The 60948-nt window shown below is 37.8% G+C and overlaps 2 long non-coding RNA genes across 3 annotated transcripts; both read right to left on the reverse strand.

Moving 5' to 3' along the window:
• Nucleotides 1-19816: 19816 nt before the first annotated feature.
• Nucleotides 19817-30810, reverse strand: LOC146437728 (uncharacterized). 2 transcript variants are annotated; one of them, XR_014851509.1, is made up of 4 exons: nt 30496-30810; nt 30222-30395; nt 28396-28523; nt 19817-23734 (listed from the first exon to the last, which is right to left on the reverse strand). It is a non-coding gene; the product is annotated as an uncharacterized LOC146437728 (long non-coding RNA). The 2 variants fall into 2 exon arrangements; XR_014851508.1 differs by having other exon boundaries at nt 30222-30810.
• A 140-nt stretch (nt 30811-30950) lies between these two features.
• Nucleotides 30951-37018, reverse strand: LOC146437729 (uncharacterized). Its single transcript, XR_014851510.1, has 3 exons — nt 35960-37018; nt 34651-34830; nt 30951-31345 (listed from the first exon to the last, which is right to left on the reverse strand). It is a non-coding gene; the product is annotated as an uncharacterized LOC146437729 (long non-coding RNA).
• Nucleotides 37019-60948: the final 23930 nt, after the last annotated feature.

Consider the following 60948-nt stretch of genomic DNA (forward strand, 5'->3'; position numbering starts at 1 on the left):
CATGATGTTGGAAACTCCAAGGATCGACTCTATTGAATCCAAAACTCTGCTGTGTCTCTCTAGTAGGATCTAGGCATGAACAATGAAAATAAACACCCCTAGACTGTTGTACACCTCTGAAATCTCTAAGTAAGTCTTTTAGTTATTGCTATGATCTGCACCAGCCATGCACCTACATGCACAGCACAGAAAATCACAAGATTTTACAGAATCCTGGCAAAATCTTCAAATCTCTTTCTCTTTCACTACTACTACAGGAGTTTAACCAGTTTGGAGTCTCAGTGATTGTGCAGGTAGTTCACAGGGTGAAAACTCCCTTTTTCCACATGGCCTAAATGACGGAATATATTCATTGTATAACAGAACATTTTTCTGCTCTACATATAGATCATCTCATTAATAAAAATGTATGATTACACTAGAAGACATCATTAGAATGTCAAATTATTTTGCCAATGGCCTGATGATGCCTTTAGAGATTTACTGAAGTTGTTATTTTTTCCCTCAGTGGTGGTGGGTTGGCTGTTTCCTATCCTTGCAACAAAGTGGAAAACCTGGTGATAGTGTGTATAGTATCTGCTGCAGACAATAATTAATATTTTTGTTAGAGTATTTCAGCACTCGACCAGAAGTTTCCAAAACAAACATATGCATGTTGATACTTTTATTCAAATTTCACCCCTTTTGTGTTTAAATATACCACATCCCCCAGTGTTTCCTATTCATAGAGGCCACATTTGCTTTTAAAGATTCATCGAGACCCTGAGCCCATAAATCCTGTAGCAGAGAAGCACAAATATGACTCAGTAATCCACTTTACAGTTGCCATAAGGAAAGAGATGTCCCAACTATAAACTCTGATCACCAGTTGCAAAACACATTTAAATCCCCTAGCATTGCCAATCTTTTAGTATTTTCATTACTAGGCTACATTAGAAGACTGATGAAAGGCATTAAAATTTACTTTATACTCCTTTGTGAGCAGGTGTTTTCCTTTCTTTAGAATGTAAAGAGATCAGGAGGGGAGGGAGATGCTTTAAGGACCACATTTTCAACCAACCCTAACCACAGCAATCACATTCCTTGGATTTATATCATGATATTATTTATATCATTTATAGCTGGCAGTGCACGGCTACCTGTTGATGGCAGCTTGAGATGCCAGAGGTGAAGTTAATTAGTCAGATGAGAATGAAGTCAGCTATAAAGGATGATCAACCAAACAGCAAGTTTCCTGAAGACACAGCCAGTCAAAGAATTGAAAGAAATAAGCTGAGCTTTGTAAAGAAATCTTAAAGTGCAATTTTTTCATCATTGCAGGCTCTATTGATTAATCTGCAGCTGATTGGTTTTCTTGCTTTCTGTAATTCTTCTTTTTCCTCCTTTTCTCTTTTCTTCCTTGCTCTCTTTTTAATAGTGAATAAAAGTGAATTTTAATTTTGATTACCAACATTTGACCTCATTCTTGTCTCCATCTCACTCTGAGTATTTTCAAATCCTCCCCCTGTGTTCATGGCTTAGGATGCATTCCTGGGTTGAAGCAACCTTAAGATTATTTTTGTTCAATTTTAAGCAGTTTCTCTAGTAAGACATAGGGTTTCAGGAGAATATTGGCTTGGATCTCCTTGGGGATTTGTACATATTTTTTTGCAAAAGGTTGAAAGAAAAAGTCAATGTTTCAAAGCAGATTTGGGACCATTTTTTCCAGGTCCTTTTCAGCTCATAGGGACCTTTCCCATCACTTTTTCTGGGTGCTAGGCTGAGGTGCAAAAGGAGTTTGGAGAGAATACCACAGCATTCAATTTAAAAATAAAAATAAAAGGCCCACACACCTTAAACCTGGGTTCAGGTTGGCTGGATGCCCTCCAACTCTGCTGGATGGCATAATTCTTGGCAGTTTTACCTGCCTCTGGATGAAGCCTTTCCCTTAGGAAGCAACTCAAAAGAGCTGGTGGTGGAGCAGCCCTGTGAGGGAAGGTGTGCTGTGGTGGCTCTGACAGAAAAATGAGACATTCCAGCTGTGTCCAGCCAGGGGTATTAACACTCCAGGCCCTGGCACCAGCAGGGGCTTTGATGCCCCCAAATTGACCACTTGAAAATCCCAGTGAAAACAGTCAGACAAAGCGCACAGGGAGGTGCCTTGCAGCTCCATCCACTCGGGAGTGTCTGAGAGGTTTGGGGGATCAGTGCCTGTGGGATATGTACTTTATTCCTGCCAGGGAATGAGGTGTCAGGATCTGTCATTGAATCATGGAATGGTCTGGGCTGGAAAGAACCTTCAAGGTTATCTAGTCCAACCCCCTGAAATGAGCAAAGACTCTTTCCACTGGACAAGTGGCTCAGATCCTGTTGGCAAAAGCTGTTTGGGGAAAAAATCCAACTCCTTTTTTGTCCATAACTGAGTCATCCCCCTGATCAGTAGCAGTGCAACAGGTCATGCTGCAGATGGAGGAATCACCTGGTTCTGGGTGATGATAATCTGGCTCAAAAAATTCAGAAAGAAAAGTAAAAGTGTGTGTGACCAACCCAGCTGCAAAGGAAATGGCTGAGTATTCCTGCAGCACAACTTAAACTCATATTTTTTGGGGAGGAGGGGAAAGATTTAGGAGGAAAAAGAAGAAAAAAACCCTTCTTTTTGCAAAGTGGGTAGTCTTTGTTTTAATGTGATTTCCAGCCACCAATGAATTTTTCTTATCTTAATTCCTTAAAAAATGAAAAGGAAGAGAGTCAGACGACTAAAATTTATAGACTGTACTAATCCTTAGAGTACAGATGCACTCTTTTGAAAGCCATAAATACAGAGTTAAAGAACCACAGGAAATTAGTTCTCTGAGTTATGTTAATTGCTTCCAACACTCCAGTATCTATCTACACAAGGAAGGAATACAATTTGAAGAAGACATCATAACATATCATGGTTAAAAAAAAATTATGCGGAATGTTTTTTTTCTTATGAATTAAAAGGGTTTTGAACCACTTAAGAGGAAAAAAAAAAAGCAAGAACATGTCTGAAACACAACACAAAGTATGCACACAGTAGAAACAATTGATTGGAATGCTGTGTTATCTGTCACTTTAAATCCCCCTTTCCAGCAGCAGCAGCAGCAAGGGAGCAAAACCCAAATAAAGCAGCTACAAAAAAAGGAAGAAAGAAAACAGCACACTGTGATTACAGTTCTGAATTCATGGGTTAGAAAAGAAACATTCCAGTATTAATAGGGTGTCCTCAAACAACATGAAGATAGGTTAGTAAATGGCAGTAGGAGAAAAATGTTTTGATAACCATATTTCAAAAGCATAAGTCTCACAGTGTAACCAAAAATGTAAGCAAGAACACTGTCAAAATGTAAAACATAATAGTCTCTTATGTTAAAGGCTTGAGCATTTAAATTAACTGTTTATCTGATGCAAGAGAGAAAAATGTTCATTAATGCACCGTTCAACTCAGAATGCTGAAGTTTGAATACCAGTCTTTTGCCAGCTTTATCTCAAATACTTTCTGATTTATGATGAATAGTTTGTTGTATAGGTAGTTGATCCAAAGTTTTCACTTGCTTAAAACAGGATAAGCATCAGTTAGCTCAATCAATGTGAACTCTGACCTTTCTTGGCTCCAACTCAAATTTCCCATGGCTGCAATGCACCTGCATTCAGCTCAGTTCTGGGGGCTGAATTAGGGCAATGGCTGAATCACAGAATTGTTGAGGTTGTGTGTGGAGATCACCACAATGGGACACTGAGTAACATGATAGATATGCATATTGATTTACAAATAACTCTTTGTAAGAGGTCATCAAAGTGCAGATTTTTTAAAGCAAGAAGGTGATGAATTTCCTAAACTTCCTATTAAAAAGAAATGTAAAGGGCTATGCAAATCACCTTGTATCTGAAAATGCATGAAGTTGATTTATATCACTGAAATACTAATTAATTATTAATTTCATCTACCCCAAAATGCAAAGCTATCTTTCTTCTTTTCCATATCAAAAAGACAAATAGCTTGGAGATTTGGATCATACACAGATTCTGCCTTGCAATACATCCAAGGTTAATTTGAAAGCTAGCTACTAAGGATTTTCTCAGACAAATCTATACAGAAAGCTTTCAAAACATGTTGTTTTTAAGGCTCCCTTAACTTGTCATAACTACAGGGCCTGCACAGGTCAGCCAAGGGAAATATAGCCAGGTGGCTGTGGCAGTGTCAGAAATTTATCTCAATTATATTGCATAAAATAAATGATAGCTAGGAATGGAAAAATGTGCAATCCTGCAGAGAGTAGAGCTAAAACCGAAATCTCTGTGCTAGTTTCAAGTTTGTATAGCTGTGATGAATAGAGGACAGTCTGGCATGTCAGGGTTTTCTCTATGACTGATAATGTTAAGAGATACTTCCTCATGGCTCCTATGCAGGATCATTCAACTTTAAAAGAAAAATAATGCCTTTCATTTGCATATTCCTTTAATCCTAAAGCTGAAATAACTTAAATGGAATTTTGATGGTACTTCGCATTTATTATTTGCCATGCAAAAAATATTTATGAAGTAAGAAATGACGCAAAGGCCTAGAAATTAGGCTTTTTCATCCCTAGCAGAAGACTAAAAATTTAATATTTCTATTTTTTTTGTACTCTCTCCTTTCCTGTCCTGATTTGCATTGTAGCCAGAATGACATGCCACCATGCTCCCGATCAATGGCAGCTCTCATTCCTGATACTGGCCTAATTTTTGGTTGTCCTTATCTGACAGAATAATCACTGTTGTCACAGCTGAGCTTCAGGGCTGCTGCAACATAGACATGACTTACTTGAATAATACTTAAAAGAAAAAGGTCCTAAATCAAAACAAGTGTCTGTAGACACTGTAGGCTGAAATACATTCAATCTGGTGCACAACATTTTTGCTTTGCTGTCTGCATTCTCAGTGAGGTGTTCTTAATTGTTCTTGGATTTGGTTTTTTTCTTTGTTTGGTTGTTGTTTATTTTCTCTGATGGTTTTCTTTTCAACGGCTTTGTGAAATCAGCCTTTCATTGCTAACACCTTTTTGTTTAACTTTGGTTAAATATTTCATATTTTAAATATAGCATGTTAATAATTATTTTTCAGTTCTGAATTGGAACAAGTGTAGCTGAATGCATTATTCAAGAACAACATCTGATCTTATTTAATATCATGTAACGCTTTGCTTGTTCTTGCTCTTTTTTTCATGTAGATGCAATATAGTATGCTTGCCAAATGTGTACAAGTACATTTCTCCCAAACAAGCTGTTCAGAAATGTTATTAGCCTAAATATCTTGTCCTGAATTTTTTAGAGCATGTTTCTTCTAAGTCAATCTTTTTTTTTTCTTCTGTGTGTCAGTTATAGTAAGCTATTTCAGAAACAGCTCTGCAATAGAATGTACCAAAATATGATCAGGGAAAAGTTAACCTGCTAAGAAAGTTAGTGACCTTTTCATCCCCCTGATTTCTAAGCTGCTCACTGAGCTTGCTTGAATCTCCTTCTTAAATATCTCTAGGGTCTGAGAACCAAATGTTTTCGGGTAGTTGGATGCCTAGGGATTTATGGTTGTGTGGCTTTCCAAGAGTATTTAGGTGTATGCAGCAACCCCAATGACAATCACCAAGAATCACACAATTATGTCCTCCTGAAAATTCCACAAGGTGCCTTTTTACTTCCTTGAAAACTAGATTTCTTTGTCTCGCACAAGTTGTGATCCTGGTAGTAAAATCATACTAGACTCTGACCAGCACAGATCTGAGCAGCCCCAAAAGGGGTTATGACAGGTGGGTTTGCTTCAAAATAAGCTGTCCTCCCTTCTGGGAATAGCTGACATTTCTGCAACTGAAAAAGTAAGCTTTTTGTATACAGAAAACACAAAACTGACTGCTTCTTCCTCTCCATGGCCAGCTTCTTACTGCTGACTCAACCCCTTTCTCTCTCCTTCTGGTTCACCCAGAGTCTTTTTCTCATTCAGTACACAGTTACTGCTTCACCCTTGAGTCACTGTTGGAGCTGTTCATTCTCACCAGAAATAATTTTTGATGCTCTCCTTGCCCTAGGAAGCATATGCATAATTTCATGTTAGATGCCAAGCTCCTTAGAGTACACAGACTCTTATACTTTCTCCATAAAAGCGCCTTTTGTTTTTCCTCCAAACACCTTATGGCCCTGTGTTACAGGTTGCTGAGGATGCCCACACACAAAAGACTCACCACACACACAGAATTAATTGCAAAGCAAGTTAATTTATTAATTGCATTGGCCATGAATACCCCTGGATTCTGAAGAAGCCACCGAGGAAGAGGAGGAGATGGAGCATGAATCCCACCAGGTGACTAATCCATAGACTAATCCATTCCTGAAGGTTAAAATCGTACCAACTAATGATAAGGGCTTCTTCTACAATATCTTGTCAACGTGCAAAACAGTGAAACAAATACAGAAGAGCCTCAGACACGTCTTGGGTCCCTGGCACACCCTGTAAATATGGCTGGCAACACAATGCACAGATTCAATTTCAAGAATGGTGATAGCATGTTAATAGAATTTTTCGTTTCTCGCTGTGATCAAAGGATCACTTTTTTGTGAAGAGAAACTACCATGTCAAAAGCTCCTGTAAATACAAAGAGTGTCATTTCTTTCCTGGCCCTTTGTATCAGGCTGAGTCTCCCTGGAAAATTTAAAGTCTGTTTGTAAATGAAGATCATTTGTTTTCTCTTTGTGAGGATGGGAGCTCTATGTTTGTCTGTGAGGCTAAATGGTGGCCTGTACAAATCATTCAGGCAAAAAAAGATGGGTCTGAATATCATGAGCCTGGAACATCTGTGGCCATATCTGAAGCTAATTTTTTTAATTAGGCAAAATAGCAAGTGGGATGTGCAGCCAGTAACCTTCCTTACCATATCATAATGCTTTATAGGCAATTTTATTCTTCTTTCCTCTCCATTGATAGTAATTTGGATTGGCTGTGGGATGAGATGTACAAATAAACATGCTATCAGAGTACACAGTGTGTAAATCTGCTTATAAAACCCTTTTTGTCCAGCTTGAGTGAATAACCTGTTGGTGGGAAGTGCAACTCACAACACCCATGGCGCTTAAATAATGCAGTCACAACTACATTTCTGTTGGAATGTTGTCCCAGATAAATGATCAGGTGAGTAATACAGGGAGGGAGGTATTCTGGCAAAACAGATTATGTTTTTAAATAATTCTGAAGTTGTTACTTGCTTCACTTAACAAGCAATCTCCTGTGAAATGTTAAGATCTTAAAGTTGGGTTAATTAGGTGTGTAGATCACACGACATACAAAAAACAGCTCGGTGTATTTACTTCTGAGTCTCAGATTTATGCTGTGTGTAATAGTCACTGGTTTCTGAAATGTTGACTTGATGATTATTTCCCACCATTATCCCACTATTTGTTTTTTCCAGCATTTCTTTCTGTAAACTAATTTGGTACAGTGTTTGGAGGAGAGAGACAAAAAAGAAGTGCAAGCACAGTAAAGCTAAGTTGTTTAAATTTAGAACTGGCTGGGAAATTTTCAATTTTCTTTCATTAGAAAAATGGTGGTTTGTAGAAAACAAATATTAATCATTCAATTCAAGCAATCACCTACAAAGGAAAGAATTGGAAAGGGTTTATAAGCTAATAAAATACCAAGCACTTTAAAGTGAAAGGTTTATGTATAGGTGAAGCCAACCTATAATTTAGAAAAAATGTCAAGAATTTAAAAAAGTATTTCTAAAATCACACAAACGTAAATTGATCTGATTAACACCATGAAATTTAAATTAAACAAAAAGAAACAAACAGGTATCAAATTCTTTTACCAGTACTAGGTATGAAGAAATACAAATATCAGGAAAAGCATCATATGATAGAAAAATGTGTGTCTTACATAGATCACGTCCAAAAGATTTTAATGGTGATTACAAATTGGACCAAATAGGAAGTGGTTCAAGGTCTGACTCAAGCTCTTCATCAACCTTTGTATTAGACAGTCTTCCCATTTTCTGCAGGGGAAGATTTTTACTCAGATGTCTGCAGTTCTGTATTCCAAACACCCAGTTCCGTCTAATTTTACTTCTCCTTTTCCGTTAATAAAAACTTCCCTGGTTTGGAATAACAGCTTCAGAAGCTGGCTTTTCAGTCCCTTTGTGCTGTAACCCAGAAACAAGTATCCCAGCAAGTGTGTATCTGAGCTGGTGCATCTGCACTACAGCTGGGCTCTACATTTCCCTGCCTCCTTCCAACACGTGGGGTGAGCTGGGACTGCAGAGCAGAAATCCAGCATGGCTATTTTCCAGTGGCTCAATGCCCAGGACCTGACAACACTAAGCTGCTTGGCAGAGGCTTCCAATTTCATTGGAGTCAGGCCTGGCCTTGAAATCAGGGAGCTGATCACATATCTCTAGCATCTCACCGGCTCCAAGACTCACTCATGGCAAAAGAGAATGTGACATCCCCCTTTTCCATGAGTCTGATCAATCCTGATTAGCTCTGCTAATTAGACTTGGGCTGCAGAGCTGGAGCAGTGGTGCAAATGATCAGAACCAGACTCATCAGCCATTTTGGTCCTAATTTTCTTTTGAGCAAATGTAATTTCACATTTCTTATTTAACATGCTGCTCTCTGTGCTGTCAAAACACGCAAAGTGTCCTAGCACATGAGAGATGTAAAGCTGACTTGAATTAAAAAGTAAACAAATTCAAAACCAAAAAACCCACAACCTCCCAAGTCTAAGAAATAAATCTTGTAAATCTTTACTCTTTGGGACTTCTTGCTTGCACACTGTTTAGAGTAATTCACGTAGACAATAATTTACAGGCTCAAACCTTACTGCTTCAGCCTCTCATTCTGATCGGGGAGGGAGCAAAGCACTTCTGTGATGAATGTGCTAATATTTTGCACAAAATATGCAACAAACACGTGTGAAAAATTCCTTGATGCCTTCCATTTCATTTAATTATATTGTACTCTCGCTGTAAATACACATGTATATCCTAATTTACTTAGGATATGGTATTCAAAGAAATACCCACGTGATGAATTCCCCAAACACATTATGCAAAGAGCATTCCTCAGAGTTAAACAGGAAGAGTCACTGATTTTGTTTGCTAAGATTACAAATAAAGAACCATAAGGCAAAATTAGCAGTCAGCAGATGCTATTAAGGGCATCCGTTGACTACAATTAGACTACAGAAGGCAATCAGATGGTTGCTATTCTAAGAACCTGAAACATGTGCATGATGGAGGATCTCCTGTTCAGGAGCTCACCTTATGTACCTCTGCACAGGAAACAAACACTATGAATTAGAGATATTTTGAAAATCATTAATAAATTGGGCAATAGTACATACTAATAATCTGCATTCTGTTTTATTAGCTGCTGACTTATTTTTTCTACACAACAAGAAATGCTGGGAATTTTCTTACCACTTTTTCAATATGAAATTTTTCTACTGAATTGCCTGAATTTTCTTTGGGAAGTCATGGTTCCTGTTTTGGTAAGAGGATGGTCTGGTAAAAATGAAGCTTGGTACTAATGAATTCATATGAACTAAAAAGTAAAAGAAGGAAGAGAGCATTGATGTATAATATGACAACATGGTCACAAAGGGCAAAATTAAATTATAGCCAATCTACATGATAGTGGTTTGATTTCTGGGTTTTATGTACAAACATAGCGATAGGAAAGTCTCTATTCCTTAGAAGCAACTGCATTCTTTGAGAAATCATAATTGTGGAAATATCCAAAGACATTAGGACTGTTCAGAATAACTGAAGGACACCACGAGACACCACCTGCTTTTCCTTCACAACAATTTTTGCAAATGGATTAGCTAACTGCATCAGTCCCATGGTTTCAGACTTTTGTTTGCTTGGTTTATCCTCTATGCCAAGGTAATATTTGTAGAAATCCTGTAAATTTTAAAATGGAAAATTTACTTTATCACTTCTGTTCTACCTTTGATGTATGTTGGTGGTATTGCAATTTTTATAAGTCACATTTTTATGGATTATGATGCACAAAGAACTTCCAAGCATAGTGGATATAAACAATATAAAAATAAAGATAAAAGATTGAGTATACATGCTCAGAATTGTTGGGGACAGGGCAGAATAACATTAAAAAGGAAAGGAGGAAAGGAGAGAATAAAAATTTCAGTTCTTTTGGTCATTTTGCTCACTCTAAAATGTGTTTTCTTGTGAATTTCACAAAGCTGTTTTTTTATTGATGTAGATTACTTTTTTCATGAATCATTCAAAACCTGCTTTTTGAAGAAGAGGATATGCATATTTTAATGCATACAATGAATTGTATATTATATTAGAATAGCAATTTTTTTCAGTTTTTCTCTCAATGTTAAAAAGGGGAAATCCATACGACTAATTTTATTAACAGGAAAATGAGAAACAAGCAAAACAGTGACAAAATAAAATGCAGTCAAGAATTTGTTTCGTTAAGATCTCAGTAACTTCTGCAGATTTCAATGTTATTCTCTATTAATAAAAATGTTTCAATGAGAGAAAATGGGACTAATCCTGCAAATAAGAACTCAAGTCCTGAGTTTGCATGATTCCTTACATTCTTTCTTTTTTTTCCTTTTCCTGCTTCTGCATTTTATCACCATGGCAAGAATTTTAATCCTGGAAGCAAAACACGAGAATAAGCAGTAAATTTGTTGTTATTTTTGATTTTATAATAGATTCCCTATGTGGACACATCATGTATGATCTGATTCAGCAACCCTGACTTACACAGTGTTCACATCATTAATTCCATCAATATTAACAGAGCTGCTCGTGCACATTACAATTACTTACATAAAGGATACAAAACCATGCTTTAATTCTTCTGTATCCCTGTTTCCTGGCTTCTTCTTGTGGTAGGAGTATGGCTACATCAGATGTATCCAATTTTTAATAGACTGGGTGTTTGATAGAAGGGCATTTTTTATCAGTATTCTGTTGCATAAAATGGAACAATTGGCTGTGACATTCATGGGTTTAGAATTTTTGTATAAGAACAGTGTAGATAATAACACAAAAAAATGATAGTGCTGATTTCCAACTTTCTGGAATTAAATAGCTTTGATTGCCTCAATCCCTTAGTTCTTGTTCAAATTCCCTCAGAAATACTATCTTATTTTGCTGCAGGAAACAAAATTGTACTCTATTAAGAAGGCAAATTCTTCTCTCTTCCTTTTGAAACAACACTTCCCTAAACTCTTGTTTGTGAATGTAAAATGCAGCTTTCAAAAATTAAAAAAAAAAAAATCATTATGGTTCATTTTTTAATTGCATGGCTTTTCTAACATGAAAAATAAACCTGCCTGCAAATATATTCAGAAATAAAAACCCTGCATGTGCAGTATGAAAAAAAAAAGATAAAAGATATCTCAAGAGTAAAGTAGCTGAAAGCCATCATGGGATCACTTCGGGTTTTTTGTTTTCTTATATTTTGAAAGTGTGACATTTTGAAAGGAATGGCAGTGAATGAACTATCAGATAAAGGGATGACTTCACCGTGAAATAAGTGTAGTCATTGTACTCAGAAAAAGAAAGTATTTCTTCTTTTTCTTTAAATGTGGCTGATCTTTGTTATTTAAAGAACCCTGTTAAATTTTTGGAAGTGCAGCACTTACCCATTTTTCTACCTGTGATTGGGAACTGGCCATCCACATTTTAAAGCCTTGTTTTAAAGAGTTAGGAAAGATTTTAAATACAGTAAAATGGAAAAGTGCCTATTTCTTTTAAAATGCTTCTATTCTTTTTTGTTATACATTATACATCAGAGTGATATTTGAAGGCAGATTTATTACACACCCTGGCAGAATGCTTTGTACATTTATAATGCAAGGCTTTTATCTAAAGTTCAGAGCATTATTTTAGAAGGAAGGTGTATCGTTTCCGTGAGACAAGTTCTATTCCTATTGAAAGGTGTCCATAGGAATTGGAAATGTGTGGTAAAACTGACAGCCAAGGAAGAGCTGAAATCTATATCCCTTGCCTAATGTAGTGCTGCTTTCTGAGCCTTACTCTCCTGATCTAATTGAAGATGTTCCTGCTCATTGCAGGGGGGTTGGACTAGATGACCTTTAAAGGTCCCTTCCAACCCAAACTGTTCTATTGTAATCAAGTCTAACTGCTTGGTCTGAGAGTTATACATAATTTAATAGAGTAAAACTAATTTAAATTGCGGGTAAATATTGAATCTGTTAGAATTTGGAAATGATAGAATATCTTGACTTGGAAGGAACCCACAAGGATCATTGAAGTCCAGCTCCTGGCCCTGCACAGGACAGCTTCAAGAATCACAGTAAAATGGTCTTAAAAATATTTGAGTTCATTCGGCTTGAAATGATTTCCCAACAATGCCCTTAGCACATGAAAAGCTGCTGTTGTAAGGAAATAGGTTACTCATGAGAGGACACTGAGTTGTGTTTTAATCCTATATTGACAACTAATAACTGGAATTTCCAGGAATAAAAGCATTTGTATGATCAATCTCCATCGTGTAAAATAGCCAGAAGTTTGACACCCTGTGTCTTTGAAAATGGATCTAATCTGCCTACCCTCATACCTCTACTTTCAAATATCACCTGTCACTCTGTGTTTTTATTTTCTGATGTTCCCTGAACAATTTTGAAGCAGCTTGAAACAAGTTTTGCATCTGAGCCTTTCTCTTTGTGCTCACAATCATAGCTAAAAACAGCAGTCAGGCCACTCTCTTAGGGCTTGGAGTGCAGGATTCTTTTAGGGCATTTATTTTCTAGTACTTCTTCAGTGTTGGGAATTCAGCACTGAACTGAGCAGCCTGAACTGAGTTCTCAGAGCTCACCAGCAGTTCCAGTCTGCAAAGGAATAAACACGATGCTGATGGAGTCATACCCTGCTAAGTAAAAAGCGTTAAAAAAGGGTTAAAAAAGTTTTGAATAAACTTAGTCATCTTTAACAAGTTAACTTGTTACATTAAAAAAATATTCCTGAGTGTTATTAAGCCTAAAATTTGATACCAGTAATATTTCTTGAGGCAAAATAAAAATTATAGTCAAAAGGTATTTTCTCCTTTAAATACATTTAAATAGAAGTCACATTTTATTTTGTGTACTTCATGACCACTTGACACTTCTTTAGAAAGTCACCCCGTCCACAAAGAGAGCTAACATGTTGGTGTTAAAGCCAAATACAGTGATCCTAATCTGTGTTAAGGCTTTTATCACTGGACCCAAGAAATTATCAATATTTCATGCAGTGATTATTTCAGTGGGACTATTTGTGAAGTCACACACTGCTTGGTATGCAAGTACCCTAATTTGGATTCCCTGTCTGACCATCTTCTATGCCACAAACTGTGATAAGACTCCATGAATCTGAAATCGTGTAGGACACAAATATGTTGTCTTTTTTCCTGCCTCTCTCAGGCCAGCTGCCTTCTGTCAGGCCATGCTGATGAGACAGGCAGGGGAATGCCCACCTTGGAAATACTTCTAAGAGACCCTCACAGCTTCTGTTTCAGATTAGGTTTTGAATTTCATATTGGCTGTGGAATGGTATCCGCATTTGGAGAGTTTATCATCCATGCCATATGGCATGGAAACTTACTAACATCTGAGAAGCTGAGGAGTGTTGTCTGAAATATTATGAATCCACAATGTGCACTTTAGCATTAAAAGGGCTGGTAATGAACCTGAGCACTGACATGTTTGTGAGAAAAGCAAGTATGTGAGATCACCTGTTTGCTCTGCAGGCACAGACATAGCGAGCTTAAACACTTGAACTCCAAGCCAGACAACTTCATACCAGGAATACTGTCTAGTGCTTTAAGAGAGAGTGTAGTTAACTAGAAGGAATAAAAACCCTAGAGCTGTGATAATTCATCAACATAAGATTTTAGTACAAGAATCAGTGTCTTCCTGAAGGAAATGTAACCCAAACATCACTTACCTTGATTGCTCTGTAATGTCAAAGGGATGGCTGGGATGGCCATGGCTGGTTCAGAGAAAAGGGCAGAGCTAATCTTCCTGCTACTTGTACTTGGGACATAAACTAGTGTCCATGTTGTAGGGAAATACTGGGTTTGTTCTCCATTGCTTATTTGGAAAATAAAAATACAGTGGAAGGGCATAACACATGCAGTGATGTCACAGCCATTACTCCTCCACAGAGTGCTCTTGAAGAGACTGAAAAGTATTTCTGTTTTTTGTCACACCCACCCAGGTAATACATTTCACATCAGGCAAACAAATGTTCATCCTTCAGCAGTGCATTTGTGTCCTTCATAAAGTTCCATACTTGATTTGAAAGTTTCAAAACTCTGTGTGATACAGATGGTTCAAACCCCATTGATAATTCAGTGTCTGGTTAGCTCTAAAGCAGACCAAAGACCTGGTAATTAATGTCCTGAGAGATCTGAAAAAGCTTATGCACACATTTCTAGACACACTCGTATTTGCTGTCAGTGTTCAAACACTTTCAGGAAACTGGACTGTGATTTGGAGCATATGTTTCTTGCTCCCTAGTCAGTAATCAGGCCCACCAAGGGCCACACACTGGCATGGAGTGAGAGCTAGAATGTAAAGCAGAGATTAAGGATTACAGCTGAAACGTAGTTTGACCCTTCAATGGGTCTTCATATCTGTTGCTTGGACAGATTTAGAAATAGAGGTGGATTTATACAGCAAAATAATAAAATCCTTCATAAATGGAATGCAAATCTCCATCTAATGGGCTGGTTTTGCAGTATTTATGGAGACAGTGCAACTGCTTACATTTTAAATATAAAACAGGTCAAACCAGCACAGAACTAGTCATCGAAGCCACGCAGATTGATTTCAGTAGTTACAGATATATGTGTTGTGTGTATGGATCTGTAGAGGAGGTCATCACTGTCAGCAAAGAAAAACATTCCTATCTTTTAGCCCCTTCCCTTCATCCCCCACACCAGACACTGCCTTTAGTCCCACAGCTCTTTGCAATATAAACCACAGAAACTCAGAACAAGTATTTCCATAACTTGCAATTTGCAGCAAAAGTAATGGCAGAGATACCACAAAGCATGGCAAGGATCAAAGAGCATCTGTTATGAACAGGATCACAAATAATGGCAGCAAGAGAGAAAGGGAGGAATAAAGAACAGCTCCGTTTACACCCACAGTCTGAACCTTCCAGCCCAACAGAAGGCATGTTTTGCAGACAAACACAGAATGCCTTCCAGGATGCTCTGCAGAATCCAGTCATACTGACAAAAATGTTTATAGCGCAGTGATCTGGAAGAGAAATGTTTACAGTACTTTGCTGAACAGAAAAAAGAAAGTCTTTCCACAAAGACTGCAGACTTTCACACCTTGACATACACACACAAATCAGTAAGATTTGTAATAGGCAAATTCTATAATGGCAAAATTTCAAAGTCCCTGTGCTGTGCAGCTTGCTCACTAGGAGAGTTGTAGGGCCCAGGATCAGATTCACAGGGAGCAGTTTAGGTCCACATTCCCTGGACTTCCCATTCAGGTCCATCTATCTTTAATGAAAGTTAATAATTTAATCTCCATGTTACTTACACATTACCTCCTTCAAAAGGCACCAGTCACTAGCCCATGGGTCAGATCACAGTCTTTCATTTCATAATATATTAAGGCAGTAACAATAGTTCAGCATTCAATATGACACAATATGACACAATTTATAATTATAAATTATATCTTTGTCTACGGCTTTTCCTGTCATAATATGTGAAAGTGGCAAATACAACCTGTAAGTAGTAAGTACGGTATGAAATTTCACAAGGTTCTTATCATTTTGTGTCATTATTCCTGTCATTGTTTATTTCTCTCTTTTTATTGTAGGAATATTTTTTATTTAGTGTGGGGATTTTTTCTTCACCTTTTCTTATTCTCTTTGATGACTGAAAGTATTCTGCTGCCTAAAATACAAAAATACTTTGTGGTCTTTTCAAAATGTTGATTTCTATTCAGACTTACTATATTTTTTTTCCTGTTTATCTCCCTCTTTGTTTTTCACTCATTGAAAAGCTTGAGATTTAAGGTGCATGTATGTACTTGTGAAATTAATATAACTGAGCAGCATGTACCCTGATCTTTTCTCTGAAATGTGGTAAAGTTGGTGCTATTGACATTTCAGATCATGTCTCTGTTCTTGTCCTCAGAGGATAACACTCCCCTTATCTGCCCAAAATACAAAGTTACTTCTGTACTTCCAGGTATATTTGTTTCATTTTGCTTTTCTCTTGCCTGAAAATAAATCCCCTTAAAATTCTTTGTGAGATAAAACTCTGAGGAAGCCCAGCTGGTTGGCAGCTGTGAGCCAGGGAAGCCTTTGATTCTCAGAATTAAGGACAATCTGATTTCCTTTGCTACACACACAAGAAGCTTGCAGTTCACAAAGAAAATCTAGAAAGAGAGAAATGAAGGGAGCAAATAAGCAAGCTTTCAAGGGTAGGAAGTTCCTGGTGAAGCAAACATTCGGCTATTTCTTGGCTCACTAGGCTAAAGGAGGTAAATAAAGTTAGGAAGAAACTTGTAAATCAGTCCTCTAAGTAGGCAGCCACAGCTCTGGACTGGAATGGAAAAGAAATGAGTCTCAGATAGAAGCCTGTTTAACATAATTCCACACCAGTTCATATCTATTAGGTTTGACTTGATATTCCTTGAGATGTTTTATTTTTAGATATTTCATTGATAGCCACAATTTTCTGATAATAACTTGCAAATAAAAAAGAAATCTTAAGATATGTCAGCAAAAGGGTTACATTATTAAAATATTAGAACAATCTAGAACCTGGATATCTCAACTAAAGTTTGCTTTCAACAAACAAAGCATTTCTAAAACATAGTGAATTTTTGTGGAGTCTGAGATCCTACATGGATTCAGGTGGAGGAATACAGGAGTAAATGATCTGCAGATGGCAACAGGGAGTGGACTTGAGTACACATGAAAATTAGCCAAATTTCCAGCATCCCTGGAATACTCATCTTTGTAATAATGAATGCAAAAATGTGTCAAATATGCAAAATGGGTAAACACGTAATTATACTAAAAGCTCTGGCAAACACAGTTGTGGAGATTTTAAAGATTCACTTGCTAGAAACAGGACCACATGAAGCCTTGATATTTCACTTTAGAGTACTCTTTCAAGCATCTCTTCAAACCACTAAGAAATACATGAAGAAATGCAAGAACAGCTCCACCAAATCAAAGTAATGATAGCCACTGATTCACTTGAAACCAGGCACCAGGACCAAAAAATACTCAGCATCACTGCTCAGTGCTCATGCAGTAGAAAGTAACACGAAAATATGGAGAAAAATTCCTGGATACCGAAGGGTGGACAGGATCCTGAAGGCAGAGAGAAAAAAAATCTCCTATGATCTCAAATTAACATTTTAATAGATTAAAAAGCATGTTTCAAAGACAGATTGCATAGATGACACACTACAGTTTGAAAAATGCTTTGCAATTACAGAACACAGAATTTTATTATCAGCCATCAAAGAAGCAGCAAAGTCTGCACAGAGTATTCATCAGCACACCTGTTGCATCCATCACAACATGGTTTAGCTCTGTAAGAATGGTTGCCACTAAGAAAAAAAAAAAGCTTGATACAGATCCAAGCCCACTTGATTACTTGAGAACTGCAGTGCATGTGACAGGAGATATCCTGTGTTTCTCACCCAGCACAAAAGAACTCACTCTTGGTGTGGTTTGGACATGCAAAGCTAGAGAAACCACGCAATGATTCACAAACTGTCTTGTGTTTGAGACTTTGTGGGTACCAGTCCAGCTCCATCATGCACCTAGCGAATACTGAGCCAGAAAATGGAACAAATCCGTCATGAAGAGGTATGTGTTTGCATAATTCCACACAGAGTGATATTTACATTTTCCTATGAGTGATGCTTACCCTGTTGGACAAAGTGGTTTTCGCAGGAAACACATCCAAGATCATATAATCAGGGTGAAAATTCTGTGACAGATGTCAGGGAAAAGAATCTGTGTGGGAATACAATAGATGGAGTTGATGGAATCTTAAGCATTTTTGCTAACATGAAGACATTTTTGAGCTTCAAAAGATTTTGGCTTAACATTCAAAGTACATGAGGGACCTGTGAACACATATGTAAGTCAATGTAAATCAAGAAACAACACAGATTTTATGTTTAGAAATAAGAAGAAACACAGAACCTCGACTTGGAAAACTTGGAATACTTTATTTTCCCTCACCTCTAATCACTGCAGTGAATAATTACCTAAATCTGTGAAGAATTACACAGAGAACAATAATTGGAGAACTGACATCTAGGAACTAAAGACACAGGCTTCCAGTTTACAGTGCAGACACACAGGCCACAACACACTTTATATGCACACTCAAATTTCAAGTAGTATATGCTAATTTAAGGCACTAACTCCTGCCTGCCCTAAAACAAAAGGGATAACATAGATTTAAGGATAAAAGTGTAGCAGAATTAACAAATAATTCTCAGGTATGAAGACTTACAAAGAAATTCAGAGCTGATATATTGCTGTTTTCTTCTATTTGACCTATTCATTTAAAGTGGCAACAGAGGGCTCCCTAAGACATAAACCCCTTCTTTTCCTGTTTTTTACTCCCTTTGTTTGATCCTTACCTTTTTCTGAGCATCAACACATTTCTCCATTCCTTCCATAGCTTACAGTGTATGCATCCCCATGCTTCCCTGCAGGAAATACTTTAAAGCCATTAACAATCATACTGTTGTCAATATGCAAAAATACAATGATCATGGACCTTGATCACATGAGTAATAACAATGACTAGTAAATCAAACTGCATAAACAAAGCTTGGCTCAAGCTTTCATTGCTGATGGCTTTGTTAGTATTGTAAGCAGATCTTTATCATATCAGACAAAACCTGAATATCTCTAAGATGGGAGAGCTACTAAAATTGTATAAACTGTGTAAGAGTAAGAATGGAGAGAGTATAAATAACCATCTTTTCTGTATTGGATGAGTGGGATCTTGAAAACACTTAAGGGAGTTTGCAGTTTTTCATTAAGGCAGAATTGGACTGTTCACAAGGTTTAACTATAGACCTTAAAAGAAAACTGTTTTCCATTTGTCTGAAAAACAGAGATGTTGGTGTTTTAATCAAGTATTTTTAATGTCAGTGGTCCTAATATGAATTATGCTTTATCCTCAGCTACCTTCCTGGTTTAGAGCCCATCATTCCTCGTTGTACTTACCAGGAGTGCTCCAGTTTCACATCCAACTCTGCCTGATGTTCAAAGAGTCCTTGTGCTATCTTCCCAAAGTCCCTGCCTGTGATCATCACTATTTTTTACAGGTTATAGCAGTATTATAAAGGTTTGTGAGTCTCAAATCACAAATGTATTTGAAAAAAAACACATTTTTGTACCTTCCCCTGTAAGATTCACCCTTTGCCTCTCTAGCTCTGGGACTACTTGGGGACCAGCAGGTTCCCCAGGAATGTGACTGCAATGAAGGGAAGATCTTCAGCAAAAACATCCTTCTTCCATTTTTGGTGTATTATTAAATAAAACCAGAAATGGCTCATAACCTATGTTTCTGAATTCAGCACAGTATCAGCAGAGGTTAAAGAATAACCAAACTGAGGGACTGACCATCTAGTAAATCACAACAATCAAGTTATTACAGTGTTTTCACCATCATTGTTGGGTTTTCTTCTTTTAAGTTTATTTAAGCAAAAATGGCACACAAGAGACACTTCAGAAATATTAATTTTATTGAGATTTATTTCATAGAAAATTTAAACACAAGAGATTAAATAGAAAGTCTTGTCAAGTGAGAGCCTGTGAAACTGAGTTCCAATCACTGAGCAATGTCTGATGGAATTGCTAATTAGATCACATATTTTTCCTTAGCTGTAGAACAAGGAATCACACCAGTGATCCCACTTTTCATCTGCAGAATAAGTTTCCAATCCCTTTTGTAACTGGTTAGTACAGCACAAGGTACAAATTCCTACTGATGCTGAACAGAAACATTTATGTATTTACAAACTAATACATGCCTAGGGAATAACAAACCTCCAACTTTTATTTTTCCAATATTTAACCTCCACTGAAAAACAGATGGTAGGAGGTAAGCCAGGTTATCTCAGACTTCTTGTGATGGGTTCAGTGGCAGAGACCCAAACAGCCTCGCCTGCAGCAGAATACCTATCCCACTGGCAGCCAGGTTTTTCCACTTAACTCCCTTTTTCTGCTTGGAGCCAGTCCAGCCCAGTTCAGCTCTTTTGTAGGAGCTGAGGAACCAGTATTGATTTCCCATTTAAGCCAATCTTGCGTGAGCCCAGCGCTGCCTCCCTCGCTGTGAATGCAGGGAGCTCTGGAGGAAACCAGCTGCAGCGTTTTCAGCACGCAAAATTGCTTCTCCGCCCTGGATGTGAGCTGAGTTGCAAATTAGAAAAATAAAAAGCAAAAATGGCAGCAATAGATGGGCTTTCTTTTCAAGTCTGGTACACATTCAGCGCTGCCTTCCTAGAAAGGATTCTCAGAAAACAGGGAATTTGCTTGTTAGAGCGAAAGGAGAAGATTCTTATTACAGGCTTCAGTGCAGTTGTCAGCCAAGATAACAAATCCTTATACCAAAGTGGCCTAAGAACAGTGGAGCAATGAGGGCTTTAAAAAAAAAAAAAACAAAATTGTACAGTTTTTTCATGAAAATGTGAAAGTCTCTTATAACTGTCTTTACTGAGTGTTTATGGATTTAAGATGAAGATGGCAGTGATGCTTGAGAATTCTCAGGCTCTGTGACACCAAAGTTTTGTTACCAGATTCTGAGTTTTCAGCAGGCATCCATTGCCATCAGAGGAAAAAAAATATCTCCAGCATGGATATTTTTAGGGGCTAGCAGTGAAGTTTTCCAACACGCTTTACAGGATAAATAATGTTAATAACGTTGATGCAAACTTTCCAAAGTCATTCAGCAATGAGCTTCAAATATCTAGGATGCAATTGCTGAAAATTGGAACGGAGTTTGGTGGAAAATTGGCAGTACTTCCTGAAGTGTGACATAGAAATCAAACAAAATTTTGAATTGCGGATTGAAAATCAGAGTGAGAATATTTGACCCCTACATGAAATTACCAAGCTAGCCTAAAAATCATGCTTTTTAAGTTCTAGCTCAAAATGGCTTAGCAGCTCCTTGACCTAATTCACTCACTCTCTGTTCTTAGCTGTTCACAGGCTCTAAAACGGGAATCTATATGTGGAGTTTGTCAGGGACAAATTGTTGGAAGCTCTTGCATGGAAACAGGATACTCCTCCTGGCATATCTTTGAGAAACACTTAAGGGTATCTATCCCCAGACACCACTCTTGTTCCTGGTTTTCCTGGAGGAACAAGCCACCAAACCCAGGTCATGACTTCTGCTGCCCCCCATGAATGCCAGTGGTGCAGTGAGATTTAGTCCACTGTGAGGAATAAAGACTGAAAGAACACTCTGCAGCAGCCTGATGGATGGAGCAATTTCAAACTCTACCACGTGGATGTGAGGAACCAAAGAGGACTGCAGCTTCCTGACCTGGTCTTTCAGGCTGTTTGCAGCCTTACAAACAAAGGTATGAGCTGCCTCTACACAGAGGTTTTGACTAATGGGGAGAAAAGGGACTTTTGATTGGTTTCTTTTTCTGTACACAAACTGGCAAAATGGAGTCCGTTAGCTTACTGTGAATCTTAGATGTCAGCAACTATATTTTTTAGTTAAATGTTCTTTGTCAGAAAACTTTATGCAAGAAGATTTCCCACGAGAAAGAAACTGACAGTTAGGTGGATTATTTTCATGTAGTGGAATCAATAACCTGAATTTCCTTGGTGAGTGGTCAGAAGAGCCAAGGTATCCACACCAGGGAATAATTAGCAGCCTAAGCTGCTGACTTGATTGATGAGGCTGCTGACTGATTATTTCTCCAATTTTCCCCAAGTTCAATTCTCATAGACTAGGGTCAGTGAAAAGAGAAGTTAATTTTATGTTATCAGGTACTGATACTCGGTTTCTTTCTGTACTTATTAATATATCTTATTTGCATTTTCAAAGAGTGATCTGGAGGCAGTGCTGAGAAGGTAAAAGACTCTACAGGGATTTTTGTGGGAGTTTTGCTGAATTTGTGGCATCTGGTAGACTTCAGGAAGAATGACAGAAGTGGTTCTGCCTAGCAGAAAAAGCCTGAGGAGGAGGCAGTAGTAATATTTGGAGAGAGTGAGAACCTTGTGGAAGGAGAGATGAGCATCAGAACTTTATTTGAGATGCAGTGCCCAATGAGAGAGAGGAACAGGAAAAAATGTCAACAGGAACAAACCAACCTTTTGCTTTTTAATGTAGTCATTAAAAACTTACGTGTGGATGAGGAATATTTTAAACACTGCCTCAGATAGGAAATGTCATTCATATCTACTGGAAAAAAAAAAAAGCTAAAAAAACCTGGTGCCTGGGGCTATGCTAATTCTTTAATGTGATGGCATTCCTGTTCTGAGAGCTCTGTAAGCTTTCCAGGCTGCCAAGCATGCTTGGAGCCCATGTCTTCAAGCACTATTCCTGCAAGGTTCCCGAGTATATTTTCATTTTAATGGGTTCTTAAGTCAAGCATCTCTGGTAAAGCTTCCTAAAATATGAGTGAGAGCTCATGCAAGGGACAATGACATTCTTTAATATTTACTGCACTAAAAATAGCTTTTAAAAACAAAGCACAGTATACCAAATGTTCTCCTTGTTCAAAAATGGTTGTTTTTAACAGTATTTGATGGATTCAGAGGGCTCTTGGTAAGTACAGTTAATATATTTTCTCTATGTATTCCTTCAGTACTAAAGAGCAAATTGCTTAATATGTAATCTTGAGTAAATGTTTCCCCAGTTACATTCACTCCCTCTTTCTGATATGCTTTACTCCTGCCTGAGAATTTTTCTCCTTTTAATATTTTCAGCAGGCTGGATTTATGAGCCCACGAAAGCAAAGAATAGGAATCACCTTCTTCTGAAGCCAGCTGCACTAGTGAACTTACTGAACAGCTGACTGAGTCCTGAATGATGATCATATAAAGAGAAGTGCATGAGAAACAAAATGAGACAAAACCACCTTCATTTTCCAAAATCTTAGAAAGTACCAACACTGCACAAAAAGGGAGAGAGAGCAGAAGAAGGAAATTAGGGAGACTGAGCCCACAGTTTGTTTCATTTTTCATTCTAACATCATTCCAACTATAAAGAATGACAGTAAAAATGATCAAACAACTGTTTGCTAATGCATTATAGATAGTCATACACAATATGGCAGCTTCAGACTTGTATATTTACCCACCATGAATACAAAATATACTGAGAGTGACAGGTAATGTAGCCAAAGCTTCTACTCTCTGTAAGCATCTGTGTACTATGAATTATAAATGAGAGTCTTGTGTCCAAAGGTAGCAAGTAATGTAGATAATGCCATCTGAGTAAATGAATAAATGTGAAACAGATGCTTTTTGCATTCAGGGCACACTGGTACAGCCAGCAAGCCACCAGTACAGATTATGGATGCTGGTGAGACAGCTGTTGCCTGCATCCAGTGCCAGGTGCATTCCTACCTGGGCTGCATTGAGCCAGCTAAAAAGGCCTTTCTCTCACTCCTTTTTAGCAAGTTTCTGGAAGGATGAGGTATCTTCTTATGTAGATTCCTCAGGTGCTTGGATTTCCTCAAGGCATTTCTGAAAAAAACATATCAGCAACATCATTAGAAGAGTCCTGTATAAAATGGACCCTTCCATTTCCTGGTGAAATTAAACATTTGGTTTAAAACAGTCATAAAATCCTTTTTCTTTGGTTTTTATGCAAGTTTCTTTGGGTCTGCTATTATTTTTTACATCAACAAATATTTTCTCTCAAAATGAGATTGCGTGTGTGAAAAACATTACTGTTAGAAGGGCATTAAGAACTTTTTTTTCATCTATGTAAATTTACTTATTTTATAAGCAAAGAGACAGGAGCTTGGACTCCAGCTAGGGAATTCTTGTCAGTACAGACAGCTCCCTTGATACCTAAAAGGTAGCTTGAACTCCCCAGATAAAATACTAAACCTAACTGTGCTGACAGTTTTTACTTGTGAGACACAGCTACTGCTATTCTTTAAATTTAAAGAAGTTCACAATGCGACCTAAGTTTATTGTGCTCTTGCAGCTGTTCCTTTTCTGCCTAATCCTAGAGTCGTGATGCATCCATTTTCACATATGCTAAAGAATAACTTCTGTCCTGAAAGGAAGCAAAAATGGGTCTCAGACCCATTTCCCCACAGGCTTGTCATCCATGCGTTATTTATGTGGTGTTGGGTTGGTAAAACAGTGGTTATCAAATGGGGAATGGAAGTCTATCTTATTGGAATTTTAAGAAGAAAATGAACAAATGCAGTACTAAATATGTTTTTTGTTTAGCCTGAGCACCTTGAGCTGTACAAAATCTGAAAAGGAAAAATCTCCAGGACCAATAAATATCTGTGCCAATTTTACAATGTAATTTCACTGCCTCTTGCATAACTGAGCATTTCAGAGATTAGAAAGTATAATCAGAGATCCATGGAAAGATTTGGAAGAGCCTGACAGATAACACACAGCTTCTCAGAACTCACTGAGATGGTATTTCAACCCTTAAAAGTGTTTATCCAAAACTACCAGGGTAATTGCAATAATTTCACAGCATTCCCTCAGAAATTGTTCTTCTTCCACACTAAATATCCCTAACTCTTCAAGGTTTCTGCCATAGGTTTGGTCAATCAGAGAGTGAGTTTGCCTGCCATTGCCAGATTTTGAATTCATTTTGAGGTCAATCCAGAGTAATACAGATGATATCCTAAGAGGAATTCTGCATTTACACAGATGTCATAGAGAATTGAGCTTTGTAATGCAAAAGCAAAGCCTGAAACCAGAAGTACACGTCCAACTCTCTACTGCCTTTCTTTTTTCCTTTGTTTCATTTGCACCTGTGCAAAATTAGCATAAAACACCATCTTTGCTCCAATTTGACATGCCTACATCCCAGTTTCTCACTCTGTTTGCAGAAGTGGAAATGACAGTTCACCTTCTTTGGGTGTGCAACAGTAAGAGAGATGCAATCCAGACAGGACAGCCAAAGCATTCACTGTCTCTTAAATGACATTCCAATATTTTTAACCTAGTAAACAAAGCAACTCCTCACAAGTTACAAGTTTTGACTTTTAAAAAGCAAGGAAAAGTCCAACTATGCAACTTTGAAAGCCATAATTTTGCTTTCCAAACAGCATGATTTTATTTAGAATTATTGAATTTTAGCCACAGAAATGTCAATAATCCACAGGTGGCTTGTTCCTATTTTCTTCATGTCCTTTCCTCTCTTTCAGCAAGTTGCCCTTGCATTTATTTCAGTGCAAAAGTTGGGGGGAAAGAAAAGAGACTGTGGAAATTTTTAGAAAGTTTGAGGAGTAATTTGCAAAGTGATAGTTTCTGGTAATGAAGGTTGCTACCTTTGCCCAGGTCTCTCAGTATGATAAAATTGTTTCAGAATGTTAATTACTGAATAATCAGGTTTCCTTGGAAATGAAACCTCAACTTTTACTAAAATATGATATTCCTAAATTATATCAGACCTTTGGTACAATCAAACCAACAATTACACTAAAAGAACTCATACAGTCTTCCATTTAGGATGAGACTCTATTATCTCACAAGAATTAGAAAAATATCTATGATGCATAGCCAATATGGAAACACTCGTCCCATTGGCCTCTATTATCCACAAGGAAATGAGAAAACACTTCCATTACATTTTGCAGTGATCCATGCCTTTCTCCTTTGAAGTCAATAAACTTCATATATCTTTTACTGTAGCAGTTTGTGCATATGTGCAAAAATGACCTTCTGCAGTTTGGCTGCTGAGACGTGCTGGGAGAGGTGACACAGGAATTGTAAAAAGAGATGCAAACTAGTTTATTCTGCCAGACATGTCCTACCATGGAGGAATAAAATGAGCTCTGCAAAGCCTCTTGCCGCATGCACTATTTTGTTGTTCTTTGCATCACAAGACAGAGTTCCCTTCCTAAATCAGCCACCCCTAATTAGTTTAATTGAGGCTGATGCTCAAAGCACAGAAAAATATAATGAAGAGAAAGTCCCTCAAGTGACTCTTGGCCTCTGTGGAAGCACAGTCCCCTCTATCCCATCAAATGACTACACACAGCCTGTTGGAAAAACGCCTTGAAACGAACGTGTATTCATGGAAAAGAGGGCATCAGGGGGGCACTCAGCACTCACTGTCTCTTAAAAAAAAAAAAAAAAGAAAAGAAGAAAAAAAAAAACCTTCAGAAAAAGTACTTTGAAACCAGTGAAATAATCTTCTGAATAAACCACCAGTGGGGAATATCCACAGTCGCTGAGGACAGCATGCTGTTCGGCGTATCAACAAAAATACATTTGGCCTGCGGCAATGCTGAGGGCAAACATATCCCAGATGGGCTAGAGAGGCCCAAATACCTTCAGAGATGAAAATTTAATTAGAGGAAATGTCACTGCAGTGAACAAAAGGATTGCTGTAGTGATTTTTCATCATTGTTTACTACCAGTGGAGGATAGTTTTAAGTGTTAGGACAGGCTAAGTACAGGAGTGTTCTTAAGCTCTGGAATGGATATGAAAGGCATGGATGTGGAAGGTCAGAGGCTCATCCGCACTTGAGGAGTGATCAAAAGGAGTTAAACCATCACATATTGGCAGACAGCAATTTTTAATTGCTTCAGCAATGGCGAAAGGTGGCAAAGGTGGTGCTTTCAAGCCACTAAGAAGGGAAAAACTGACCTTACTGTGTTGATTGGCTTAGGGGTTTTGTTGCTTTGTTGTTATCGTTGCTGTTGTGAGATCCTGAGGATTATAAAAAGTTTGTGTCTCTGAAACACACAGTCATCCCTGAAAGTTGAGATGGCTCACTGCCTCCTTACCTCTTTGATAATCCCCTGTATGTTATTAATTCTGATTCTTGCACGAGTCAGGGGTGAAATTGCTGGAAAAGCAACACAGGACTTGTTGCATCATAATCACAAATGAAAATATGTGAGATCTCACATGAGTTCTGAAAGCTGTTTGGGATAAATTAAGAGAAAATAAGACAAAGTAGACATTGTAGAAAGTCTGTCATACTATTGAATATTCTGCATCTGGATTTTTCATCTCCAGAATTCAACGTGAATTTTTCGATCTTTTTTCCCATTCAGCCTTCATTTCATATTTTCTTTAGCAAAACAAAATAATCACTTTAATTGAAAGAACGCACATCAAGATTTTCCCACCATAGTATTAAAATAGTGTTACTGTAGCACTCTCTATTTGCTATTTTGTAATATGGATCATTTACTGTTCCTTGTGGTAAAAATAACAACAGAAATAGTAATTATTATCAAATATCTCTCACAGAGGTCATACCAATTTCAGTCAATTAATCTTAAGAAGATCTCTACATATAGACAGCTGGAGGGGAGATTCATTAAAATGGGCCAAAATTTAAGTAAAAAAATGAAGAAAGCATTATACGAGTAATATTTCATACAATTATGCATTGATCAGTATATCTATTTGTTAATAAAGTCAATAAAGATAGTTAATAAAGTTAATAAAACTTTTTTTTTAATAATTTTATTTTTATAATAAAGCTATTATTTTTATTTTTTGGTCTTTGCTAGATCCCTTGGATTTTCCTCATGCTGCTGTGACTTTGTTCTCCTGACCCAGATACAACTATACGTCGGTGGATTTTGAGTTGCAGGTAGTAGGGAACATGAAGTCTGCTGGAAAACCTTCACACTGATTCAAGCAATGTTTGGATCAAGCACCTGGAGTACCTTATTGACTTACTAAGTTTGCTGGGTAACGTGCCTTAATTTCAGGTGGTTGATTTCAGTCTCTCTTGGTGCTATGGTTTGTTATCACCTGATACTCACACTTCTATATTCCAGCCCAAATGAGCTCCCTAGACTTCCACTGACCAAAGGCACTATGCTTTGCTGGCAGCCAGAACTCACTTTGTGCTCTACATTATCTTGTTAGTCCTTTCTCTTTTCCTCACCTCCTTCCTTCCTTCCTTCCTTCCTTCCTTCCTTCCTTCCTTCCTTCCTTCCTTCCTTCCTTCCTTCCTTCCTTCCTTCCTTCCTTCCTTCCTTCCTTCCTTCCCTCCTTCCCTCCTTCCCTCCTTCCCTCCTTCCCTCCCTCCCTCCCTCCCTGCCTCCCTGCCTCCCTGCCTCCCTGCCTCCCTTCCAGATTCAGCTCTGAACAAGGTTTAATCATGTGCAGAAATTTGTTAGATTGATGCCAAAAGACCTGCCCAAAGGCAGGCTCTAAACACATTATTGTTTGAAACCTGCAATGGAGAGTCCAACCAGCCTCTGATTAGGCAATGTGCCATACTAAGCAGATATTAATGAATCTTGGCAGCCAAGTATGAGAAATCAGTTTTCTTGCCATCCTTTCTCTGTTACAGATGGTTATCTGGAAAACAGTGCAAACGACAGAAATATGCCATATGTAAAACAAAGCCTCTCTTTTATTTTTTTTTTCCCAGGTTCACAGACAATCAGCTTAGGATTTCACAGTATATATATTACTTTTATAATTCAAGATGAGCATATACATCAATACACAAATGCATCCAAATGATGTTACAGTGAAGAAACCAATACTCTGCTTTATGGGACTCTGATTGAATTATTGATGTTATGGAATTCTGGAGGCTCAACACAGATTCCATCTACAAACTGAAAGGGCAAATTTCTTCTGTATCTGTCTATCAACACCCATAAAATGGAAGTACTGAGGTCAATAATGTGGAGTGAAACAAATAAATAGATGTTTCAAGAGTATACCAGTAAGCTAGGTCAATATTGGAATATATTGCAGAGATTCTGTAGAGGTATTAAAGGCACAGTAAGGAAGCATAGACATCTGTTTTACTATTCTAGTCTTACCAAAAAAATAAATAATAAGTTGATCTTCAGCTGATCAGTTGAGAATAAATCTGTCTTCAGCTAAAAGACAAATCTGAAGGGAAACTAATTCTCAGTATGTCGCCTTCTCCCTCCAATGATTATCAACAGAGTAGATCTTGCACTAACTACACAGTGATTATAAACTGCAGTCAGTATAGTACCTGAGACAAGTTGTGAGACAAATAAACCTCCTTAATCAGAAGTGGGTGACACTCTGCAGAGACACAGGAAATGTAAGCATGAGTAGAAAATATCTGTGTGTATTCCATATGTAATCTCCTAATGGATTTCCTACTAATTATTTTTCTGCAAAAAACCTTTACACAGTCATTTCCCAAGCAACTGGACTAGAACAGAGAAAAATAAATGCCTGAGAGCAAAACAAAAATTCATAAAAAGGCAAAAGGTGAGTCCTTAGTAAGAAAAAGAATTCGGAGATGCAAAATACTTCTATGGTTTTTTTTTTAAATAACTGTGGAGCTACTTGCATGATTTTTCAAAATATTCTGGTGACTTATGCACCACATGAACATTTTGTGATGCTCCTACTCACAGTGAGCAGCACCTCACTTCAAAGTATTTGATCTGAATTCATTAAGAGCACAAATGGTGATAGGTAACTGTCCAGCAACAGGAAAGCACAGAAAAATACCACTTAATGAATGAAATTTCTCATATTATGAACAAAGCAGAAAAGAGGTGAAAGCTCGGTGCAATAGTTTGCAATGCAACATAAGCAAGAATTTTATAATCCTGCCATAAGGGCCATATCCTAAAAAACCTCCTGAGTGCCAAAACCAGGATGTATGAGAACTTTTGGCATGTAAGTCTTCACTCTGAATTAAACCCACTCACCATCTGCATAAGTCTGAAGGTAATAAAGCTCACTAGGTGCTCTCATCTAAATTTTTCACAGACCAAAATCTATCTTTTTAAGCAATAACATGGCTGGCATTTCCCCCTCTTATTCTTAGAAGGAAAGCACACTGTGAGTCCTAGCACAATCTTCAGTGTGTTCTACCTGGTCTACACTTCCTTCAGCATTGTAGGATTTTAATTTTGTTCTTAATTTCATTTATTTTTATTCCAGGGTATGTCATGGTATATATTTTTACTATACACAGGTATATTTTTACTATATTGATTTTATCACTTTTACATGGAAAAAAACCAAAACATTTTAAAGAACACACACACTCACCTGCAATGAATATCTTCAGTCTATTATTTTAGATTATACAGATTGTTGATTGGATAGTTAAGCAGTTAAGAAGTGAAAGCTTTTCATCTTGAGAAGAGGCTCAAGAGCAGGGCTATGAATTCAGGATGGTTTGATTTTTTTTTTTTTTTATCTGCCAGTTCAGAGGAGCAGAGCCTTATGTGGGGATAGGGAGAGGGAAAATATCACATGCAGCAGACAGTTTTCTCGTTTGACATTATACACAGAATTCCACAGGTTTCCTCTAACATCTTACTTGGGTTTTAGATTGGGTTCTAGATTATAACTGTGAGGTGTAGATTTTTTCTTTATGTATTTGCAGCTCAAATCTCTTCAGTCAGAGACCTTGGAAACCTCCAGGTTCTGGTAGTTTCCTAGGAATAAGAACAAAAACATCTAATAAAGACAGAAGTGCTTAAATATGAATATTGAATAAAACAGATCTTAAGAGAAAGCTTAACAAACCCTACAGGAATAACTTACTCATAAATCTTTTAATATGAATTTCACTTCAGAAGGTAACCCAAGCACTGCCACTAGCGTGGAGGAACATAAACCCAGCTATGCCAAATTAAACCAGAGACCAAACAAATTCTGGCAGCCACATCAGAGTTTTAGAAGCAACTTTCCTGTGGCTTCTCTAGGTGTCTGCTTTAAACCATGTGCTAACCTAAATAATTACATTTTGATATCAAAAAGAGCTTTGGGGAGATGCATATTTGTAAAGCAAGTTGACTAGCTCAAGCAGAACACACTACCAAAGTGCAAAGTATTGCTTCATATCAAATAAACATAGTTTGACACAGATTGATTCAAAATGCAGTCCACAGTTTGAGAATGAACACTAACAGAAACCATTGGGTAATTCTTCTTACATTGAAGGGAAGAAAGGTTTGTTCAAAATGTCTTGGAAGAAATCATACAGGAAGTCAAATCGCCTTCTCTGAAGAGTTTGACAGAAGAAATCAACATAACTGTGGGCTGGAGAAACTGGAGGCTGTTTTTCACATTGACAAAAGATTAACCCAAACTGACTAGAAAAGCTATGAGTCGCCCCAAATTCCTGTTATTTTCCTTTGCTGTAGAAAATGGTGTGTATGTCATCACTGAAAGTTAGAAAACATATTCTTAATGAAACAGAGAGAGAAAAACTGTCAAAATATAAACAAGTTAGTAATGCTTGCATAGAAATTCCAGGCATCTAGGGAGCAAAATGATGAAACAGAATTAATGCTGAAATGCATCAGGCTGAAAGTGAGAGTTACAGTGCCAGAGATATGTTGGAAGATGAGTTTTAATGAAGTGGAGTATTGAACTGTGTGCCCTGAACAGAAAAATTAAAGCACAAAGTGATGGTGCAGAATATATTGGAGGCTATAATATGGAGGACTGTAAGAGGCAAAGAGGGATAACACATAAAACTGGACCTTCCACTGTCAGGAGCTGCACAGAGAGGTTTGTGTATCCTTGAAATGAATGAATGCATTGCCTCAGTTTTCACTGTGGGCCACTGAGCTAGGGAAGAGAGCATGAGAGACATTGGGAACAAAGTTATGGAAATGGAAAATACCATGATTAAAGGAATGCTAATGTAAGCAGTTGAATGTACTGAGGTGAAGGAATGGGAAAATCAACAATTCTGAGAGAGCTGGTGCACAGGATTGCAGGTCCAACAATGAATATCCCAAGCAAATCTATCAAGGCATTGAAGAATCTCAGCAGTACTGACAATGCTCAAAAACAGGATTGAAGGTCATGGTAATTACAGCCTGAAAGCTGAACATCCACTTAAAAAAAGATGCAAATCATTGCAGGAGATTGAGAACTAAGTTATCATTGTAAACATACCAGGTATGTTTACAGGAAAAAAAAAGGCAAAAAAACAAAGAAACACATAAGAATGCAGAAATTCTGCCATGACAGAATACAGAATCTATCAAACATTTGGGTACTATTAGTGTCTGATACAATAAGATGTGACAAAAATGAATTCAAACAAAGGGTGAGATTTAGCTGAAGATAGGAAGGTGAATGAACTGCTATTTGAATGGTAGCATGTTAGTATATATTAGCACACATATTAGCATATTAGTATATGTTATTAATTTACTGCCTATAAAGCCAATGTAAATGTAGTTACTTTTAATTAAGACTTTTTTATTCTATCTAAGGTAGCTAATACCACTCTGAATTGCTTCTGGTTGTTACAGCTGATTCCAACCTGTGGTGATCTTGGTTCTAACAGTCTCCTTTCCCACATCTAACATTATTCTGCTCACTGCCTTTTTCACTAGTGAGACTAAAGCTAAACTGAATGTACACTACCTTAAATTCTTACTAAGGTTTTTGTATTTTCTAACATATATTATTATCTTTACTTCTTTTTATAATTTTATGTTGTGTAATAACACTGTTGTTTCCTAGAAGAGGTAAAATCATAGGTCTATGCTATTCAGCTGAACATGTTAAGTAAGTGAATTTTTTTGTGGACCCTACACTCTTATCAAGAGTCTATTCCCAAATTTCAATAGAGTCAGGAAAAACCTTTTCAGCCACTTACAAAATATTCCTAGTACCTCACTTGGACTTGCTGCCTTTCTATGCTTTTAGCTTTTAATTTTGAGTGGAGATGGTTTAGTTTCACTGGAGATAGTTCTTGTCTACATTTTGAACAAATACCTCCTAACAGATATTTTTATTTATTAATTTTCATGTGCTTCACCAAATTCTTTCATCTCTCTGGCACTCACTTTTCTTCATGTCAGAATATCAGCCTTTTTTTTTTGGTGTCAGTGACATCAAACATCTTTTATCAGTCTCTGCTGTTGTCTTCTAATTTCTCCTCTGCTCAACCAATCTGTTGTACTCACTCATGGCTAGTTATGCTTTGGGTTGGGGTTGTTAGTGAGGGAATGGAATAAATCAACTCTTTGCACCTCAGCAGTGGTTTGCAGGTCACCCTGGTTATCCCTACATGTTGATCCACAGAATCTCCCAAGCAGCATTGAGATTCTCCTTTTCCTACACTGTCAACAGAGCTGAAAACAGTTATTCACATCAGAAATGTATTGCTCTTTCCACAGATTTATGTCAGGGTTTCTGCAGCTCCATTTTTGAGATCACAAGTCTCAAGCACTTAGTGATCTAAATCAAAGTAGTACTTGGATAAGTTTCCTGCAAATTGAGTCCCAAATAATCAGGATGCCCACAAGAGCCACCTCCACTCTCACGAAAGACAGACAGAATGCTTCCCATGGACAACCGAGTTCTACTTTCCGCTTACCACATTTCTCTCACTCTGAAGGGTTAAGGCATTCTCTTTTTTTTTTATTTTTATTTTATTCATCCCTACTTTGTGGCAAGCTATAAGAAATTAGAAGCCTTTTGTGAGAACCAGAGTATTTGACTAAGTAATCATCCATAAATATCTTCACTTCCTCTAGTGTCTCCCTTCATGTGAAATTAGAGTATAAATAACCACAGCATTGTGCTTTTCATCACAATTTGAACACTGTCTCGTGATAGCTTACTGTGGAGTAAGACACACAGGAGCTGCTTTAGTTTTCTGAAGTTTTCATAGTAGGTTTCTGACTCTGACAGTACCTCTAGAGCGCAGTGACTGCATTGTCAAAGTGAAATAATCACCCTCAACTAACCCCCTTTCAGTCTGCTGTACCAAGCAGGCTGCCTCTTAGCCACTCTACCTAGTCTTTTTAATAGTGGCTTTGTCACCTTGTTTAGATGTCCCAGCTGCATTTTTGTTTTTTAGCGTTTAAATCCAGTAGTCACAACAGAGCCTTAAAAATCACTTGCATTGAATGGTTTTCTGGAAATGCATTCCTTTGCTTCTCCAGTGATGTACACACTCTCAGATAATTAACATCAGAATTATATTTCTGTTCTTGCTGTTGCCTGTAAAAAGTGCAGCAAATATCCAAGGAAGGTGTTATGCAAATGACAGCAACCTTAGCATAGCAAAGAAGCAAACTGAAATGGCACAGGAAGAACCCAAAACCTCCATGGCAGAGGTTACAAAGAATATACAAAAAAGGCACATGCTTAGGGACATTGCAGGAATCTTTTCCATGAGTATCCCATGGTCTTTTACAGAGAGTTAAAATCAGCTCCACCAGGTGAAGGTAAAGTAGAATTTTCTCTGCAGAATATGACTCTTCTCTAGAGGAACTCACCAATAAGACACCCTGTGCTGTTAAATTTCCCAACTATTTGAGCACTGCCATTCTCAAATGAGTGATGGAGAAAACCCTCTATCCTACGAGCATCTTTCCTCTGCCAGGAACAAATTTACATTGACATTTTCTTTTGGTTTTAGAAAAGAAAAATCACTGATCATATAACTTGGGTCCTAGAATACACAGCAAAGAATCTGAGGCCTTTGCTTTCCATTTACCTTGCCCTCAGGTATTTAAGTTCTTTTTATCTTCATTTCCTTTTCCCCTCTTTCATCCTTACTTCACATTTATATAACTTTCTTTCAAAGCTCCCCAGTGTCTCCATGTCATCTCAGGTGTGTATCTTGCCAGTTCCATCACATAAATTGCTTCCAAATTCCATTGCAAAAGCTGCCCACCTAGGAACCAGAAATTAATCGTTTTATTTTTATAGCTCTTTCTAATTTCTGACAAATTAAATGGAAATATATATTTCAAAGCATTCATGACAGGCAGACTATTAGTCTCTATATGCATTCCTTGCAACTTATTTTATGTTACCAGTGTGTTCTTCCAACATCAGATCAAGCTTTGACAAATGTATCTTCAACAGTTTACTTCCCCTAAAAAAAGACGATAGGAAAAAGTTGGATTATGTTTTTAACAGCATAGAAGCTATATACTGAAACCATATGTGGTGTTTCTACTTGAGAATATGCAAAGATTCCTTGGTTTTAACTGACATCACCATAAAACATGATTTTTCCTCTGTGAATATTGACTTGAACAAGTTGCTTATGCAGATTCATTTTATTTATCATATTTTGTTTTGTAAGGAAATCATGGAAAAACAAACATTCCTTGGTTGTGAGAATAAATTATCTTCCCCTTTGCCTCAAAACAAAAAGATACTTTGGACAAATCTGCATTTTGCTGTTTTTTAAAATTTTCTCTGTTGAACAGAAAAATTTTAAGCAGCCCTCACTTGGGTAGCCATGGCAGTTAGGGAAAAACAATGACATTTAACAATTAATCTGAAAATTGAAATATTTACGTGAATGAATAAGTGGGTGGGTGGCAAATCTGGCTGCTACACCCTCCACCAGCGAATGGTAAAATATCCCCTGGAGTTAATGCAGGATTTTTAAAGGGATCTTGAGAAAACTAAAGAGCTCTAACCTGTCACATTGACAGGGCTGAGCTGCCCTTTCAGGTTGCCAAGACTCAGTCAGCCACTAAACTCTGTTTTTTATATCACAGATGCAATCCTCAAGCTCTGTAACTCCTGTGGTTTGAGGCACAGAGAGGGTGGGAGTGGAGAAAGCGAGTGAGAACACTCAGGGAAATGTCTCTGCTTTGCTAGAAGTTTGGCAAATATAGATGTGAACATTTATGCTCAGCACCAGCTTTCATGGATTTGATCACTTCTGGATTCAATGTATTCTTCTCACGACTTATATTTTGGAGGTTAACTGCCAGAGTCAGAGACTGGGGTGGCTCAAGGCTATCTGAAAGGTGTGTAATAGTCTTTGAATATGAACATTTTACCCTGAATCTCCCAGACTATGAAATCCTCCTTGCTCAAGTAACGTGGAAAAAGGCCTCTGCTGTTTCTCCATTCTTCCTCTCTGGAAGAGTGAATCATGTGACAAACAGGAACCCACAGAAAGTCCTGGGAAAATGAACAACTTCTCAAAACATTAACAACGACAGCTCCAATTTGAAGGTACTGAAAAAATAAAGATTAAGTAAAGGGAGTTAATTTCTGTGAACAGCATTCCCACAAATTAAAGGTTAAAAACAGGGAGTGTAAGCTCACTAGCAGTTACCAGCTCATATGTAAAACATTGTCACATCAACTTACTCTTTTGAGATAATGTCACCACACCCACCCTATATGCAAATGTTGCTTATTTACCTTTGCCATTTATTCACCTTTTTTGGCAGGAATTAGCAAAGGACTGTGATGGACTCCGAGAAAACTGAAGATATAAAACAGGGGCATGAAGTGAAATGAAATTTCTATTGATATATTCATACCTTCCTCTTACATTTCAGTATACAAATCAGAACCAGAGGGGTAAAATTGGAGATTTATTTAGATTCTTGATAATCTTTTCCTCTTTGTTTTAATTTTGTATTTCACATTTGAAGTTTTTTCTGCCCTTTGTCCTTTTGCCACTCAGTTGCCTCTGTTTGCAGCAATGTTGTTCTGTCTAAAATTAGACTGTGAGTTCCCAAAGCTAGCTAAAAAGCTCTTAAATATCCCTTGAAGCCCCTTCTGCTGTGGATTTCTGCATGTATTAGCAGTCCTGATACAACTATTTTTAGGGCATTAGTGAAAGGATCAAGCTCAGAAAAATAATTTCAAGAAAGGTTATAGTTATTTGTTTTGGTCCAGGTTTAGCCATAGAAGCACAGCATAAGTAATTGATCCAGCATATTTTAGAAAGGAATTCAGAAGATCAAACAAGAGGGAATATGGCATCAGAGATGGAATATGGCAATATCCTCCAAAACCAGCTTTATTTTCAGAGATTTTATCAGGGAAGCTCACCTTCCAATTTAACTGCTTCAAGTATATATGACCTCTCTCTTTTGCTGCTTTTCCTGCCACCCCTGGGGCTTCCATGAATTGAAGCATTAAAAACAAAACCCAACAAACTATGCAATTTACAGGAAACAAATGACTTGTGATTCATAGCCTGATATCCTGCTTCATACTTAATTGATTCCAGTTAGGAGTGGCAGGACAGTAGTATTCTGCATTTTATGGCTTAACAGAAATGTCAGCCATCTGTTTGCACCTGCTGAAGCTGTTTGGCATAAGTATTACAAACCCTGTGAGCAAGAAAGTGGTTTTTATTGGTGGCTGTCAACATGGAGGCATTAATAACAAATGCTAGAGATATGTTTGATTGGGAATGCTCCCTCCAATCCAAAGATGATCATTCTCATCTAAACCTAACCTTTGGAAGGACTGAACAGACATTTATTTTTTGCAATTTTGCTGTTAAGCTATGGTGAAGGAGCTAAAGTGTAGAGTCTATATTACTTGGGACAGATGGGAAATTAGCATGTCATAAAATTCATAAAAAAGTGGTTGATGATGCTGCATGACTCAAGAAAATAATTACATAATGATTTCCTCCTTTGAGAATATCATCAGACTAGTTAGAGAACAGCCAGTTCTCTGATTTACCTATCAGCAATTTTTTTTAGGTGTTTGATATCCTTCAGGTAAGATGTTTCGTATTGTTAATGTATTCCTTAAAGAGTTGTAACCCTTAGCTTTAAATGTTTAGATGCTTTTTGTGTTAGCCACGGTGAAATGCAAACTATGAACCTTGTTTCAAATATTTGCTCTAATTTAGAAGCTATTTTCTTTCAATATTTATGAAGATGGTTGAAAAGTTGTACAAAAATATATTTTCCTAATAGACCTCATTGTTTCCATACAGCCTAAAAGGCATTCAGCAAATTCATGAAGACTTTTGCCTCTGTCTTTATCAACTCAGATTCTGAGCACTAGAAATAGGTGGTTTGAAAGCAACCAGTAATGCATTTTCTGGTCTGAATAAAAAAGACCCAAGCAGTTAGGTACAGGCTCCCGAGTACAAGAAATATAAACCACTAAAGGCAACTGCAATGCTTGGAAAACATTAGTATTCCCAATTTTTTCTAAAATGCACATTCAGCATGAAAATTTAAACATGAAAATAATCCTTTTTGGAAACCACATACAACAGCATTTGGATTTGCTTTCTGCACCAGTAGATGTCTCAGGTTTTTGGGGCAGGCGTGAAATGATGGATGTGTGTGGAGCTAAAACTGGAGTGCAAGAGCCCAAAAACTAACTCATCCCTAAGAGAGAGATCTTGGCAAACTCCCTTGGGCCAGTTTAGATCCAACCATTTTATTGAACTGGACTAACTCCCAAGAGCTATTCTTTCCCTCCTGCCCACTTCTCACAGATGAGCTTTAAAGATGTAGAAATGAAAGTCCCTAATTTACTTCGCTGCAAACTTTGCCGGCTTGGTTGGAATCAATCTCATCTGCAATTTAAAAGAAAGAAGCTAGCTTTGCAATGAAATAAATGATCGATGTTTATGGAGTTCTGCCTGGGTTAGCTGTCTACCAGCTGTGGGAAACTATCCAGTATCTCAGGGACAGTGCAGGTTGTTGAATTGAGACATAGTGAATGAATCAGGATTTTTCTCTGGAATCCACAAGTGTCCTGTCCTTGTGCTAATGTTCAGATATTAAACTTCAGTCTAATAATCCTTTGATGTGCTCTGAAATCATAAATACCTGCAAGACTGAAGTTTAAGGACACTGGTGCATCTGAGGATTGTCATGAATATATTATGAAGTGTTAGCAATGTGGAAAAAAAAAATTAGTTATGTCTTTTTCTGGGGACTCCTGTTCTGGGGTACCAAAGATGATCATTATACCTTTTGACTTATTCATAATGCTAAACAACATAACAGAGAAAAGACAATGCATTCGACATCTCCTTTGTGCAAGAAATTCAATGTTAAAAGCTGCAATGAATTAAGTCATTCTCTTGGGAGTGATAAACCCTAATTCCAGAGAAATGCTACTGCAAAATAAACCTGGAGAAAAAGATAGGCTTAATAATATAAAACCAGTTTATTTGGAGATTTTAAGACTTTTATTTTTATGTGGGAAATGAGGAAGTTTCCCTACAAATGTACTCCTTTGGAAGGAGGGAGCTCCTTCAGCACTTGCAGGGCTCCAGTGAAGCTTGCAGGAGGCTGTCCTTGGATGCTGACTGTGGAAGCAGTAACAAATATCTACCTGCCTCTCATCTGCCTACAACCATCCATCATTCCAACATCATATAATCGATTACTAGATGAATTCAAACAGCAACAAGTCATCAGGAAAGCAGGGATAAGGAAAGCTGGCTGGCTCAGGTCAGCCAGCATAGCTGAGCATTAAAGAGAGACAAAAGAAGTGAAGTTATGCAAGGAGGAAACAAAGAGTTTTGATCAGGTAGTGGGGGAGTCATATGCCCTCTCCCTTCCCTGCTCCCTTTTACAGTCAGATCTGGACTTATGCATCAGAAGGTGGGACAATCATGTTTTGCTGGACAGGATCAAAATATCTTCTGTGCTCCCAGAACAGGGCAAATAAACAGGGGTGATCTTTGGCAAAATACAGACCTGCCCCAGGTCATAACAGCAGAATCTCACAGAGGAGGTGGAGGGCTGCTGACAGTTTCAGAAGTGATACCAGTGGCTTTGCTTTACACTGAAAATCCCTTTCTCTTAAAGCTCTCTGAAGATCTCAGCTTCTCCAGATATCTGTGATTCCCATATTTGCTCAGGACACAGACAGATGTTTTTTCCCAGGTATACAAGAGGGACTAACAGTGTTTTCACCTACAGCTGGGCACAACCTCTCCCGAGCTGGGAGTTATAAACTACAAAAGTCAGCTGGCAAAAGGGAGAATCAGAAGTGCTTATCTGTGCCAGTGGAATCAAGTAAAGTCAAAAAGGTGTAAAGAAAATGAAGATTTGGTCATTGGGCATTGCAGTTCATTAAGACACACCCAAGTGACTATTTTATGGAAGCAAACACCTTCTGCATGGGACTAGTGGCTCTCAAGATATTTAAACTACTCCAGGTCTTTTCCAAAGGAACATGGGACTTTCCCCCGAAATCTGACAGGCATTGTGAGAATGAGAGGTCAGATTAATGATCCAAATCTGCTGTCACTTAGGGACTGTCCCAGCACAGCCACCTCAGTCACAGATATCTAAACACACACCCACCTCAAAGCTTTCCTGAAGATTGACAGATTCTGTCAGCTTTGCATACACAGATGACATTCAATCCATTATTCCAACCAGTTCCCAAAGGTCTCAGTCAGTCAAGATTTATACCTTAGCTTGTTGATGGGATCTACTTTATTTCTGGCAAAGAAATACTGAACAAGGAAATTGGAGTTAAGCAGTTCACAGAAATATGAACCTAACTCTTTGAAGAAAATATTTTGTGCCATATTTGCATTTATCTGACAAAGTTCAAGAAAAGCTATTTCTATACCCATTTACTGGTAAAATCAATGCAATGGAAGGCTGAAATAAGGAATACAGGATGTCTGTATGCACTTTTTCCCATCATATCTAGGCAATGATTACTCAAAGACCATCCTCATATCACATATTTTTAACAATTAGCTCTTACAGGAAAAAAAAATCACTATTCAGGGAACTTGTATGTGAGTTATAACCATACACAATTTTCTTGAGAAAATTCTCACCAAGTCCTGTCAGCTCCAACGAGTAAAACAGAAGATTTTCAGGACCCATGGCTTTTAGGAGCTCAAATATTTTAATATTCTTTATACACTGGAAGAGTATAAGGTAAATAAGCCTGATTTAATTATATGTTATTGATATAATTGTTAAAGAGAAAAAACAAAGGGTTTTTTTAATTACTTGTTTTACTAAAAATATTTATTTGCCTCTTCTAGAAAGGGTTTAAAAGCAAGATTTAAGTTCCTATGACTTCTTCTTTCTTAAAGCCTTTTTTTTAAACTCCATGCAAATGATACCCTCAGCCTTTTTGTTTTCTGACAAGACTGTGCAACGAGGTCACTCTTTATCTGTGGGGAGCACAAAGATGTGTCACCTGGCATGGCATTGCTAGGTGACCTCTTATCACATCCAGATGCCAGCAAGCTGCTCCACTGCCAGGCTCTGTCTGAACATAACCCTCAGCAACAGTGATGAGCATCATGAGAACTATACAGCTTATCAAATTGGAAATCAACAGGCCACAGAATCACTGATCCTTGTGTAGGGGATTAGACACCAGAATTTTTATGCTGGCTTTAATTCTCATTACCAGTTCAGCTATTTCCCATTACTCTAGAGGTATAAAGGGGAGAGCCTAAATAAAGTTTAGTCCTTTGTAGGAGCCAACAGTAAAATCCTGCAGCTTATTAAAAAAATTAATTCCGTATTGCATATTCTGTCTGTGTTTAACCCTTCTAAAGATTTCTTATGTAAAGGTCATATTTAATTTCTTAACAATATCTCCCAGAACAGACTATTTAAAAATGACAGAATCTCCAATACTTAAAGCCAATGAATATATGCAATATATGCGTGTCACTAAATTTAAGCATTTGTATTAGATTTAAAACAAACAGGCAGCTTACTAACCAGATCAGTACAAAAGCAGTTTCTGTAATCGAGTTGGCACCAGTTCACAGAAAATATAATTTGAAAAGGTTCACATTTAAATGAAACTTGCTTTTCATGCTCAAATGTCATTCCAAACTCCAAGGATGAGGTATTAACCCTTCACTCGCTTGATTTAATGAAATACAGCAACGAGCTTGAATAACCTTGACTGCACTTACTCACCAAAATATAAAGTTAAACAAAAAAGCCTGTATTGTAATCACTTCATTCTAAGACATACCAACCACAAATATATGGATAAACCTACAGTTTGCAGTTAAATGTGTGCCTTTAGCCTTCATCATGGGTGTGGCAACCTAATCCCTGACTTTACCAATTGTGTCTTCAAAAATGAGCCACTCAGCCCTTCCCAGCAGTGTTTCCCCCACATTTGGGGAGCCTGGGGGCAGCTGGGTGCTGTATGTCTCCCCAAAAAAGCAGCCAAAACCTCCCAGCAGGGGCACTTAGGGCAGCTCCACTTCTAGCTCCCCCCACCTTAAGCATCTGAATGTGGAGGATTAAGCTCTCCTCCACTCATTTAGGGCTCTGCTCCAGACAATGCTGACAAAACTATTCCAAATACAGAGCTTTTCCATCTCACTGCCATCCAGAGGGACTCAGCTAGTCCAAGGGAAAGTGACCCCAGTGGAGCACACAGGGAATCACATGTAAATCCTCTTCCTACAGCCAGCCAGACAACTGGAAAATATGCAAACATATACAGGCACATAAAATGTGTGCAGGTGAGTACAGACAACACACACACAGATCTACACACATAGGCATAAATATATATATAATATCCACAAAGTCACACACATTTCTGCCTGTGTCTCCATGCACAACCTGATTTCCCTCAAATTTTGTCCTCCTGTAAAAACTACAGAAGGAAATGGAAAGTAGCTTCTGGTGTATATATATTCCTATGCACACATATATATTTATATACACAGCAGGGAGTTTGCTGGCAGGAGATGTGTTTGCAGAGGTCGAGGTGGATGGGTTTGCTGTGAGCTCCATTCCATGGCAATCCTACATAATTTCCAACGATGGAGCTGAGGAGTTCTCACTGTTCCCTCAACACTCAGATTTCTCAAATGGGATGTGGAGCTTGAATTGGTGTTTCTAAAACCACCACAGAATACTCTTGCTGGGTGCTGTCCCAGAGTGGTCACAACGACCTGCTGAAAGCACTTGGGTTCACTCATTGCCCTTTGCTTCCATGGACTCTCTTCATTCTTCACATCTGTCTGCCTTATAATTCTTTTAACAGGATGGTACTTCTCATTAGTGGAGCTTTTGAATTACTGAAAGGCTGTGTAACATTTAATTAGTCTTTATCTTTACAAGTAATAAAATGAGTACCTTTAGGTAAAAGAAGGCAGTCTCGGGCGTGCAGCTGGATAACAGCAAGTTTTTGATTTTCTATTCAAACAGCTATCAAAGAGATTATAAATTTAGCTTCATTATTTGGCTAATTCACATTTCCTTAAAAGACACATGAGAGCAGGTTTATAAATATTGCAACAAAGAAATTTGGAGTCAACAGTAAGAGAGGTTTCGAAGCTGACATATCAGAACAATTCTTGCAAAAACACAGTTTGTATTACCTGTAAACTGTTTGGGATTAGCTAGTTTCATTTAAATAGAAATATTCAAGAACTTATGATACTTTTACAATTTATCTGTTGATTATTGACACACCACATCTTTGTTTTGAATCATCTTCAATATGATCATATAATTTTCAAATATTAGAGGTCTCCTTTCAAAATTAGTCAAACTTTTTTACTTTGTCAACCAACCAGACTGCAAAACAAAACAAAACCCCCACAAGAATACCATATATTTTAGAGTTTCAAATTTGCTTCAAATACAGTATCAAGAGTGGCTTCTCCTGAAGACATAGTGCTAATTATTTCTCAAACCATCACTGCAAAATTTGCTCTCTGAACATCTGTCTCAGGTGTCACCTAAACCAGAGTGATGCCTTTTACCTTGTGAAAGGTATTTGTGATTTACATCAGTAAGCAAATGATCAGCATTAACTTCTTGTTTAGTACCTGTATAGAAGCAGTGAAGTAGTACTGTGCTACTTGGAAGTTTTGGGTTTTCTTGGGGAGGACACCCCAAAAAACATCTTGATGCACTTGCTGGAGGTTCTGAGTGAAGAATGGAGAAGAATTTCCCACACTGATATTTTTCAGGCCTTGGTATTCCCAGCTGCAATGTCACTTGAGGAAATCTGCCTCCTCCTCACCAATCTTCCTCTTTTAACCCTTTCCTCCCAACACCAATCTATGTGGTGCCTGAGTTTAAAACTCTGGCATATGTAAACTGTACATAATCTACGGTAGATTGGGGTTATCTTCATTTTTGTGGCATTTTTGTGTCACAAATACAAAAAGCAAAAGTACGCCCCAAGACACAGATAAATACACACATTACTATATCTTTTGGATTCAGCCATGCTAATCCATAATTCTGACTGTAAGATTCTCGGGTCTTTCAATGCTCAGACTGAATAAATGCAATTAACATCCATTTTTTGTGACAGAATAAATTTGACCTTCTCTAATTCAACTGTTTATACACTGTTTATCAAACCACTAGTTTGTTTCATTGCACAGGTTGGTGTGGAATAAATACTACTTTTTAAAATAGCGTGATGCAAATGTTTTGTAACAATAACAAGAGTGGCTAAAGCAAGAACAAAACACTTGTATTTCCAACTCACTAAGATGCCACAAGGAAAACAAAAGGATTTCCAGAAACCCTTTCTGGTGACATATTGAGGTCACTGTGAATCTGTTTCTGGCAGCACCAGGATAACATTTGCAAATGCTTAACTTATGGGTGTTGTGGAGAAAAGAAATGACTGATCATATTAAATAATTCTTGTGGCTAGTCAAGCTCATGCAAGAACTCCCAGTAACGCACAGCACTGCTTATCATTGCTGCTCATTTTAGGCTGCTGAGATGATAAACACTCCCTCCACCCTCCTGCTCACTAAAGAACAGGTAATCTGCTTGAATTCCATCTCTAATACCGATTTGGGTATTATAATAATGTCATTTTAATATATATAATAATATATATTAATGTCATAACATAATGTCATTAATGATGATATAATAATGTCATTTTAAAAATGACCTTCCATTTTGTTTTGACCACTTTTTGATCTGTCCACTTCACTGCTCCCCTCAACTTTCAGTGCAGTCCTTAAGATTAATATTCCTCAGGATAGTAAAAGCAGGGAATATTGCTCCAGTTTCTTCAGGAAAAGAAAAATTAGGACTACAAGCATGGAAAACTTAATTAGGTTGCTTTCTGTTTGACATTGGACAGCTTGCGCATGTAAACAGAAAATATCTCCAGCCTCAACACCATTTCAAAGATATTAAATGGGAATTATTCCATGATCTCAGTGTTTGTGAAAATTTAAAACATGAAAGACAGCTCTGTAGTGCAGAACAGTATTAGGTGTAAAAAGAAATTATGTCAGCCTGATATGTAGTAAATAAAATACATGTAAGGTAAAAAATGCAACTTGGCAGTACGGCAGTTCTAGAACTAAACGTAGAAAACTTATAAATTATACAATTTAACTTCCTCTTTAAAAATCTCTAATTGCTATACTTCTAAATGGAGGGACTTGTGTAAGCAAAACACATAATTAGCACTTAATGCCTACATGACCTGGAATAAATAAATAATGGTAATGACAGGTGGGAAGACACAAATTATACTACACTGTTGACAGCAACCTCTCCACCTTAAGTTTTAATTTGTTTTAAAACAATGAGTTTACATTCTCAATGAGAGCTTTTCTTTTTTTGTTTTTTTCAGAGTGTAGGGCGACTCTTAAAATGCAACAACATATGGCAAGAAAGAAGCCATCAGGATGAAAAGGAATTAATTTTCCCTGTCTCACTGTATTCACTGGAGCAGCTTCAACAATTTATTCACTTGGGTTTTTTTCCCTTCGCCGTGTTTTACATTTACACATGAGTTCAGCATCTTTCTAGCTGATGAAAAAAGAATGTATAAAGGGAACACTTTATTTCTGTTTATACATGAAAGATCTGTCATACAGTGCTGCTTTTTCCAGCATCTGGTCAATATCCGCAATAAACAACAGCTGGCAGTTTTTTGAGGGTCCAGTAGGCTCTGTGTAAGTAGGATTTGAGAGACATTTCCCTTAAATTAACACCTGTGATAACTTATTTTTTAATCAATGGATGTGGCCAATGGACTTGTTTTTTTTTCTTTTCTAGGCAGCCAGGAGATAGGAGGGAATATTTTAATATTAATACCATTCAATATATATGGATACTATTTGACCCAGGTAAATGCCAAAAGAAATTTGAAAGCAAAAGCAAGATAAAACTTCTATAAAGACCTTGTGGCCAGTATTGTACAGATATTTTTTGGATATTTTAAACTACTCTCTTTGGGAGAGCTGTAAGTGTAGAGGGAGAAAATGATCAGTTATTCCTTGTTTGGTCAAGGTTTTGTAATGCTTTTCCAGTGCCCTTGTTCTCATAATTGGTTAAAACTTTTAAAAACAAGGGCATTATTTCAAAATTTCTACTGCATAAAGCAGAATAATGTGGAAAGGTCTAATGAGAATGGAAATTGGTAAAGCAATTTACAAGTGAAAAAGGTGTGAGAATATTGGCTTCAGATTTGTTGAACAAGTATTAACCAAAAGATTCTCAAGAAATCTGCTTTTTTAGCAGAAAACTGCTTTTTAGTTTAAATATGGTTTAGCACAGCCCAGAAGATGAGAGAAAAGTTCTCATGAGCAGAGAAGGCACAACATAACTTTACAACTAATTATTAAAAAGCAGACACAGTTAGAAATACAATTACTTGCTACCTTCACCTTAGGATCATTACTGCCAAGGTAGACTAATAACACAATTACTTTCATAAGAAGTTTTTATTTTGCTGAATTAACAGAAACTGGTAGATGTACAATTTAATATGCAAATTGAAAAAAAGGACTTGTAGAATTCTGGCAAGAATTCCCCTTTTATTTGCGTGTGCTCATTATTTTAAAAGGAATCTAGACACATATCTTGAACTTCAGTGACTATTCTTTCTTTCTTTCTATCAAGTAATGGCTTCTCATCGTAATTGCTGCAAATTGAGATTTCCAAAATTGCTGTAGGGAGTTAAGCATTCAATTCACTGTGAAAGCCAGAGGGAGAAAAGTGTGTTACACCAGGTTTGAAATTCAAATGTTCACCTTCACACTGGGAAATAAATGCCACCTGGACTTAAATTAACCCTTTTTTATTAAGGGACTTGAAAGCATTATGAAATATTTCATATTAAAAAAAAAAAGATTCTTTGGATTTTTTTGGTAAAAAAAGACATTGCCATCTAAGAGGTTCAGATTCTTTTGGCAGTTCTTTGGATTTTTTGGTGAAAAGACATTGCCATCTAAGAGGTTTAGATTCTTTTGGCAGTTCTTATACCTTAATCTGTCTGTTGAAGACTTTCAGTATTACATCACTTTAGAATGTTTTTTAACTATTTATATATATTAAAAACAACTGAGGTATGACATAATCTTTGTAATGTTATATGACTCTTGAACCATATTTTGTTTCAAAACAGATTTCAGCTTCACCATAAGATACTTTTCGCTTTTAAAAGTTTTTTAAAGTATATTTTCTAATGTTTATTAGGGGGAAAAAAACCCCATGTGGAATAGTCTCACAGACATATAATTGTGTTGAGGGATGATTTTGGATATGGAAGGATCAAGAGTTACTTCAAGTTTAGGGATAAATTGTTACCTGAAATATGGCAGTCAGAATTTAGTCCTTGCTTTCCCTATTGGACATTTTTCATTTGAGCATTTAATTTAATTTTGCTCATTTAAAATAAGAGCCCACGCTGCAAGCTGATTTTCCCACTTTCCAGCTTGAATTATTGAGCACCCAAGCGTAAGTAGTCATTTCTTTTTCCCATTAGGAGAATACCTAAGTTTGACCTGAAGACTCAGCCTGAGGTCTGTAATTTCAGATGCTTCACTTTTTGGGTATCAGCTGCCACAACACAATGCCAAAACCTCTCCATGTGTCAGGGTTTTTAATGCAATGTTTGGAGATTTTTTCAAGTGGCCTTTTGTCATCCTGACTGTTATTTTCACTGTCCACCTTCCAACAGGAAATGCTCTTGGAACTGAGGCATCCTGAGAGGTTGTTTATTCACCACCTTTTTTGAGGCCATTGGATGTATGTATGGAAGTACATTCATCAGAATTCATGTTCTGGTTCCTCCTTATGTCCTTAAATGATAATTAGTAACCATTACTGTGTTTGTGGTGAAGCTCAGTCTCGGATAAGGCATCCTTCAAAAGATGTGGCTACATGCTGTAAATCTGCTCAGTCTTCTACAAAGTTTTAATTAGATACGCTTAAAAGTCAATTTATAAATACCTGGGGATTCCCCTGAGGAGGTCAGGTGGCTCCAGAATTAGGCAGTAGTTGATCTGGATTTTAGGCTTACTGCTAGCTGTCTAAGATTCATCTCCAAGCATCACATCTTTTCAAAAATGTGTGGACTGACTGACCCTGTGACTAACATCAATGTGGACTAACTGACCCTATTATACACACAGAAAGAATTTTATGGAATATGCCCTCAACAATGAAACCTTCAAAGTAATGAAATTTGTGAATTTTCCCAACTGGCATTGGTAAAGCCTAGAACCATTTCAATCAAATGGGATAAATACCTGACCTTACTCTGCTGGGTAAAAGTGCACATCACTGTGATTTGTGCTTTCAAAACTTTCAAGAAGTGCTTTACTTGTGAAAAGTGTAGCACTGTAGCTTCCCCATCCCTGTCTCCAGGTGTGTAAACAGTGGTTGGTAAATTTAAGATTTACTATCTGTTGTGAAAAAATTTCCCAGGTTTGCAGCTTTTCAGTAGCTACTATGCTTAGATATTTTTTTCCTTTTCTTTATTTTTGGTGCATATTTTACTTCTTCACTTCACTATGACCTAATCTTGCTGGATCCTTTGGAATTTTCACAGCAGTAGGATATTTTCAGGCCAAAATGACAACAGGTGGAAAACTCGTGTTTAATTTTCTCCTAGGGTTTTCAGTTTTCACAGGAACAGGTCTTGGGAAACGAATATTATAGGACCACATATTCTTAGGTGCCAAAGGCATATATGCTGGAAAAACAGATCTCATTAATTAAGAGCCGAAATCTGAATTTCTGAAAATAATTCATGCTGTAACTTTGAGCAGGTTAACAGATATAGCTATAAGGATATCTACAAGGAGACCTCGTCTCCCTCTCTGACCATTTTTCATGCAACTGACCATAAAATAGCTCAAATTGGAAGTTATGGGGCTTCATTAATGGTCATAGGACTGTATTAATGAACTACTTATCTTCAAGCTAATTAGTCTTGCTAAACACTTGAGTGCTGTCCAGGATAAATTACTGCAAATACTTATTCCATATGAAAATGTTAGTAACTATGATAAAAAAAAAAATCACTTCAGTATGCCCTAGAGTCTTCTTTTATAAAAAATCCTGTGTTGTTATCGTCGAGTTCAGGCTACTCTTGCTGAGATCATATCTGTTACTTAAGTATAACCAGGGACTGCCAGCTACCTCATGTATTACCAGCAATCTAAGAAGTAATGTTCTTGTCAGGAGGAGCAGCTGCTCAATTCATCTTACTATGCCCAATCACAACCTTGTATAATAATGCTGTGCTCCTCCAGAGAGGAACAGAATGTTTCCTTTTGTCTTCATTTAGCGCTCGCCATTTCCCCTTTATAAATAATGCGCTGCTGTTAGGAACCCTCACGCTGATAAAATTAAAAAATTGTTTTGCTTTTGGCACCCAAGGATCTGCAAGACAACGTGAAGAACTGGAGCACGTGACCCTTCTCATTAAGAAAAAGTTGAGAGGCTGCAGTTTCGGCTTGGCTCCTAATTCGCCTTTTAACAAATGACACATTTGTCTTTTACCACACATGCATTATTCCTTGCTCTGGTGATGTCCCTGCAATACCTGTGGGGAGCCTACAGCCAGGGAAGAGAGGACTTTACCATAATATATCTTATTCTGAGTATGCAGAGCTGCAAAGGAGGCTGCTACAACCCTGGCAGCCTCCAAGGAAATATTATTCATTATGTATTTACAGTTATTGGATTAAAACTCTGTAATGTGCTCTGTTCAATTAATAATAATACAGAGCGGAATGAGCTATGAAATGCATTGTGCCTTTTAAAAGATCTAATATAAGAAAAGACAAGCAGTTTGTCCTAATGAATGCATCTAATTGGTGCACTTTATTATAAAACACTGGAACAGCATTTTTCACGAGGCAGTTCTATTTGTAACAGGCTGTCTTCAGCACGTCAGGGTGTAATAAATGTGCTACAGACTAGAACTGCTGATTAGTATTTCTGGAAGCCCAGGAAGTTAGTAGAGATTGTTTGCCACTGCAGAAAGACCTTCCAAATCCTCACGGAGGGACCTGCAGCGCTTTGATCCATTAGGGATATGCTTTTGTGATCGTCCTTGTGGATCCAGCCCACCAGATGTGTGTGTGAAGCTGTGGTGCCTGAACAGCCAAAAACACCAAAAAAACACTGGTACTCTGTTGTACCCCTGGTGACTCCCCCAGCACTGATTTACAAAAGGGTTTTTCAACAAATGCTGCCTTCCACACAGCTTTCACAGCAATAGCTTGAGACAGAGGTATGGTTTATGCATGACTGTAACTCACTGTCCACGCCACCCTTTGTTCATTTTTGATGAATGTAAAGAGGAAGAAAGAAAGGATGCACATGCAAGATTTCTTTTGAGGTATGAGAAACAAAAAAGCCCCAGAGGCACTTCTGAAAACATACCTTAAAGCCTTAGAGGAAAACAGTCAACAGTCAATATTCCTTTGGCAGGACCCGAACACAGAATGACATGACAGTGTTCAAGCAAAATAGTTTAGATAATATCAAATCTATGCAGAAATCTAACCTATGCTGAGGTAATAAAAGACTGTGAAAGGAGTGAGCTTTGACCCAGAGTTCTTTTGTTTTCACTCTCAATAACTACAAAGAAGCTTTTCAGGCCTTTAAATCCCAGAAAACTGTACCAGTAAATGCAGTTCATTTTATTTTCATGTTTTTGAAATGAAGGATACCCCAAGAAAGCTTCCATTGGAAAAATAAACATGCTTTCAGGTGCAGGAGACACTTCAGTCTCTATAGGATGCCTTTTGATCTCATCAGGAGCTTCATTTCCCTCGGTATTCACTGCTGAAAGACACACCCCGCACTCCTCGCTGGGGCTGGCAATCCATTAGCTGAACCTGGGAACATCTCCCAGCTTTATGGTGTTATTCAGCCAAACAGCATTAATCTGCCTTAATACAGTTTCCTATAATAAGATGGATCCACCCCATTACTTTTACTAATTTATCTGAAAGAACAGAGGCTTCCACGCTGGGTGCTTGGGCATTGTCCTGGTATCTATAGTGCTCAAATCCTGCTGATTCTGTGTAATGTAAAAGAATAAATTACACAGCCATGCAGGGAGAGTATGATTCTGTATTTACCTTCATTAATACTCCTGTCCCTGAGAAAGGCAACTTTATGATGAGGGAGTAATATAGATGAGGTCATGGGTAGTGAGTAAACACACTTTGTATACGTATTTCTCATAGGAGTCTCAGGCAGAAATGTTCAGATAAGGTAAAAGAAGAAAAAAGGCATCAGGCAAGTATAATCATCCCTTCCTCTGTCACTCAATGCACAGACTGATTGGCCTCAATTATCATGTTACATTTCCACCCCAACCAATTCTGAGAGACCAAGCCACAGTCAAGCAGTGTCTGTTCTGAATGGCATGCACCCCCAGACTGCTGCCACTGCCAGTGGTTCTGAGGCACATGTGTATGATGTACCAAATGGCCCAGGGTGTGACTCTTCACTCATCTCCTGCTCAGATTTTGGCTGCTCATGCCAGACCTGCTGCCATGCTGAGAGCAGCAGCATTGAGTTGAGGTGAGAGCAGCAGGTAGGCAGAACAGGTGGCCAGGAATAGCTGAAAGGCAGCTATTCAGCCACCATGCCCTGCAAATTGCCTCCTCCAGCTGCCATTATGTTTTGTCTGGCAGCTTCCCCAGAATCCTCTGGCTTACAGAAATGGGATAGACTAAGCCTCCAAGACGGAGACTGTAACACACCTATCTGAAGGTGTCCCTGCTCATTACAGAGGGTTGGACTGCAAAGATCTCTTTCAACCCAAACCATTCTATGGCTCTATGATCTTACCCAAAAAGCTTTTGAAGTGGATCCAGCTGCAGCTGGATTGCTGAGGCTTTCCTGCTTCCCAGTGTGATACAGGGGATGCCTGCACTGTGATGGAAGAGGAAGGGTCAGCACTTTCTCTGTTGGCTAGGTAACCAATTTTCTTTTTCTCGTAGGCGTGTGATATCAAGGGTTATATCAAGAGACGAAATCTTATGAAATCTTCTTCACTTGAATGGCGAATAAGTTGATTAATGTGATAGACTTGTCTGGCTAAAAGGTGCTGGAGGCTCAGTTTGTCGTGTTTACTATATTGCTTAATAAGCTGAGGAGACAAAGTAGAAATCATGGAGTGTATTGTCTTGTAAATTTGAAAGATCTCAAAGGGCAGAGGGAAGGCTGCATGCAAATCCTGCTTTGGTGTCACTCAGTCCTGACTGCCCATTCCAGTCTCAGGATAAATCAAAGTGTAATTGATGGTATTGACAGAAAAATGGCAGCGACATATCTATTTCACAGCATATTTACTGTACTCCTGCTACCCCTTTCTGACCATGGGTGGATGTTGTGGGAATAATTATGTTGATTAAACAGGGCCAAGTAACCCTGCAGCAGTGAGCTAAGCTGGCTTTGGGCCACTCTGGACAATGGTGATTTTCTACTTCTTTTACCTAATTGTCTGTTGCCTACTTTTCATTCTATTACCAACTTATACTGATCCTGATCTGTACACACTGTGTCCCCAGGGGTCTGTGGCCTTCTGTTCTTCCACCTCCATACCTGTTTAGGGGCAGCAGCCAGGATGTGGTGTGCCAGAAGGGTGAATGGGAATGACTTTGGAAGGCTTTCTCTTCACGCCCTTGTCTCTTCATGAGGCCCTGAGGCACATATTAAAGTCCCAAACATTATTTAATGCTGTGTCCCCCATGCTCACAGTAAGACAACAGCCCTTGCAGATGGTTTGGCACCACAGGTTTGTCAGGAATCATGATTTCCTGGGGGAAATAAGTATTTCAAGACATAAACTCTTCAGGAGAATTCTGAAATTCTTTGGGGACTTCAAAGGCACGACTGTACAATAGCAAGTGTATGGCCTCTTGACATTCAACAGACAGCAAGGAGAAAAGCAAACCAAACTCAACAAAAACAAGAATGAAAGCCTTCTCCTTTGTGCCTTTGATGACAGGATATAAAAGATATTGTGAGTTTCCTTTTTAAAAACAGTGGTCTTAATTAGGATTTCTTACACGGCAAAAACAATCTCCTTAATAGGTCATAAATAAATTATAGATATTCTACATACAAAATACAGTCAAAATACAAACTTGAATTAGCTCAGCTTGATGAAAAATATCTGTGTATCTTGTAAATCAAACTGTGTCATCTGAAGGCATATTTTGCCCTGCATTTTCAATTGATTGAGCCTGAACTTAAATGTTCCCTTTTGGGTCAGAGGCTGGGATTGGCCTTTTAACTTGCTTTGCAAGAGCTTCCAGGCCTGAACTTTCTCAAGCATAAATGTCAATACAGTAGTCAAAGTGCTTGGCTTATTCCAGTTAGGACATATATGTATTTCCATATATGGGAAAACATAAATTTAAAAAAAAAAATCCCCAAGTTCTGTCTATTATTAGAATGTAAGCCAACATGCAAAATAAACTAAAACATACGGGGGAGATTCCTCTACATGTTATCTCTGGAATACACACTGTACTGCAATTTCTTGGAACAAGTACATAATGCATAAATATTTCTGACAGGAGCTTATAAAAAGGACACGCGTGGTATATGATTATTACAAACTATTTTTTCTGTCTCTGAAAGGTTCATGATAATTTTGTTTTCCTCGGTGTTACTGACGAAAAGTATGGGATGCAAATAGATATCTGAAATACATGCAGATGGGTCAAAAATAAAATGGAAAACTACACATTGAAAATAGATGAGAATTTTTTAGTAGAGGAGCTATTATTTACATTTCAAATATTTTATTATCCCTTTGATTTGAGCCACATTTCAGGTTGTTTTTGCAGCAGAAGGTCTTATAGAGTCTGCACAAATCTCCTCTATCTGAACAGAAGAAGAAATGAGGAACAGAGGTGAGTGTGTGCTCAAATTTCCAGGTCTCTTGCAATTATCATTTTATCTCAAAACATCTTAGTGAACTAGCTGTACTCTGAAATTACTGCTCCTTAAGCTAGCACTGTGAGTTTATAATGCATTAGTTACTTGACATCAAACTGCTAAAATAAGCACTTTGACTGATTTCCCTTTCCCTTGGTAAGAGACAGAGGTGTTTTGGGAAGTGACTTCTCCACTTCCCTAGTCTCTTGTTTACTGAAACTGAGTAAATCCATTTTAAAAGATCTGAAAGGTCTATTTCCTGGTAGATTACAGGGCTTGATTATTTGAAGCTTCGTAGGTCTTGATGTTCATTTTTTATAATATCTTTGTCCTAATCAGGATTTTTTTCCCCCATGATTCAAACATGGTCACTTTCTTCTACGTAAGTGAATGAAAATGAGCTTTTTTTATTAAAGAATTTAAGCATTTAACTAAAACAGTACAAATATGTTCCTCTCACAGGAGTAGTGAAAATGCCAAATATTAAATATGTTTCACAGCTAATGTATTTTGCTTTTAAAAAAGTGAAAGTTTCATGTCTATATCATTGTATCGTATGACTGTATGTATGGATTATTAATAGGACAATTTTGGGCTGGCTGGATAGCAAGGCTAAGGGAGCTTCCCTCTGTTCTGAATACTGGATAAAGTCCCATGTAACAGACAGCATACTTTTGCCAATATAATTTATGTAATTAATTTTGTTCTAAGATATTGGGCATAATAAAAATCAAATTATAAACTTACCTGTTAATTTTGGTACAATTTGGAGAGACATAAAACATTCACTTGAAATTGTATGACTGAAGATGCAGGGAGATAATTTCATGTCTTTGAATCTGTGATTAAAAAAAAAAAAGGTTTCTGAGAATTTATTGTTGTTTAATAAATATGCATCTAACACCTTCCCAAAAATAGTCAGGCTTCTCACTAGTGTCTTCATTAGCCATGCTAAGTGGTTGTTCACCTTAAAGCATTTCCCTTTTCTGATTGTTAATTGTTTCTGTGAAAACCCAAGCCCAAATCCCTACTGTTCAAATGGAGAATAACAGGTCATTTTCATCTCACGTAGCTTAGTTTGGAAAACAAATGGATTCCCCAGAAGAATATCAATGCCCAAACAGTCGAGCAGTGGGGAAGAGAGCAAGTAAAGAGAGAAAACATCCAATATTGGTTCGTGCTGCCAGCTGTTCATACAGCATAATGGAAAGGTAAAGACACAGCCCTGAATGCTGGCTTGGTGCTGTTTGAACAGTGGCATTGGGGTCACCCTTGCCCACAAGGAAGCCTGGATTTGTGCTACCAAGCAGATGAACATCACCACAGGGGAGCCAAGCTTTGTGCCAGGCTCCCAATGCACCTGCTGGGTCTGTCTGAGGCACAGCACAGCCTGAAGGATCAGCATTCCCAGGCCTGAGTGGCAAAGCTCTGTTTGCACACAAAGTGAAATTGTATGAAGCTATAAATAAATATAAAAATGGATCTCTGCCTTTTCCATACATTTATTCATGAATTTACTAGGGAGGTGATGCCATAGGTATGCTTGCTTCTGAATTCAACAGGTACCCTCTCTCACTGAGATGCTCCTGAGCCAAAAAAATGATGCCTGACCCTGCTTTGAAGCCCACAGCCCTTTAGAACTCAGACAATTTAACAAAAAAATTCTCTCCAACACCATGTCTACATGCATATTAATGCATGTGTACACAGAACAGTTGTGTGTCTTAGCCAGGCTATCACACACCAAGGGTGCCCAGCAATAAGAGGCAAAGTGAGAATCTGATGCACAGGAAATTCCACCCAAACGTGAACAGTTTTACTGTGTGAGTGACTGCACACTAGAACAGATTCCCCAGAGAGGCTGCAGAGCCTCCCTCACTGGGGGTATTCCAGAACCATCTGGGTGCCATGCTGTGCCATGTGCCCTGGGATGGCCCTGCTGGAGCAGGGAGGTGGGACCAGATGAACCACTGTGGTCCCTTCCAGCCTGACCCACTCTGTGGTTCATTGATGAAACTCCTAGATCTCAAGAGGGGAGCCCTGTAATGTCTAAATCACTGTGGGTGACACTTGGCTTAAGCCAAATTCCCAGTGGGGTTGTGATGGCTGCATCCAGCTTACTCTGGATTTTGGGGGATGGATGGCAACAGAGTACTCAAGGGCTGCCTGGAATGGTGACCCAGACATCTTGCTGCTGTGCAAACATGAGTAAAAGTCAATTATCTTACTCCATAAATAGTGGACAGCCCAGGGCCAGCTGAGCTCTGCTGCACAGCAGGCTTCATGCCAGGATCTCCCCTGCAGCAGGAATGCCTCCCAAGGTTAGTCCTTGAGGCTCAGAGATTTTTTGCCACAATAGATTCTCTGCAAGTGATTAATAGCATGCTAAGCTTTGAAATGTTAGCTAAGTGATATAAAGTATTGATTGTGCATGTATAATCCCTTAGGCATAAACCACTGGCCATGTCTGGGACTAGGAGTGGATCTAACTGCACCCAGACTCCCATCTGAGAAGGAATTTGGAAAATAAGAGCATCCTTTCTCAAGAGGAAGGTCTCCCAGACAGTTTTGTCTGACCCTGTCCTCCGTGCAAAAAGTAACCAAGCACACCTTGCCACTAAATCTTGTCAAACCACTATCACATTTACCTCTGAATTTGGTTAACTCCCTCCTTTCTATCACTAAAGAGTGCTGTGGCTTCTCTGTTACAGTGAAGTGCATGACTCCATCCATGAGAGTTGCATATTGTTTGTTAGGAGCTGAGAAACTGAAATAACCAGGCTGTGTCTTCTTCAATTATTTATTTCTCATCTACAATCACTTCATCTCCAAGGGTATGAATGTGATATTACTCAGCTGTTTATTCCTCATAAACCATTTTACTACACTTAGGTATGTCAAGCCAACATAGAAATCTGTAATAGGCTTATTAAAACAGGTCATTACAGTCATCTTCTTGCTCAAGATTGATAACAGGACGGAAAGATAATAAAACATGATGTTTCAAAACCAAGCAATAAAAAAGTCACAAAAGAACAGAATAAAAATTTTATTATGCAGTGTCAGGAATGTAAATAGTTTCAAAAGTGATATTGTCAAGCTTTTCGGGACCCATCTCTGGGGCAGTCTCTTCTCAAAAAAACCAAAATAGAAATAACTTCACAGTGCAGATTTGATAGTTTATAAAATAAGTGCAGACAATATTCTGCTCAATAATCCATATTGAATTGCGTCAGCTTAAATATGGACAGCAATTCTAAAAACATGCTAAAGAACCAAAATTTGTTGGACCACAGGAATATATAAAATTTGTTACTTTGGCAAGTAACATCCTGACACAGCTAAAATTATTAACACATCCACCTATACTCTGAAAACCTTTTTGGTTTTTTGTTTGGGTTGGTTGTCAACTCTTTGGAAGCACTCCTTATCTATAAAAGTAACATACCTCTTTTTTATTGCCTGATTATGTTCCAAGCATTCTTTAAAGCCTTCCCAGCACAAACATTTATGCACGAAATGATGACATTCTGTTTCAAGAATATGTTTTCAGGGGGGTTGGAAACACAGTTCCTGGGAATACTTTGATGAGCTGAATTCAGTTACTTAACTGCTGCAGGTCTGTGACCTTTCTGGTACCTGCAGATGTGCTCCAGCTAACGTGAATCCATGGTTGAATGAAAATTCCACTGGAAGGGATCTTCTGTGTCCTTCTTTTTCTTCTTTTAATTTCGTGTCTGAAATCCACTTGCATTTTTGTTTTAGTCATATATGGAAGTCCCTTTCTAAAATCTGGTCCTTATGTAATAGTCAAGGCTGCCACTTAATTTCTAATATTTTCCATTTTTTTCACATTCAGTTATATGCAACAAATAGGTAAGTGAATTAGATTTGGGGTTTAACACCTATCTTCTACATCAGGGATAACAGAGCAATTGAGCTACTGTCTTTTTTGGGGAGCTCAAAATAACTCAATTTTGAAAATTTCTGCATTAAAAATTAATTCTTTGGGAAAAGACAGTTTAATTTAGCCAACATATAACTCCTTGTAGCAAAATAAAAACAATTTTGACATTTGAAACTGTGCCAAGGTTTCTGAAGAAAAATTTGAATTCTTTCACAAAAAAACATTGTTGCAGTGAGGTTTTTTTAATGTTTATCCTACCATCTTGCTTTCCTGACTGTACATAAGCATTACTGGAGCCAAAATGGTTGCTCAGTTTTTCCACCATTACAATTCCCACAAATGCTAAGCAATTTGAAAGCTGTCGTTTCATAACCTCCATAATTTAACATATAAGATACTAAATTATTTCCTGCTTTGTCTTTAAACTCCATCTTTTCATGAATTGAAACAGGGAGGAAATGGTTCACCTTCTCAAAACCAAATAGGATAGAGTACCAAAAGACATCCTAAAAGGTGAGCAGTGCTCCAATCTGATGCTGTGTGAGTTGCTTTAAAACAAGTTTTGTTTCGCTGGTCTTTGGTTTATGATATCTGCTTGAAAGATGACATATTGTTGGAAGTAGTGATGCATAAGCTCCACATATGCATCAGGAAGTAATAATGATTTTGGAAAGTGGAGATTGAGTGATGAGACTTTGGCTGAAGACAGTAAGGTTTTGATTAATTAAAAAGGATAAAAATATATTCTCTTACACACTAGGAATTTGGGGTGCATTTTATCACTCAGAGGAGCCAACACTTTGCAGGATTAGGCAAATACCAATTCTGCAGCTGTTATTCATCAATTTTTGCAGATAATAGATAAAGCTAAAACAGAGTCTCACCATCTTAATTCTTTTTCCTAACTCCTAGGCCGTCCATTTTTCATCTTGACAGTGTTTCTTTAGAGAAATGATTCAGTATAAACACACCTTCTGAAGGAATTAAGAGAGACAAATACTGAGAAGTACCGCAGAATTCCTACATTCTCGCCTGAACAAAGCACATCCCACAAATCAAAGGAGGGGGCAGCTTGCTGTTCTTGGATTTTCCAAGTATCCCTGCTCTGAGAAGCAAAGGAGATGACAGCAGAGGTGAGCAAGTCACTGTCAGTTAAAAGAAAAGGGAAATGGACATATATCAAAAGTTTTTGAACAGATATTAAAATCATTTTCTTATGTTTGACTATCATTCAGGCAGGCTTGATGTTTTACCAGAATGTAGCATCCTTTATCTGATAATTTTAATGTGCTTTACACATTAAAAGTGCAATTAATAGAATATGTACCAAGCAATTAGATGACCCGGTGTGACCTTTCAATTTACACTGTGACAAAGACACACACTTGGAATTCAGTAGTAGAGCATTTTCTGGCATTCACATAGCCAGTTTAATGGAGCTTGGCAATATTTAAATCAAAAGGGGAAATATGAAAGCTAATTAAGGCCAATATACTAATGCTCAAATAATTTGTATTAATAGAAATTAAAAAGAAAGGGGCAAAAAGAATCCAGTATTACAGGGAGTGAACATATTTTTTCTCTACTAATTTAAATGCCACTGTGGGATAATTTCAGTGTTGGCTTGTGCTCATATTGCATGACTTTTACTAACATGAATAGGAGTCTTGAATTTTTCTAGAGTAGATTGGAAAAACGTACCACATCATTTTTGATCACAAACGGAAACAACACAGGTTCTCACTGTGTGTTGAAACATTTAAACTACAGAGTAAAAACCCTCTCAAATCTTTGCATGGCTCTCTGGTGTGCTAAAGATTGTAACTGAGCTTAAAAATGTCCTCAAATAAGGAGCAAATGGTCATTTTGAGAAGAAGGTGCTCCACTTTGCCCCCATGGGTCATCTTTACCAGGAAATGGCAAGAAATGAGCAGTTTTGGTTTGGTAGAGATTGGTACTTTTTCAAATTTCTTATACCTGCTTAATAGTTGGTTTAATGAACATATTTCATCATGAAGTTTAAAATACATACTGAGGCACGTTGAAAACATCTGTGCCAAATCACAGGCTCTGATGAAGACACAAAGAAATGTTCCTAGTTCTGCTAATTTTGTTTGCAGTCAGATGTTCTTTTCTTAATTGGTTTGAAATATGGATTATTCCAATGGTGGTAGTAGCAGCAGCAGCAGTAGTAGTGGTGGTAGTAGAATGAAGCAATGTGCCAATTATCACAGTTTCCTCCAGACAAGCCTCCCTTTTGACAAATACAGGTGAAAAGCATGAATAACAGAAAAACTGAAATAAGTTCCCAAAATAATTTACACTGGGAATTCACCATCTAATGTTCAGTGTCAGAAATTCAATGACATTTTCTTCTTCTCTTGTAGTCTCTGCACAAATCAGGCTACCTCTAAGGACACACACTTTGCTAAAAAGGCATTTTATATCTTTCAAGTACCTATTATCAATGAATATGGTTCATTATTTGTAAAAAAAATTTGATTAAAAAAGTCACTGTGTTAATCCACAAGCTAAGTTTCTAATGATAATCTTCTTTAGCCAAAATCATTATTTGAAAACAGATTTACTACCATGTACAATTTATTAGGCACCGGAGAGTCTCACTTAGAAACCCAGCACTGAACCACGTAGCGGAATGAAGAAATGTTTCCTTTTTACCCATTCTGTCTCTCTGGAGTTCACTTAGGGCTCGTTTATGCAAGTCAGTGACAAAGCTGACCCTTGACTCCTGAGTGACAAACTCCAGCCTTATTGAATTTCCTGTTTATACTCCTAACCTAGTTGGTATTCCTGTCATGTGGCAGGACTGCCTGCATGCTTTCAAAAGGAAGGTCGTAGTTCTTTCAGGATCATCAAACCATCATGAGTGAATCATGAATCAAGATGGAAAACATGAGGGGAATGTTCTCCTGGAAGATAAGAAAAAGTATAACTTCTCCAGTGCAAGTCAAATGACTCATCC

Source organism: Lichenostomus cassidix, chromosome 4 (genome assembly GCF_008360975.1).
Source record: "Lichenostomus cassidix isolate B80296 chromosome 4, HeHo_3.0, whole genome shotgun sequence".
In the NCBI taxonomy this organism is placed as follows: domain Eukaryota; kingdom Metazoa; phylum Chordata; class Aves; order Passeriformes; family Meliphagidae; genus Lichenostomus; species Lichenostomus cassidix.